The 55,096-nt window shown below is 46.0% G+C and overlaps 2 long non-coding RNA genes across 2 annotated transcripts; both read right to left on the bottom strand.

Annotated features, from left to right (window-relative positions):
- Positions 1-1,349: 1,349 nt before the first annotated feature.
- Positions 1,350-8,951, bottom strand: LOC137532853 (uncharacterized). The gene is made up of 5 exons (XR_011024034.1): positions 8,822-8,951; positions 6,726-6,862; positions 5,054-5,190; positions 2,961-3,097; positions 1,350-1,426 (listed from the first exon to the last, which is right to left on the bottom strand). It is a non-coding gene; the product is annotated as an uncharacterized lncRNA (long non-coding RNA).
- A 1,547-nt stretch (positions 8,952-10,498) lies between these two features.
- On the bottom strand, positions 10,499-27,750 carry LOC137532854 (uncharacterized). Its single transcript, XR_011024035.1, has 4 exons — positions 27,628-27,750; positions 14,274-14,410; positions 12,604-12,740; positions 10,499-10,647 (listed from the first exon to the last, which is right to left on the bottom strand). It is a non-coding gene; the product is annotated as an uncharacterized lncRNA (long non-coding RNA).
- Between the last annotated feature and the right edge of the window lie 27,346 nt (positions 27,751-55,096).

The raw sequence follows: 55,096 nt of genomic DNA, 5'->3' as shown, positions 1-55,096 counted from the left end.
TGCGTTGCTGGGGCAATCCTGCGCATGCGCAATGGACCTGATTCCTGTGGGCAACATTGCTGAGTTACACAAACGCGAGTCAGCTGTGTAGCGGATGATGCACTCTGTTGCTATGCGGGGGCGGAGGGACGAAGGAGTAGTGCATGCATGATGTCACACGGAGGTTGGGGGAGTGGCATTTTCAAAACATTCGGTTACTGCTCGAGTGAGTTGATCGGCCAGGTGCATTGTTTGCAGGTAGGCGGTCTGGGGTTATTGTGCACACGCCTGATTATCTTTATTGTATTGTGATCAGCTTTCGTCAGCAAATTGTGAGAACAGAGAAGCGTACAGCATCAGGCTAATCAATATACAAAGCAATCGATATCATATAATAAAGCAACATAATGTACAGCTATATACAATGGTCTCATACAATGGTGTATACAAAAATAGATTGGCTCATGATCTTTTGTATACACCACTGTATGAGACCATTGCATATAGCTGTACATTATGTTGCTTTAATATATATTGATTGCGTTGTATATTGATTAGCTTGTATATTGATTTGTACTCCTACTAGATAACCTAAACGCACTGCTACTAGGTATGAATGGTGTATACTACCCCACCTCTTGTCCCCCCATTTCCTTATATTGTAAGCTCACAAGGGCTGGGCTCTCTCACCCTTTTCTGTCTTGAAATTTGGTACACATTTATTCATATTAATTTTGACACTGTCATTACCAATTCTGTGTTTTGTACCAACTCTGTATTTCATATATGGCTGTATACCGTTGTCTGTATTATTTTATACCCCATGATTGTTTCTTACTTTGTGCAACGCTATGGAATATGTTGGCGCTAAATGATTCAATAATAATAATGATAATAATAATCTATCTAAAATAATAGTTCTGATGACTACAGCCTCCAGAGGTGCACCACAGCACAAAGACCGCTCCGGAGTAATCCTGGTGAAATCACAACATGGCATTGACTCTTCTAAGAGCGGTGCTCAAACTGCAGTGGTGCACCTGTGGGACCCCTGGAAGAGGTGATGTCCTCCACCCAGCTCCTCAATTACAGAGGGGTCTACAGAGGAGGTGGGCAGTCGAGGTAGCCTAACAGACGGTCACCTCTCCTCGCTGTAGGCTATCAGAGCAAAGTGGATGACTCCACATTTTTATCCGCGGACGCAGCCACCGCATCTGCATACCGAGAGGGAGGTTAAAAAAGGAACTTTAGCAGTGTTTTTTTTTTAAAGAAACAAAGTGTTAAAGTCTCACCTGTCCACTGGCGCGACTCGGTGACCTCACTGTGAGCTTCTGTTCCATGCGACACTGTTGCATCTATTTGAAATCCACGCGACACTGTTGCATCTATTTGAAATCTGTCTGCAGTGAGTGGGCAGGCAACAGAATCCTCTCAGAACAGATTCGATCTGAAATCAAGCAGAAGAGAAATCAGGCTGATGGTCCATTTGGTGGCAGATTGACAGGTTTATGGGAACATTAAAGTGGACCTTAACCGAGTAAAAGAAAAAAAAAGTTTCATTTATCTGGGGCTTCCACCAGCCCCCTGCAGAAGTTCTGTGCTCGTGCTGGGACAAACCAATCCTCTGCTCCCCCGCAGCCAGCTAGTTCTGTTTTTGGCGACTATCCAGTCGCCGGGCCAGCTCTACTTGAGCGTCCCTTGATCGTGCTTGCGTTGCTGGGGCCATCCTGCGCATGCGCAATGGACCTGATTCCTTTGGGCAACATTGATGAGTTACACAAACGCGAGTCAGCTGTGTAGCGGGCGACGCACTCTGTTGCTATGCGGGGGCGGAGGGACGAAGGAGCAGTGCATGCATGATGTCACACGGAGGTTGGGGGAGTGGCATTTTCAAAACATTCGGTTACTGCTCGAGTGAGTTGATCGGCCAGGTGCATTGTTTGCAGGTAGGCAGTCTGGAGTTATTGTGCACACGCCTGATTATCTTTATTATATTGTGATCAGCTTTCGTCAGCAAATTGTGAGAACATAGAAGCGTACAGCATCAGGCTAATCAATATACAAAGCAATCGATATCATATAATAAAGCAACATAATGTACAGCTATATACAATGGTCTCATACAATGGTGTATACAAAAATAGATTGGCCCATGATCTTTTGTATACACCACTGTATGAGACCATTGCATATAGCTGTACATTTTGTTGCTTTAATATATATTGATTGCGTTGTATATTGATTAGCTTGTATATTGATTTGTACTCCTACTAGATAACCTAAACGCACTGCTACTAGGTATGAATGGTGTATACTACCCCACCTCTTGTCCCCCCATTTCCTTATATTGTAAGCTCACAAGGGCTGGGCTCTCTCACCCTTTTCTGTCTTGAAATTTGGTACACATTTATTCATATTAATTTTGACACTGTCATTACCAATTCTGTGTTTTGTACCAACTCTGTATTTCATATATGGCTGTATACTGTTGTCTGTATTATTTTATACCCCATGATTGTTTCTTACTTTGTGCAACGCTATGGAATATGTTGGCGCTAAATGATTCAATAATAATAATGATAATAATAATCTATCTAAAATAATAATTCTGATGACTACAGCCTCCAGAGGTGCACCACAGCACAAAGACCGCTCCGGAGTAATCCTGGTAAAATCACAACATGGCATTGACTCTTCTAAGAGCGGTGCTCAAACTGCAGTGGTGCACCTGTGGGACCCCTGGAAGAGGTGATGTCCTCCACCCAGCTCCTCAATCACAGAGGGGTCTACAGAGGAGGTGGGCAGTCGAGGTAGCCTAACAGACGGTCACCTCTCCTCGCTGTAGGCCATCAGAGCAAAGTGGATGACTCCACATTTTTACCCACGGACGCAGCCACCGCATCTGCATACCGAGAGGGAGGTTAAAAAAGGAACCTGAGCAGTGTTTTTTTTTTTAAAGAAACAAAGTGTTAAAGGCTCACCTGTCCACTGGCGTGACTCCTGGCCTCCTCCAGTGACCTCACTGTGAGCTTCTGTTCCACGCGACACTGTTGCACCTATTTGAAATCTGTCTGCAGTGAGTGGGCAGGCAACAGAATCCTCTCAGAACAGATTCGATCTGAAATCAAGCAGAAGAGAAATCAGGCTGATGGTCCATTTGGTGGCAGATTGACAGGTGTATGGGAACATTAAAGTGAACCTTAAAGAGAAACTCCAACCAAGAATTGAACTTTATCCCAATCAGTAGCTGGTACCCCCTTTTACATGAGAAATAGAATGATTTTCACAAACAGACCATCAGGGGGCGCTGTGTGACTAATTTTGTGCTAAAACCCCTCCCACAAGAGGCTCTGAATACCGCGGTACTCTGGGCAAACTGCCACAATGTAACAATGTTCACAGACAGGAAATGGCTGTTTAAAGCTGTCTGTAACAGCCAGAGCAGCTAGAAACAGCTACATAACTTGCCCACAGTAACAATGTCACCATGTAATACATGTCAGAATGTGAATCTGGGAGAGGAAAGATTTTACAATGAGCAAACACTGACTAAATCATTTATACATAATTAATTATTGTAAAAATGAAGCACTTTTTTTTCAATTATTTTCACTGGAGTTCCTCTTTAACCGAGTAAAAGAAAAAAAAAGTTTCACTTATCTGGGGCTTCCACCAGCCCCCTGCAGAAGTTCTGTGCTCGTGCTGGGACAAACTAATCCTCTGCTCCCCCGCAGCCAGCTAGTTCCGTTTTTGGCGACTATCCAGTCGCCGGGCCAGCTCTACTTGAGCGTCCCTGGATCATGCTTGCGTTGCTGGGGCCATCCTGCGCATGCGCAATGGACCTGATTCCTGTGGGCAACATTGCTGAGTTACACAAACGCGAGTCAGCTGTGTAGCGGATGATGCACTCTGTTGCTATGCGGGGGCGGAGGGACGAAGGAGTAGTGCATGCATGATGTCACACGGAGGTTGGGGGAGTGGCATTTTCAAAACATTCGGTTACTGCTCGAGTGAGTTGATCGGCCAGGTGCATTGTTTGCAGGTAGGCGGTCTGGGGTTATTGTGCACACGCCTGATTATCTTTATTGTATTGTGATCAGCTTTCGTCAGCAAATTGTGAGAACAGAGAAGCGTACAGCATCAGGCTAATCAATATACAAAGCAATCGATATCATATAATAAAGCAACATAATGTACAGCTATATACAATGGTCTCATACAATGGTGTATACAAAAATAGATTGGCTCATGATCTTTTGTATACACCACTGTATGAGACCATTGCATATAGCTGTACATTATGTTGCTTTAATATATATTGATTGCGTTGTATATTGATTAGCTTGTATATTGATTTGTACTCCTACTAGGTAACCTAAACGCACTGCTACTAGGTATGAATGTTGTATACTACCCCACCTCTTGTTCACCCATTTCCTTATATTGTAAGCTCACAAGGGCTAGGCTCTCTCACCCTTTTCTGTCTTGAAATTTGGTACACATTTATTCATATTAATTTTGACACTGTCATTACCAATTCTGTGTTTTGTACCAACTCTGTATTTCATATATGGCTGTATACCGTTGTCTGTATTATTTTATACCCCATGATTGTTTCTTACTTTGTGCAACGCTATGGAATATGTTGGCGCTAAATGATTCAATAATAATGATAATAATAATCTATCTAAAATAATAGTTCTGATGACTACAGCCTCCAGAGGTGCACCACAGCACAAAGACCGCTCCGGAGTAATCCTGGTGATATCACAACATGGCATTGACTCTTCTAAGAGCGGTGCTCAAACTGCAGTGGTGCACCTGTGGGACCCCTGGAAGAGGTGATGTCCTCCACCCAGCTCCTCAATCACAGAGGGGTCTACAGAGGAGGTGGGCAGTCGAGGTAGCCTAACAGACGGTCACCTCTCCTCGCTGTAGGCCATCAGAGCAAAGTGGATGACTCCACATTTTTACCCGCGGACGCAGCCACCGCATCTGCATACCGAGAGGGAGGTTAAAAAAGGAACCTGAGCAGTGTTTTTTTTTTTAAAGAAACAAAGTGTTAAAGGCTCACCTGTCCACTGGCGCGACTCCTGGCCTCCTCCAGTGACCTCACTGTGAGCTTCTGTTCCACGCGACACTGTTGCATCTATTTGAAATCTGTCTGCAGTGAGTGGGCAGGCAACAGAATCCTCTCAGAACAGATTCGATCTGAAATCAAGCAGAAGAGAAATCAGGCTGATGGTCCATTTGGTGGCAGATTGACAGGTGTATGGGAACATTAAAGTGAACCTTAACCGAGTAAAAGAAAAAAAAAAGTTTCATTTATCGGGGGCTTCCACCAGCCCCCTGCAGAAGTTCTGTGCTCGTTCTGGGACAAACCAATCCTCTGCTCCCCCGCAGCCAGCTAGTTCTGTTTTTGGCGACTATCCAGTCGCCGGGCCAGCTCTACTTGAGCGTCCCTTGATCGTGCTTGCGTTGCTGGGGCCATCCTGCGCATGCGCAATGGACCTGATTCCTTTGGGCAACATTGATGAGTTACACAAACGCGAGTCAGCTGTGTAGCGGGCGACGCACTCTGTTGCTATGCGGGGGCGGAGGGACGAAGGAGCAGTGCATGCATGATGTCACACGGAGGTTGGGGGAGTGGCATTTTCAAAACATTCGGTTACTGCTCGAGTGAGTTGATCGGCCAGGTGCATTGTTTGCAGGTAGGCGGTCTGGAGTTATTGTGCACACGCCTGATTATCTTTATTATATTGTGATCAGCTTTCGTCAGCAAATTGTGAGAACATAGAAGCGTACAGCATCAGGCTAATCAATATACAAAGCAATCGATATTATATAATAAAGCAACATAATGTACAGCTATATACAATGGTCTCATACAATGGTGTATACAAAAATAGATTGGCCCATGATCTTTTGTATACACCACTGTATGAGACCATTGCATATAGCTGTACATTTTGTTGCTTTAATATATATTGATTGCGTTGTATATTGATTAGCCTGTATATTGATTTGTACTCCTACTAGATAACCTAAACGCACTGCTACTAGGTATGAATGTTGAATACTACCCCACCTCTTGTTCACCCATTTCCTTATATTGTAAGCTCACAAGGGCTGGGCTCTCTCACCCTTTTCTGTCTTGAAATTTGGTACACATTTATTCATATTAATTTTGACACTGTCATTACCAATTCTGTGTTTTGTACCAACTCTGTATTTCATATATGGCTGTATACTGTTGTCTGTATTATTTTATACCCCATGATTGTTTCTTACTTTGTGCAACGCTATGGAATATGTTGGCGCTAAATGATTCAATAATAATAATGATAATAATAATCTATCTAAAATAATAATTCTGATGACTACAGCCTCCAGAGGTGCACCACAGCACAAAGACCGCTCCGGAGTAATCCTGGTGAAATCACAACATGGCATTGACTCTTCTAAGAGCGGTGCTCAAACTGCAGTGGTGCACCTGTGGGACCCCTGGAAGAGGTGATGTCCTCCACCCAGCTCCTCAATCACAGAGGGGTCTACAGAGGAGGTGGGCAGTCGAGGTAGCCTAACAGACGGTCACCTCTCCTCGCTGTAGGCCATCAGAGCAAAGTGGATGACTCCACATTTTTACCCGCGGACGCAGCCACCGCATCTGCATACCGAGAGGGAGGTTAAAAAAGGAACCTGAGCAGTGTTTTTTTTTTTAAAGAAACAAAGTGTTAAAGGCTCACCTGTCCACTGGCGTGACTCCTGGCCTCCTCCAGTGACCTCACTGTGAGCTTCTGTTCCACGCGACACTGTTGCACCTATTTGAAATCTGTCTGCAGTGAGTGGGCAGGCAACAGAATCCTCTCAGAACAGATTCGATCTGAAATCAAGCAGAAGAGAAATCAGGCTGATGGTCCATTTGGTGGCAGATTGACAGGTGTATGGGAACATTAAAGTGAACCTTAAAGAGAAACTCCAACCAAGAATTGAACTTTATCCCAATCAGTAGCTGGTACCCCCTTTTACATGAGAAATAGAATGATTTTCACAAACAGACCATCAGGGGGCGCTGTGTGACTAATTTTGTGCTAAAACCCCTCCCACAAGAGGCTCTGAATACCGCGGTACTCTGGGCAAACTGCCACAATGTAACAATGTTCACAGACAGGAAATGGCTGTTTAAAGCTGTCTGTAACAGCCAGAGCAGCTAGAAACAGCTACATAACTTGCCCACAGTAACAATGTCACCATGTAATACATGTCAGAATGTGAATCTGGGAGAGGAAAGATTTTACAATGAGCAAACACTGACTAAATCATTTATACATAATTAATTATTGTAAAAATGAAGCACTTTTTTTTCAATTATTTTCACTGGAGTTCCTCTTTAACCGAGTAAAAGAAAAAAAAAGTTTCACTTATCTGGGGCTTCCACCAGCCCCCTGCAGAAGTTCTGTGCTCGTGCTGGGACAAACTAATCCTCTGCTCCCCCGCAGCCAGCTAGTTCCGTTTTTGGCGACTATCCAGTCGCCGGGCCAGCTCTACTTGAGCGTCCCTGGATCATGCTTGCGTTGCTGGGGCCATCCTGCGCATGCGCAATGGACCTGATTCCTGTGGGCAACATTGCTGAGTTACACAAACGCGAGTCAGCTGTGTAGCGGATGATGCACTCTGTTGCTATGCGGGGGCGGAGAGACGAAGGAGTAGTGCATGCATGATGTCACACGGAGGTTGGGGGAGTGGCATTTTCAAAACATTCGGTTACTGCTCGAGTGAGTTGATCGGCCAGGTGCATTGTTTGCAGGTAGGCGGTCTGGAGTTATTGTGCACACGCCTGATTATCTTTATTATATTGTGATCAGCTTTCGTCAGCAAATTGTGAGAACATAGAAGCGTACAGCATCAGGCTAATCAATATACAAAGCAATCGATATTATATAATAAAGCAACATAATGTACAGCTATATACAATGGTCTCATACAATGGTGTATACAAAAATAGATTGGCCCATGATCTTTTGTATACACCACTGTATGAGACCATTGCATATAGCTGTACATTTTGTTGCTTTAATATATATTGATTGCGTTGTATATTGATTAGCCTGTATATTGATTTGTACTCCTACTAGATAACCTAAACGCACTGCTACTAGGTATGAATGTTGAATACTACCCCACCTCTTGTTCACCCATTTCCTTATATTGTAAGCTCACAAGGGCTGGGCTCTCTCACCCTTTTCTGTCTTGAAATTTGGTACACATTTATTCATATTAATTTTGACACTGTCATTACCAATTCTGTGTTTTGTACCAACTCTGTATTTCATATATGGCTGTATACTGTTGTCTGTATTATTTTATACCCCATGATTGTTTCTTACTTTGTGCAACGCTATGGAATATGTTGGCGCTAAATGATTCAATAATAATAATGATAATAATAATCTATCTAAAATAATAATTCTGATGACTACAGCCTCCAGAGGTGCACCACAGCACAAAGACCGCTCCGGAGTAATCCTGGTGAAATCACAACATGGCATTGACTCTTCTAAGAGCGGTGCTCAAACTGCAGTGGTGCACCTGTGGGACCCCTGGAAGAGGTGATGTCCTCCACCCAGCTCCTCAATCACAGAGGGGTCTACAGAGGAGGTGGGCAGTCGAGGTAGCCTAACAGACGGTCACCTCTCCTCGCTGTAGGCCATCAGAGCAAAGTGGATGACTCCACATTTTTACCCGCGGACGCAGCCACCGCATCTGCATACCGAGAGGGAGGTTAAAAAAGGAACCTGAGCAGTGTTTTTTTTTTTAAAGAAACAAAGTGTTAAAGGCTCACCTGTCCACTGGCGCGACTCCTGGCCTCCTCCAGTGACCTCACTGTGAGCTTCTGTTCCACGCGACACTGTTGCATCTATTTGAAATCTGTCTGCAGTGAGTGGGCAGGCAACAGAATCCTCTCAGAACAGATTCGATCTGAAATCAAGCAGAAGAGAAATCAGGCTGATGGTCCATTTGGTGGCAGATTGACAGGTGTATGGGAACATTAAAGTGAACCTTAACCGAGTAAAAGAAAAAAAAAAGTTTCATTTATCGGGGGCTTCCACCAGCCCCCTGCAGAAGTTCTGTGCTCGTTCTGGGACAAACCAATCCTCTGCTCCCCCGCAGCCAGCTAGTTCTGTTTTTGGCGACTATCCAGTCGCCGGGCCAGCTCTACTTGAGCGTCCCTTGATCGTGCTTGCGTTGCTGGGGCCATCCTGCGCATGCGCAATGGACCTGATTCCTTTGGGCAACATTGATGAGTTACACAAACGCGAGTCAGCTGTGTAGCGGGCGACGCACTCTGTTGCTATGCGGGGGCGGAGGGACGAAGGAGCAGTGCATGCATGATGTCACACGGAGGTTGGGGGAGTGGCATTTTCAAAACATTCGGTTACTGCTCGAGTGAGTTGATCGGCCAGGTGCATTGTTTGCAGGTAGGCGGTCTGGAGTTATTGTGCACACGCCTGATTATCTTTATTATATTGTGATCAGCTTTCGTCAGCAAATTGTGAGAACATAGAAGCGTACAGCATCAGGCTAATCAATATACAAAGCAATCGATATTATATAATAAAGCAACATAATGTACAGCTATATACAATGGTCTCATACAATGGTGTATACAAAAATAGATTGGCCCATGATCTTTTGTATACACCACTGTATGAGACCATTGCATATAGCTGTACATTTTGTTGCTTTAATATATATTGATTGCGTTGTATATTGATTAGCCTGTATATTGATTTGTACTCCTACTAGATAACCTAAACGCACTGCTACTAGGTATGAATGTTGAATACTACCCCACCTCTTGTTCACCCATTTCCTTATATTGTAAGCTCACAAGGGCTGGGCTCTCTCACCCTTTTCTGTCTTGAAATTTGGTACACATTTATTCATATTAATTTTGACACTGTCATTACCAATTCTGTGTTTTGTACCAACTCTGTATTTCATATATGGCTGTATACTGTTGTCTGTATTATTTTATACCCCATGATTGTTTCTTACTTTGTGCAACGCTATGGAATATGTTGGCGCTAAATGATTCAATAATAATAATGATAATAATAATCTATCTAAAATAATAATTCTGATGACTACAGCCTCCAGAGGTGCACCACAGCACAAAGACCGCTCCGGAGTAATCCTGGTGAAATCACAACATGGCATTGACTCTTCTAAGAGCGGTGCTCAAACTGCAGTGGTGCACCTGTGGGACCCCTGGAAGAGGTGATGTCCTCCACCCAGCTCCTCAATCACAGAGGGGTCTACAGAGGAGGTGGGCAGTCGAGGTAGCCTAACAGACGGTCACCTCTCCTCGCTGTAGGCCATCAGAGCAAAGTGGATGACTCCACATTTTTACCCGCGGACGCAGCCACCGCATCTGCATACCGAGAGGGAGGTTTAAAAAGGAACCTGAGCAGTGTTTTTTTTATAAAGAAACAAAGTGATAAAGTCTCACCTGTCCACTGGCGCGACTCGGTGACCTCATTGTGAGCTTCTGTTCCATGCGACACTGTTGCATCGATTTGAAATCCACGCGACACTGTTGCATCTATTTGAAATCTGTCTGCAGTGAGTGGGCAGGCAACAGAATCCTCTCAGAACAGATTCGATCTGAAATCAAGCAGAAGAGAAATCAGGCTGATGGTCCATTTGGTGGCAGATTGACAGGTGTATGGGAACATTAAAGTGAACCTTAAAGAGAAACTCCAACCAAGAATTGAACTTTATCCCAATCAGTAGCTGGTACCCCCTTTTACATGAGAAATAGAATGATTTTCACAAACAGACCATCAGGGGGCGCTGTGTGACTAATTTTGTGCTAAAACCCCTCCCACAAGAGGCTCTGAATACCGCGGTACTCTGGGCAAACTGCCACAATGTAACAATGTTCACAGACAGGAAATGGCTGTTTAAAGCTGTCTGTAACAGCCAGAGCAGCTAGAAACAACTACATAACTTGCCCACAGTAACAATGTCACCATGTAATACATGTCAGAATGTGAATCTGGGAGAGGAAAGATTTTACAATGAGCAAACACTGACTAAATCATTTATACATAATTAATTATTGTAAAAATGAAGCACTTTTTTTTCAATTATTTTCACTGGAGTTCCTCTTTAACCGAGTAAAAGAAAAAAAAAGTTTCACTTATCTGGGGCTTCCACCAGCCCCCTGCAGAAGTTCTGTGCTCGTGCTGGGACAAACTAATCCTCTGCTCCCCCGCAGCCAGCTAGTTCCGTTTTTGGCGACTATCCAGTCGCCGGGCCAGCTCTACTTGAGCGTCCCTGGATCATGCTTGCGTTGCTGGGGCCATCCTGCGCATGCGCAATGGACCTGATTCCTGTGGGCAACATTGCTGAGTTACACAAACGCGAGTCAGCTGTGTAGCGGATGATGCACTCTGTTGCTATGCGGGGGCGGAGGGACGAAGGAGTAGTGCATGCATGATGTCACACGGAGGTTGGGGGAGTGGCATTTTCAAAACATTCGGTTACTGCTCGAGTGAGTTGATCGGCCAGGTGCATTGTTTGCAGGTAGGCGGTCTGGGGTTATTGTGCACACGCCTGATTATCTTTATTGTATTGTGATCAGCTTTCGTCAGCAAATTGTGAGAACAGAGAAGCGTACAGCATCAGGCTAATCAATATACAAAGCAATCGATATCATATAATAAAGCAACATAATGTACAGCTATATACAATGGTCTCATACAATGGTGTATACAAAAATAGATTGGCTCATGATCTTTTGTATACACCACTGTATGAGACCATTGCATATAGCTGTACATTATGTTGCTTTAATATATATTGATTGCGTTGTATATTGATTAGCTTGTATATTGATTTGTACTCCTACTAGGTAACCTAAACGCACTGCTACTAGGTATGAATGTTGTATACTACCCCACCTCTTGTTCACCCATTTCCTTATATTGTAAGCTCACAAGGGCTAGGCTCTCTCACCCTTTTCTGTCTTGAAATTTGGTACACATTTATTCATATTAATTTTGACACTGTCATTACCAATTCTGTGTTTTGTACCAACTCTGTATTTCATATATGGCTGTATACCGTTGTCTGTATTATTTTATACCCCATGATTGTTTCTTACTTTGTGCAACGCTATGGAATATGTTGGCGCTAAATGATTCAATAATAATGATAATAATAATCTATCTAAAATAATAGTTCTGATGACTACAGCCTCCAGAGGTGCACCACAGCACAAAGACCGCTCCGGAGTAATCCTGGTGATATCACAACATGGCATTGACTCTTCTAAGAGCGGTGCTCAAACTGCAGTGGTGCACCTGTGGGACCCCTGGAAGAGGTGATGTCCTCCACCCAGCTCCTCAATCACAGAGGGGTCTACAGAGGAGGTGGGCAGACGAGGTAGCCTAACAGACGGTCACCTCTCCTCGCTGTAGGCCATCAGAGCAAAGTGGATGACTCCACATTTTTACCCGCGGACGCAGCCACCGCATCTGCATACCGAGAGGGAGGTTAAAAAAGGAACCTGAGCAGTGTTTTTTTTTTTAAAGAAACAAAGTGTTAAAGTCTCACCTGTCCACTGGCGCGACTCCTGGCCTCCTCCAGTGACCTCACTGTGAGCTTCTGTTCCACGCGACACTGTTGCATCTATTTGAAATCTGTCTGCAGTGAGTGGGCAGGCAACAGAATCCTCTCAGAACAGATTCGATCTGAAATCAAGCAGAAGAGAAATCAGGCTGATGGTCCATTTGGTGGCAGATTGACAGGTGTATGGGAACATTAAAGTGAACCTTAACCGAGTAAAAGAAAAAAAAAAAGTTTCATTTATCTGGGGCTTCCACCAGCCCCCTGCAGAAGTTCTGTGCTCGTGCTGGGACAAACCAATCCTCTGCTCCCCCGCAGCCAGCTAGTTCTGTTTTTGGCGACTATCCAGTCGCCGGGCCAGCTCTACTTGAGCGTCCCTTGATCGTGCTTGCGTTGCTGGGGCCATCCTGCGCATGCGCAATGGACCTGATTCCTTTGGGCAACATTGATGAGTTACACAAACGCGAGTCAGCTGTGTAGCGGGCGACGCACTCTGTTGCTATGCGGGGGCGGAGGGACGAAGGAGCAGTGCATGCATGATGTCACACGGAGGTTGGGGGAGTGGCATTTTCAAAACATTCGGTTACTGCTCGAGTGAGTTGATCGGCCAGGTGCATTGTTTGCAGGTAGGCAGTCTGGAGTTATTGTGCACACGCCTGATTATCTTTATTATATTGTGATCAGCTTTCGTCAGCAAATTGTGAGAACATAGAAGCGTACAGCATCAGGCTAATCAATATACAAAGCAATCGATATTATATAATAAAGCAACATAATGTACAGCTATATACAATGGTCTCATACAATGGTGTATACAAAAATAGATTGGCCCATGATCTTTTGTATACACCACTGTATGAGACCATTGCATATAGCTGTACATTATGTTGCTTTAATATATATTGATTGCGTTGTATATTGATTAGCTTGTATATTGATTTGTACTCCTACTAGGTAACCTAAACGCACTGCTACTAGGTATGAATGTTGTATACTACCCCACCTCTTGTTCACCCATTTCCTTATATTGTAAGCTCACAAGGGCTAGGCTCTCTCACCCTTTTCTGTCTTGAAATTTGGTACACATTTATTCATATTAATTTTGACACTGTCATTACCAATTCTGTGTTTTGTACCAACTCTGTATTTCATATATGGCTGTATACCGTTGTCTGTATTATTTTATACCCCATGATTGTTTCTTACTTTGTGCAACGCTATGGAATATGTTGGCGCTAAATGATTCAATAATAATGATAATAATAATCTATCTAAAATAATAGTTCTGATGACTACAGCCTCCAGAGGTGCACCACAGCACAAAGACCGCTCCGGAGTAATCCTGGTGATATCACAACATGGCATTGACTCTTCTAAGAGCGGTGCTCAAACTGCAGTGGTGCACCTGTGGGACCCCTGGAAGAGGTGATGTCCTCCACCCAGCTCCTCAATCACAGAGGGGTCTACAGAGGAGGTGGGCAGACGAGGTAGCCTAACAGACGGTCACCTCTCCTCGCTGTAGGCCATCAGAGCAAAGTGGATGACTCCACATTTTTACCCGCGGACGCAGCCACCGCATCTGCATACCGAGAGGGAGGTTAAAAAAGGAACCTGAGCAGTGTTTTTTTTTTTAAAGAAACAAAGTGTTAAAGTCTCACCTGTCCACTGGCGCGACTCCTGGCCTCCTCCAGTGACCTCACTGTGAGCTTCTGTTCCACGCGACACTGTTGCATCTATTTGAAATCTGTCTGCAGTGAGTGGGCAGGCAACAGAATCCTCTCAGAACAGATTCGATCTGAAATCAAGCAGAAGAGAAATCAGGCTGATGGTCCATTTGGTGGCAGATTGACAGGTGTATGGGAACATTAAAGTGAACCTTAACCGAGTAAAAGAAAAAAAAAAAGTTTCATTTATCTGGGGCTTCCACCAGCCCCCTGCAGAAGTTCTGTGCTCGTGCTGGGACAAACCAATCCTCTGCTCCCCCGCAGCCAGCTAGTTCTGTTTTTGGCGACTATCCAGTCGCCGGGCCAGCTCTACTTGAGCGTCCCTTGATCGTGCTTGCGTTGCTGGGGCCATCCTGCGCATGCGCAATGGACCTGATTCCTTTGGGCAACATTGATGAGTTACACAAACGCGAGTCAGCTGTGTAGCGGGCGACGCACTCTGTTGCTATGCGGGGGCGGAGGGACGAAGGAGCAGTGCATGCATGATGTCACACGGAGGTTGGGGGAGTGGCATTTTCAAAACATTCGGTTACTGCTCGAGTGAGTTGATCGGCCAGGTGCATTGTTTGCAGGTAGGCAGTCTGGAGTTATTGTGCACACGCCTGATTATCTTTATTATATTGTGATCAGCTTTCGTCAGCAAATTGTGAGAACATAGAAGCGTACAGCATCAGGCTAATCAATATACAAAGCAATCGATATTATATAATAAAGCAACATAATGTACAGCTATATACAATGGTCTCATACAATGGTGTATACAAAAATAGATTGGCCCATGATCTTTTGTATACACCACTGTATGAGACCATTGCATATAGCTGTACATTTTGTTGCTTTAATATATATTGATTGCGTTGTATATTGATTAGCCTGTATATTGATTTGTACTCCTACTAGATAACCTAAACGCACTGCTACTAGGTATGAATGTTGAATACTACCCCACCTCTTGTCCCCCCATTTCCTTATATTGTACGCTCACAAGGGCTGGGCTCTCTCACCCTTTTCTGTCTTGAAATTTGGTACACATTTATTCATATTAATTTTGACACTGTCATTACCAATTCTGTGTTTTGTACCAACTCTGTATTTCATATATGGCTGTATACTGTTGTCTGTATTATTTTATACCCCATGATTGTTTCTTACTTTGTGCAACGCTATGGAATATGTTGGCACTAAATGATTCAATAATAATAATGATAATAATAATCTATCTAAAATAATAATTCTGATGACTACAGCCTCCAGAGGTGCACCACAGCACAAAGACCGCTCCGGAGTAATCCTGGTGAAATCACAACATGGCATTGACTCTTCTAAGAGCGGTGCTCAAACTGCAGTGGTGCACCTGTGGGACCCCTGGAAGAGGTGATGTCCTCCACCCAGCTCCTCAATCACAGAGGGGTCTACAGAGGAGGTGGGCAGTTGAGGTAGCCTAACAGACGGTCACCTCTCCTCGCTGTAGGCCATCAGCGCAAAGTGGATGACTCCACATTTTTACTGCAGCAGGAAGTTCACACATCTTTATTTGATTTCATTCATACTAAATATATAAAAAACAATGACTAGTGCACCATGTATAGATGCAATCAAATATATTGTGATCGGCTTTTGTCAGCAAATTGTGAGAACAGAGAAGCGTACAGCATCAGGCTAATCAATATACAAAGCAATCAATATATAATAAAGCAACATAATGTACAGCTATATGCAATGGTCTCACCACATGCTCTACCTCCACCTCCTTCTACACCTTGTCCCCTTCTGTTTCCCCGCACCCTCTCCCCTTCTGTCCTTAGATTCCCTTTTGGCCCTCAACCCCCATGCACTTCCCTTCCCTCCCCCCACACACCCCCTCGACATAACCTTATTCCTATCCATCCTACCCCTAGGCATTCGCTCCCTGTTTCCTGTGGCCTCTGGAATGCCAGGTCCACCTGCAATAAGCTGCTCACTGGAACTCGCTCCATCCAGCCACCAAACTCGCCCCCACCTTTAATACCTTCACACAAGCTCTCAAGACTCACCCTTTCATGCTCGCATACCCCCCTACACCAGGACCATAATATGTTCTGTTAGACACCCTCTCAACAGATGCACCTATTGTCTCCACCCCCACCCTTTAGATTGTAAGCCTCTGGCAGGGCCCTCTCCCTTAGTGTTTCCAGCTTGATTATGCAATCTTACTGACAATCACCCCTTTTGTGAACTAGAACAATCTCTATTTTGACCTATGATACTGTATTATCAAATCATTTGCATGATCTTGTTTTGTGTGAGTTTCCTGTATGCCCTACCTTGTATGTTAACCCTTTTATCTATTGTGCAGCGCTGCGTAATATGTTGGCGCTTTATAAATACAATAAATAATAATAATACAGTGGTGTATACAAAATAAGATCACTCATAGATGTGGCTCATGAACATATATCTTCAGAGAGCAGCATTGAGTTTGTTTTGAAGGGAACATTTCTTCTAAACTGTGTGTTAAACAGAACACATAGGCACTGGGAAATTTGAGCGCAGCATGTGTTGCCATAAGCCGTAATGGGAATTATGGCTATAACGGCGCTCAGACAGTTATTGGCCACCGTCACATTTTGGACCCCTAATTTTAAAAATAGCATACTTCACCCAACAGCAATAGCTGGCTGCCAAATTACGCCTTTCCCTGGTGTCCATGGCAACCTAGAGGGGGAATAGTAATTAATGCTGCAAGGACTTTCGCAGGAGCAGACTGAGCTGTTTATTTTTTTAAGCAATACCTGTTGCCTGGCTATCCTGCTGATCCATAGCCTCTAATACTTTAAGCCATAGACCCTGAACAAGCATGTAGATCAGATTGTCTGACTGGATTGGTCATATGCTTGATTCTGGTGGGATTCAGACACTATTGCAGCCAAATAGACCAATAGGGCTGCCAGGCAACTGGTATTGTTTAAAAGAAAATAAATATGGAAGCCTTTATATATTTCTTGCTTCAGGTTTCCTTTAAGGGAGGGGATTTAAGCATTAAAGGGCAACTGTAGCAAGAGGTATATTATTTTATTTTAAACAATACCAGTTGCCTGGCAGCCCTGCTGATCTATTTGGCTGCAGTAGTGTCTGAATAACACCAGGAACAAGCATGCAGCTAATCTTGTCAGATCTGAATGTCAGAAACACCTGATCTGCTGCATGCTTGTTTAGGGTCTATATGGCTAAGGTCGCATTCACAGTGCAGCATTGCGGAGCTGCATTATAAAGTCTTATAACGCAGCTTACCACACTGCAATGCTAATCCTACGGGCTGTTCACAGTGCAACGTTAAAGTCATGTTGAAGAATGTTGTGTTTTGGTAACTCACTGCCTGCAGTGCGTTACCTCTTAACGCAGACCCGCTGCGACTTTAACGTCGCATTAAAACGCAACGTCCCACTGTGAATGCGACCTCAGTGTATTAGAGGCAGAGGTTCAGCAGGATAGGAAGGTAACTAGTATTGCCTAAAAGGAAATAAATATGGCAGCCTCCATATACCTCATGCTTCAGTTGTCCTTTAAAGTGGACCTGAACTCATGCACAGGACAGAAGGAAAACAGAGATAAATGCACCCTGTATGTATTAGAGAGTTTAGCCTGTGTAATTCCCCCTCATTTGTGTCTAATCACAAGTTGTATATTGACTTCTCCCAGTGTCACCTGACTGCCACGGCAGGTAAGCTCATTTAAAAGCACATGGTATTAAAGTGACACTTAAGCCTACCAAAAAAAAAAAAAAAGTGAGTTTTACTCACCTGGGGCTTCCCTCAGCCCCCTGTAGCTGATCGGTGCCCTCGCCGTGTCCTTCCGATCCTCCTGTTTCCGCCGGCGGCTACTTCTGGTTTCGCCGTCACCGGCCGACACGGCGCAGGGCCCCGATCAGCTGCAGGGGGCGGAGGGAAGCCCCAGGTGAGTAAAACTTTTTTTTTTTTTTTGTAGGCCTAAGGTTCACTTTAACTATATGTCTGCTTCCATGAAGGCAGAAAGTAGACACACTGCATATTTATTACATGATTTGTATCAGCTGTAAGAAAGAAATGTTTTTCTTTAAATGGTTATTATGCTGTTGCATATCTTTTAGATCAGAGAGGACGTTCTGTGTTCAGGTCCGCTTTAATTACCTTTAGGGGGCTACTCTCTAGTTCCTCATTTAAACAGGCAGCTCCATCTTCTGAAAGTGCAGCTTATAGCTGCAACAATGATAGTGTTGCCCTGACTGCCGCAATGCACACTGGGGGATGTAGTACATTAATATCCTACATCCCCTGGCATGCATTGGGGCGGCCAGGGCGACACTTTAACCTCTGCAGCACTTTCAAAAGACAGTAGACACTGAATTCAGGCTCATATAAACTATTTCCATATGTAAAGGTGCACACACACACACACACAATCTAATTTTACCACTTGGAGGCCCGATTGCTACAGGCGACAGTACTCGTGCGTGTCACAAAGCAGAGAATTAGTACAAAAACCATGCAAGTCAGTGCAAACATTGGATTACATCCATGTGAAAGAGTAGTAATAATTTGAAAAGCTGCACTTCATGTGAATATACATTTACTGATATCCCATGACCTGTGAATAAGAGGACAATTGTTTGGGGCCATGCATGGTCCTCCTTAAACAAGGCATAACATTGCAGTGTAAAGTATATCTTATCAAACGCATATTACATACATTTGTTATTTAGGAATAAATCTCCACAAATCTACATCTGGACACAGAGAGTTAGCAATATGTATATTTTATGGACTTACAGCTCTCTTATGGTGGCAGGTCACAGCATGCAAGTTAACCCTTACAGGCCTATTTATAGAAGATATCTTTATGTACAAAAAATAAAATGATGCCCATTTGTTCTTCTTTACTAAGGTTTTTCAAGACCTCCCAGTAGAAAACAACAGCAAACCTGGCACCAGTATGCAATAATCCAATATTCCTTAAAGTACACGCAAAACATTAGGAGCACAAAGAGGTCAATTATTGCATACTGGTGCCAGGTTTGCTGTTGTTTTCTACTGGGAGATACTGAAGTGTACCTAACCTAGAGCACAGTGGATTGCAACCAAGGTCCAGCGGCTGTATCCAGTCTATTGAGTGCCAGCTTCACTACTTTTTTCTTTTTATCTGTAAATTGACGGTTTTTCAAGACACTTTGCACAAAACCTGCAAAACGTTTTCATCAGTATCAAGATAAAGCTAGAGTGTGATGTTGATTTTCACCGACAGTGTTCAGTGAAGAATATGACAAATCTAATGATGTTGTTCAGTAAATAACACCTGTGTATCGACCGTTAACTTTGGCCTCCTACAAATGTAGCAAGGATGTCCCATTTCAGCAAGGTAGAAGATGCATCCAGGAAGTGATCGCTGGCTCTCCAGGTTCGCTGTCACACTTATCTGTTATGCCAGCAGTAAACGCTACTAATTAGCATCCACTGGCCAGGTGGCACGCATCCTTGATTGTGCACCCAGGGCCGGATTTGTGGGGAGGCCCCATAGGCCAAGGAATAGGGCGGAGCCTAGGGAAGGGCGGGTTAACAGTGTCCCAATAGCTGCCTATGAGATCTCTCCCAATAATGGCCAAGTTTGTCAGTGGCCGCCCCTCGCTTTGCTCTGCACACACAGTAACATGTCTGTGTGTGCAGCAGCAGCTACAAGCAAGGACAGAGTGGGCATCTTTACTATCTTGACAGAAGCAGTGTCTGCATCATTGCAGCCCTGCCTGCTGTCACTCAACAGCTCCTCCGGAAGCCTGGCCAATAGCAACAGTGCAACCTATTGTATCCCGCCCTCCTCCTTGCTCCTGCCAATCGCAAATTCGGAGGGGCGGGGATACAGGAGATGGTTCAAGCACGTTTTTTAGCCTCCGAAGCGAAGCTGGTAGGAAGTGAAGCTGCAAGAAGTATGGTCTGGTGTCTGGAACATATTGCTACAAACACTCCTCTGCTTTTGTGTGTCTAATCACGCTGGCATTTCTCTTCTCCTGTTATTAACACTGGCATCTGCACCCCAGCACTTCCTCTTCAGTAATAGTGGTGGGGGTGACGAATGGAATTCCAGGGCAGAGGTGCAGACCTCCATGAGCTTAAACGTGTTAAAGCATAACCAAGAGCCCCTGTCACTGTTCTCCTGTTGTGTGCTGCAGCCCCTCTGTATGCATTATATATATATATATATATATATATATATATATATATATATATATATATATATATATATATATATATATATATATATCACACACATATACATATATATACATATACATACAGGGCAGTTTCTAGGCTAAAATGCACCCAGGGCGAGGGTGTTAAAATTGCTCCCCCCCCCCCGCGGAGCCAGGTATACATGCCCGCTGTATAGGTTAGCCAGGTCTAGTTACACTCAGTATAGGTAGCCAGCTATAGGTCCCCCCCAGTATAGGTAGCCAGGCATAGTATAGGTAGCCAGGCATAGGTGCCCCAGTATAGTTGCCCCCATTTAGCCAGGTAGGTGCCTCCAGTATAGGTAGCCGGTATAGTTGTCCCCAGTATAGGTTAGATAGGCAGGTGCCCCCGGTATAGGTTAGATAGGTAGGTGCCCCCAGTACCGGTTAGCTAGGTGGGTGCCTCTAATATAGGGAGTCAGAATAGTTGCCCCCAATACAGGTTAGATAGGTGCCCTCAGTATAGGATAGATTAGGTAGGCGCCCCCCAGTGTGGTTAGATTAGGTAGGTGCCCCCCAGTGTGGTTAAATTAGGTAGGTGCCCCCCAGTGTGGTTAGATTAGGTAGGTGCCTTCCAGTATAGGTTAGATTAGGTAGGTCCCCTCCCCCCCCCGTGTGGTTAGATTAGGTAGTTGCCCCCCCCCCAGTGTGGTTAGATTAGGTAGGTGCCCCCCAGTGCTGTTAGATTAGGTAGGTGCCCCCCCAGTGTGGTTAGATTAGGTAGGTGCCCCCCAGTGTGGTTAGATTAGGTAGGTGCCCCCAGAATAGGTTAGATTAGGTATGTGCCCCCAGTATAGGTTAGATTAGGTAGGTGCCCCCCAGTGTGGTTAGATAGATAGCTTCCCGCCCCCAGTAATGGAGGGAGGAGTCAGCCGCGGGGAGGGCAGCTCGACCTCTCCCTCCCTTCCTCTCCGGGCGCCATCCGTGCTCCCCCCTCCGAGTATGACTGCACAGGAAGCGCTGTCTACAGAGCGCATTAGCGCAACTCACCTCCCTCACTGGTTCCAATCGCCACCGGTCTCCTCTTCTGTCTTCTCCTCACAGCCGCTGATACAGTTACACACGCTGCTTCCAGCTAAACAGGAAGCAGCGTGTGTATCTATCAGTGGCTATGAAGAGAAGAGGAGACCGGCGGCGATTGGAACCAGGGAGGGAGGTGAGTTGCACTAATGCGCTCTGTAGACAGCGCTGCCTGTGCAGTCATACTCGGAGGGGGGGAGCACGGAGGGCGCCCGGAGAGGAAGGGAGGGAGAGGTCGGGCTGCCCTCCCCGCGGCTGACTCCCCCCTCCATTACTGCGCCCACACTCCTTCAGCGCCCAGGGCACCCGCACGGGCCGTACGGCCCTAGAAACGGGCATGTATGTATGTATGTGCTGTGCACTACTAGTCTCTCGCCACTATTTAATAACTTTACACTGCCCAGTCTTTTTTTTTCTCTTTTATTATGAGCCCTTGACATCACATGCACGTAGTGCAAATGCCTTTGAAAACCAGTGTGTGACATGACACCATCCACCACCGAAACCCTCTCCCTACAATCAGAATAGCACATTGTAGAGCATGGTATTTTATCTACTCCAGATCTAAACTCTCCTGTTCTGCAATGCAGTGAGGCACTTTAATACTGCATACTTCTGTACGGCTTCTAGGTGTTCTTGCATGTCATGTGCCATAAAGAGGTATGCTGCAGCATAGCACCCCACTGCAGTGAAGAGGAGAGGAGTGTGAACCTGACCCACCAATCAGTTATTGAAAATAGCACGCTCTGCTGTGCTACTCTGCAATTTTAACTGAGCTGCAGGGTGGTACTGGAAGAGGGTCCCTTGGGATGTGTGAGAGGTAATGATCTGCCCCTAATGTTTTAGATAGTTGGCTGGAGCAGAAGGAAGGGGTACAAAACAGGTAACATGTAACTATAGACAATAACAGCGAAGACTTATGTATTTTGTCAAGAGCCCACTGCAAAAATCCAGAATGAGGCCTGGTGCACACCAAAAACCGCTAGCAGATCTGCAAAATGCTAGCAGATTTTGAAAAGCTTTTTCTTCTTTTTCTGTAGCGTTTCAGCTAGCATTTTGCGGTTTTGTGAAGCGTTTTTGGTGTAGTAGATTTCATGTATTGTTACAGTAAAGCTGTTACTGAACAGCTACTGTAACAAAAAACTCCTGGCAAACCGCTCTGAAGTGCCGTTTTTCAGAGCGGTTTGCGTTTTTCCTATACTTAACATTGAGGCAGAAACGCATCCGCAATCCAAAATCTGCAGCAGCCCGGGAGTATGCGTTTCTGCAAAACGCCTCCCGCTCTGGTGTGCACCAGCCCATTGAAATACATTACCCTAGCGGATCCGCACCCGCAAGCAGATCGCAAACCGCAGCAGAACCGCTCTGGTGTGCACTAGGCCTCAGTGTGGTTTGCAGGAGAAAGGAGGCGGCCGTTGATGCCTTGGGCAGTAAAAAGTACAAATCCAGCCGTGTGTGCACCCATGTCTGGGAGCACTCTGCACATGTCATGACTACATAGCGTGCCGGTGTACTATGTAGTCATGACAATTAAAACCACATAAAAACTAGGAGGGTCACAACACAATTACCAATACAACTATGTGATGACTTCAAGGGGTGATCACTAATGGAGCATTAATATCAGTAACACAAACTCAACATTTCAGAGCTGATCAAAAAGTCAAAAAAGTCATCACAAAAAATAATAAGGAGATAAGCCAAACCGCTCACTCACAGCCACATATGCTGCAAAAAGTTATAACAGAACTATAATAACAGTAGGTCAAGAAACTGCACTGTGCCAAAAAAGAAAGTAGTTCCAAAGAAAACGCACCACTCATGTAATCAAAGTACAAAATGGGCTATCTTTATTAAACTTCAAATGTCAATTTAAAAACAATTAAAGCCACATAAAAACTAAGAGGGTCACAACACATTAATTACCAATACAACTGTGTGATGACTTCAAGGGATGATCACTAATCGACCATTAATATCAGTAACACAAACTCAATAAAAAAAAAAATTTGAGCTGATCAAAAAAGTCATCACAAAAAATGAGAGCTTATATAAGCCAAACAGCTCACTCACAGCCACACATGCTGCAAAAAGTTATAACAGAAATATAATAACAGTAGGTCAAGAAACTGCACTGTGTAGAAGAGAAATGCACAATATAATGCATAAATAGTCAAGCAATAGAGTAGGTGAGGCATAGACCACCAACAGGTGGAAAAATAAGTGAATGAGCTGGAATGAGTGGGTGAGGATAGATTGAGGTAGTAGAATAGAAAGAAAAAAAGTGCCAGTAATTTGCGACCACCTAGATAGGTGGATCGAAATGTGAAGATAAGTGAATCTCAGTGCAGATATGCCAAAGTACAAGTACTAGAGAGTGTAGTAGTCAGTAGTGGGCTTACTGGAGTGAGCTGGACGGTTGGTGAACGCCTATTGCCGTCGCTATTTTCAGCAGCGAATCACGACGGCAATAGGCGGTTTACATCCATCCAGCTCACTCCGGTAAGGATGGTCAACGATCGTTTTTCCCCTCAATGAGGGCTTTCTCGAGACAGTTTAACCCCCTACACCAAACCACGCCATGATATACAGCATGCCACACCCTCTTGTCCCTCAATCCACCAATGGTGAAGGCCTACCTGCAAGCTCCGCACCTGTAGCCTATTCCATACTGTACTGAGCGTTACGAAGAAAAAAATCAACATCCCACTGATTAGGCGGCAGGGAGAAATGACGTAACACTGGGTGTTTGACACACGGTGGCATTAAACCATCTCATGCTTCATCTGAGCGCGGTAAGCATCATGTTCAGATGAAGCTACATGGGGGACTGCCTGTGACGAGCACTAGCAAGAGCCCAGCTAGTGGATGAGAGCAGCTGACAGGCAGTGAATTCACTGCCTTCAGCTGCTTTTGGAAAACAAGCCTTAAAGCAGGTATGTCAAAACGGTCCCACGAGGGCCGAGATCCTCACACATTTTTGATACAGCTCAAATGAATTGATGGGTCTGAATCAGGAAAGGTGTGGTCCATCAGGTAGAACACATTCCTTTCTTTCTCAGTCCATCCTAAACACTGGCATGGATCTGGCCCTCCAGGCCTGGAGTTTGACACATGTGCCTTAAAGGGAACCTTAAATCATGGAAAAAAGTGAGTTTAACTCACCTGGGGCTTCCCTCAGCCCCCTGCAGCTGATGGGCACCGATCAGCTGCAGGGGCTGAGGGAAGCCCCAGGTGAGTTAAACTCATTTTTTTCCCATGACTTAAGTTTCCCTTTAAGGTAGCCATAAATCTTGCGATTCTGATTCAGTCGAAAAAGCAATTGCCTTTATTGGGAAATCAACTTCAGTGTGGTTGGGCGAAAGTCAACTAGTAGCCCACACAGTACAAGGGATATCCTATGCGATTCACTTTCACAAATCAAGCTGACCAATATTGTGCCTCCATGCTCTGAATGCAAAAATCAATTCAGAGTGAAACGCAGTGTTCTCCCCAGAGCCTTTTACCCGGGCGAGCCACCCGGGTGAAATCTATGTGCGCCTGGGTAAAATTATACCTGCTCTGTGCATTCATTAGTGATCAGCAGCGGCTGTATCATTGCAGCCAGCCGCTGTCACTCGGGGGCGCTATCTCCGGCCTCCTCCTCAGCTGCCGGCAGTTGTGTGGAGGGTCGGGGAATGCAGGTGACATCACACGCAGCTCATATGAGCTGAAGATCGGAAAGGAAGAGCAGCTCTGGAATGTCCAGCCAGCCAGCCAGACTCTTTTCCTCCTCTCTTTGTACTCAGCAGCTCATATGAGCTGAAGAGAGGAGAGAACGAGCAGCTCTGTTCTTTGTGGCATGTCCAGCCAGACGCTCCGCTCCTCTCCCTGTACTGGTCCTGCTGCCAGCCGCAGCGTGTTTGTGTGCGAGTCCTGCTGGCTACTACTAATGTAGGAGGGGGGCCTTTAACTTAGCCCCCGCCAGCCAGAACTTTAGGATGCTTGACCCTTTGACCCCCACAATTATCCTGTCCTGCCACTGCTTTCCCCAGGCCCTGATTGATGCTACAAGTGAGTGTCAAGCTACATACACACGGGGGACAACTGTCCCCCATTGCATGGAGACAAGAGACCAGGGAACGACAGCTCCCTGGCGGCGACAGCTATACACACGTCTCGCCAGAAAGGCAGAGACGCGGCAGAAGCTGTCAGTGAAGGGAGCATCACCCCGGCCGGATGCTCCATTCACTTTCCTTTGTCTCCTGTCGCTAGTCCGCATACACACGCAGTACACGTGGCGGACTAGTGACAGTTGCGGCGACAGCTGTTGCCGGCGATTGGCCACGTCAATCGCCTGGCGACAACTCTTACTAGCGACGGTTCGTGGCGCGCGCCTCATACACACAGGGGACCTGTCACCGCAACATGCGTGTGCCAAATGTTTGTGGCGACAGTTGTGCCCCGTGTGTATTAGCCATCACTGGTGTGAGGAAGCTGTAGCTTGGGGGAGGGGGGTTGTAATGACAGAGTCATTACAACCAGGTTCAGTCTGCAGATTAGAAAATGAAACTACCAAGATTTTTTTCCATGTTTCCTATATACATGGGTGGTGTAAGAGGGGATATCTGATATGGCCCAGAAATACCTTTTCCACACTGGGACCACCCATGTATATAGGGAAAGATGCTAGTTTCATTGTCAAATCAACAGAAGGGTAGTTAGAACTTTAAAGGACACAATAAATGTTAAAGGAAAGTGGCCAGTTACTTACCAGGGGCTTCTTCCAGCCCCTTAAGTTGTTCTTGTCCCTTGCAGTCATTCCGCACCGCTTTGTTCCTCTCTACACGCTACATGCGCGGCCATGTGTCACTCGCCTCCTCCATCACATTCCCGTGACCAGTAGCGTTTTGCACTTGCGCAGTAACTAAAAATTGCTACTGCGCATGGGCAAAGCACTCCTGGCCACAGGAGCATGATCGAGGAGGTGCGGGGCTAAGGAACAGAGCAGAGTGGAATGGCGATGAGGGAGCAGAAGGACTTTAGGGGGCTAGAAGAAGCCCCAGGTAAGTAACTAGCCTAATTTTTCTTCAGTTAAGTATCCCTTTAAGAGATTCCAGTACAAAAGACAGAGCCTAGCCTGTCAATTTATGAAGGGGGGGGGGGTGTTGCGATTCCCCACCTGGTGGCACCCAGCATGAACTTCCCCACCCAGCTACTTTTTCATACCACCCAGCTGGAAAAACTTTCTGGGGAGAACACTGAAACTGTATGTGAAAAGTAGCCGATTCTTGTGCAAATGACTGATATCTTCTATCCTATTCAATCGACTAAGGTGGTCAACATGATATCAGCAACTTTTCGTTGATTAGGCATACTTGAGCACACTCGATTTGATGAAATGACCGAATAAAACGGTCGATCGTACAGCCAAATCGCTAGCTCTATGGCCAACTTTAGTGTCTGCTAAGAGGTAGAGAAATGAAGGCACTATTAGGACTAAATCCTAAAGGCCGGTTCACACTGCACATAAAAAGTTCAGTTTCCGGGAGGTATCCCAACGGATGCGAACGGATCCTCTTTCTGTTTGAAAAGGATCTCTTTAGTCCGTCCTGCTGATTGGATTGCAAATATAGGGTGTCAATGATAATTCCAGATTGACAAATGCATCGACTGATCGCTAATGGAACGGAAATCACAGATGAAAAACCGATGCCCAATAAAAATGATCCGTTTGATGGATCAGTTTTTCATCCATGCAGTGCACAGTGGTTCTTAGTGGTTGCCAGGGTGAGAAGGTGCCAACTAATGCCAAATTCATACTTTGTCCTCTTCTAAGCCAACTTTCTTTTGACTAACCTTCCATGTGAACCCTTATTACTGTATAGAACACATGTGCATCAGCTCATTCCCGTTGCACACGCAGTCCTCACGTCCATATTAAACATTCATTTTTCTCGTTTTTTTGCATTAGAGTGTACAAAACCAATATGCATTAAAAAAGGAACCTGAGCAGTGTTTTTTTTTTAAAGAAACAAAGTGTTAAAGTCTCACCTGTCCACTGGCGCGACTCCTGGCCTCCTCCAGTGACCTCACTGTGAGCTTCTGTTCCACGCGACACTGTTGCATCTATTTGAAATCTGCCTGCAGTGAGTGGGCAGGCAACAGAATCCTATTAGAACAGATTCGATCTGAAATCAAGCAGAAGAGAAATCAGGCTGATGGTCCATTTGGTGGCAGATTGACAGGTGTATGGGCACATTAAAGTGAACCTTAACCGAGTAAAAGAAAAAAAAAAGTTTCACTTACCTGGGGCTTCCACCAGCCCCCTGCAGAAGTTCTGTGCTCGTGCTGGGACAAACCAATCCTCTACTCCCCCGCAGCCAGCTAGTTCCGTTTTTGGCGACTATCCAGTCGCCGGGCCAGTGCGCCTGCACAGCTCTAGTTAAGCGTCCCTTAATCGTGCTTGCGTTGCTGTGGCCATCCTGCGCATGCACAATGGACCTGATTCCTATGGGCTGAGTTACACAAACGCGAGTCAGCTGTGTAGTGGACAATACACTCTGTTGCTATGCGGGGAGCGGAGGGACGAAGGAGCAGTGCATGCATGATGTCACACGGCAGTTGGGGGAGTGGCATTTTCAAAACATTCGGTTGTGGCTCAAGTGAGTTGATTGGCCAGGTGGATTGTTTGCAGGTAGGTGGTCTGGGGTCACTGTGCACATGCCTGATTATCGTCTGAGGCGGTGTGTACGAGGCTTTAGATGATGGGCATTATATATATATTATCAGGCTTCTTTACACTTCAAATCACGATTCTGATTTTCACTGGATGCTAGCAACACAAGAAGAAATCAAGCAAAAAAAAAGTGCAGCATGCAGGAAATTTTTTAGGGTCCTTTTCCAGTGCTTCGTGCAATCGTAAGCTCAATCACGCTACACTGCAATTGCGCAAGCAGTCATTTCCACCAGCCATGATATAGCCATTAGGAATGGAGCATGATCGTTGTGAGAATCACACAAGCCGACAATTGCGTGTGGGGAAAAAGCGACATGCACTAGTGGGAAATGTGTTCTAGCGATCGGCAACACGGCTTCAATTCACTTTTTGAAGCGGATTGCAGCCAGTGTAAAAAGGCCCGTAGGTTTCTTTTAAACTGCAAATTGCAATTTTGATTTGCGATATCGATTTTCACTCTATGCTAGAAAAACAAGAAGAAAAACAAGAAAAAAAAAACACAGCATGGAGGACCAGCCCCCTGCAGCTGCCCTGTGCCCACACCACTACTCAATGATCTGCCGTTCCCCCGCCCAAGTTTCGTTTTCACTTAACTGGGAGTCAGCAGCCACTGTGCCTGCGCAGCCCTGGCCATCCGTATACTTGTCCACGTTGCCATCTGCAATAGCATCCTGCGCAGGATGCTACTGCGCACAGCAACACAGACAAGCATACGGATAGCCAGAGCTGGGTAGGCGCAGTAGCCCGCGGGCAAAAATGAAACTCACACATGTCCTAAAGCCACCACCTTGTGCAATCTGGGCTGTACAAACTAGACATTAGACTTTAAAACTGTGTGCTGCAAATAAAATCAACTACTTTAAAATGTACCGAGAAAAAAGGCAGTTTATAATTTAATTGTAAAATGCTGCTGCAGTACAAAGCAGATGAATATATATATATATATATATATATATATATATATATATATATATATATATATATATATACACACACACACATACACACACACACACACACATATATTATAGGACAGAGGGAAAAGAATTATAAATTAGGGCACCTTTGCCCTGCTGCATTACAAGTTGGAGGTGGGGGTGAGAGCTCTGGCATCCTATGGTGTGCAGGGGTCATGTGGCAACTTACACTGGGGAGGGGGGGGTTACTAGATCCCACTGCCTATACTGGGAGAGCGAGATTTTGGGCTTGGGAGAAATAAATCCTAAATCCTGCCCCAGTCAGAACTATTAGGTGAATTTTACTCACATGAATTCTGTGCCTCCATCCTGCCATTCCCACTACCAGCCACTAGGGGGAGCTCCGGGTGTGATTATTACTGTCGGGGGACAGCCGATCTCTCTCTCACCTGGGGGAAGGAGCCGATGACCTGATGTCTGCCGGAAGGAGCCGATGTCTGCCGGGCTGGTGTAGCTGCCTGTCGGTCTAGAAACACGGCCATCCAGTCTGCTGCCACCGCCGAATCTGCGAGGAGCGGTTCCTCGGGAAGCCGTGATGTATGACGTCATGTGCTGGGCGTGTCACCGCTGAGGATGGCGCACGCAGTGATGAGACCGCATGCAACCACACGTGACCGCAGCCTGATTACCCTCCCATGCAGGTATATAGCCTCAGCCTATCATTACTACTCCAGCAGGTGCAGAAACCGTGCGCTACAAATGAATTCCACCTCTTCCAAATGCACCACAAATGGCATTTTAGAATTTAAATGGTAAAATGCTGCTGCAGAAGCACGTGAGCGGACATCAGCACAATCACTGCAAATTAGGGTTGCCACCTTTTGACTGAGGAAATACCGGCTTTGGGGTGTGGCCTGGGCGTGGCCTAAAAGTGGGAGGAGTTAGTTACGTCCCTTTTTCAAAAATAGCACAAGAAAAATTACAAAAATAAATACAAATGTTCATACCAGTAGTTTAAAGAACAAAGGTAATGTTAAAAATTGCCCCTGGTCGGTACTTAAATCGGGAAAGGGAAGCCGCTGAATCCTAAATGAGGCTTCCTCCATCCTCCTCAGCCAGCCTGAAACAGTGTTGAGACCCCGTTGCCGCTGCGCGCAGTAGCAGCTTTCCACTTGGGCTCTAGCGAAAATAGCCGGGCTCGATCAGGTCTGCTCTACTGCGCAGGCATGAGGCTCCTGCAAAGCAGATTGGACCCAATCAGGCTTGGCTATTGCTGCCTGAACCTGAGCGGTAGGCAACTAGTACACATTCCAACAAGGAGATCTTGGGGGGGTCACAGTGCTGGATCCCCTCTAGTGCGGAGGATGGGGGAAGCCTCTTTAACATCCAGAGGCTTTTCCCTCCCAAGGTAAGTTCTCCCTTGGGGCACTTTTTTCCTACAGGTACACTTTACAGGTGACCATCAATTATACAATTCCACGACCGATAGATCATTTCCAATCACTGCAGTAATCGATCGGATGTAACTGGTCCTGCCCCATCAATGACCAAATAACTTGTAGCCAAGTCGATCAGATTATTGGAATCGACCTATTTTCGTATCGATCCCATCGAATTGGCTAGCAGGAATTTGGCCATTAATGGGTATGACTGATCATTTCTGCCTGATTACCACAGAAATGATCAGCCACAGAATTGTATCATTTATGGGCACTTTAAAGGTAGCCATACATCAGCAGATTATGAGCAGATTCGACAGAGACAAATTTATCTTTAATCGAATCTGATTAGAGATAAATTTGTCTCTAGGTGTAGCTGCCCATACACTGCAGGCCGATTCCCTGTCCGATTTCAGCATGAAATCTGCAGGGAATCAGCTGAGCCTGCCGTGTCTGCTCCGCCCCCAATGTATAAATGTGACCCTCCCCCCCCCCCCCCCCCACCTTGTGTGCATTTATACATTACCTGTCCTGTAGCAGCCTTCGCCTATGCACCGCCAGCGTGGATGTGGGTGTTAGAACCCGGAGAGATGGACGGACACGGCACGGAAGGCTGCTAGAGGACAGGTAATGTATAAATGCACACTACATTACGCCGGCAGCGGTAGGGGTTTCGTCTTTCATTCTGAAATCGGCCGCCGTACACCTCACCAAACAATTTCGGCCTGATATCTTGCAGCATGTGTGATCAATGATACAACCTATTTTACCCCCCAAATTGGTCGCTTTGTCTGTCGTGCATGCACTTTGTGGCACCGATTTTCATCCAATTCGATTATAATAATCGAATTGGATGGTCAATTGGCCACCAAGTTGCCTGAAGTATGGCCACCTTAAAAGTCTGGAAGGGGGGATAGGTGCTGATAGAAGGTTGGGGGAACGGGGTAAGGAGAGAGAGAGGGGGGGGGGGAGAGAGAGAGAGGGGGGGGGGGCTGAAGAAACAGAGAGAGGGGTGTGAAGAAAGAGAGAGAGGGATGGTGGTGAAGAGAGGGGGGAGAAAGAGAGAAGGGGGTGAAAGAGAGGGGGGTGAAGAGAGAGAAAGGGGTAAAGAGAGAGAGAGAGAGAAGGGGGTAAAGAGAGTGAGGGGATGAAGAGAGAGAGAGAGAGAGGGGGGGTGAAGAGAGAGAGGAGAGAAAGGGGTGAAGAGAGAGACATACTGTGTGTGTGAAACTGTCACTCTGACTCTGGTACCTTCTTCCTAACACAGCACTTCAGCTGTGAACAGTGGACTGCTGAAGCTCTCTCCACTCTTATCATTACTGGCTGCTGCCTGGGGGGCTGGGCTGGCTCATCGTACTGCACACACCACAGACATGATAGCGGTAGCAGGCCTGTCCTTTCCTGCACATTCCAGCTCACACAAGAAGCACAGTAATCATGTGCTGGCTCTGACTGCTCCCTACCTATGTCTGTTTCTTTCTCTCCACACAGACTGAGAGAGCCTGTGCTGTGGCTGAGCTGGGCAGCCGCTGCTGCAACATGCCTGGAAGACAATTCAGGACTCACTCACGCTGCTCAGGGAAGGCTCACAGACTCTCGCTCAGTCTGCTAGGCTCCTCCTCCTTCCCTGAGCATCCTCACTGGTTATTGGCTGGCAGCGACTGGCCAGCCAATCCAATAAGAGAGGAGGGAGATCTGTCTCCAAGTTACTCAGCAGCAGGGAGCCTGGGGCTAATTTTCCGGCAGATAACGTGCCGGTGAAACTTTTATTCCGGCGCCGGCTTTTTAGTGAAATTTACGGTAGGGCCGCCCAGATACCGGCTGGGTGGCAACCCTACTGCAAATATATATATATATATATATATATATATATATATATATATATATATATATATATATATATATGTATAGGCCAGAGGGAAAGGATAATTAGGGCACTTTTGCGCTGCGGCATTTACAAGATGTACGGGGGAGGTCAGCTCTGGCTGCCTGTAGTGTTCAGGGGTCACGTGGCAACCTATACTTTGGGGGGGGGGGGGGGGGGGGTGACTACATCTGGCTGCCGATAATGGGCGGGGGGGACGAGATTTGGGACCTGGGAGAAATATAACCTAAATTCTGCCTCGGTCAGGTCTGTTACGGTAATTTTCACTCACAGGGCTCTATTCATAAAAAAGTTGTTGCGAGAAAACTCCTGGAGGGAAAATACCGCAGCGGTATTTTACACTTCTGGGTGGTCATTCAAAGAAATCTTGAAAGCTGCGATGCAAGAGCGGAGATCTCCCGCTGAAAGCTGGCGGTAAGCTGTCGGAAGGCATGCGGAAACACTTCAGCCGGCAGAGTCCCTCCGTGCACTGCTCTCTCTGGGAGGTCTGTCCCATTCACTTGTATGTAATCCGCAAAATCAGAGGAAGCGGTATTTCCCGTCCACATACCGCTTCCTCTAATCTTTATGAATGGCCATTTTGTTACTTTTTTCTAGATAAATCTAGAAAAACACTGGAGAAGGCGGAAATTTCTCGCTCTGCTGGGGGATTGTAGATTTTCATGCGGGAACAGCTTTTATGAATGCCCACTTTGCTAAATGGACGGGAAAATCCGCTGTTTTGAGCGGAAAACTTGCGGTAAGGTTTTATGAATAGAGCCCAGAGTAATTACTTTCGTTCGGTGCCTCCATCCTGCAGTTCCCGCTACCAGCCACTAGGGGGAGCTCCGGGTGCGATTATTGTTCGGACAGCCGCTCTCTCTCACTTCAAGTTGGGGGAATTGTGTACGGGGCTGGGATAGCTGCCATCCAGAAACACGTCCATCCAGTCTGCTGCCGCCGCTTGATCTGCGAGGAGCGGTTCCTCGAGAGGCCGTGATGTCTGACGTCATGTGCTGGGCGTGTCACCGCTAAACACGAGGGTACCATTGAGCGGCGCGCATAGCGCGCCGCGCCGAAAAATGGGTGTGGCCATGGACCAGAATGCGGGTGTGGCCACGGGTGGAGACAAATTTACATGAACTTAGCAATGTGGGACATTAGATTAGGATAGTGGTGGTGAACCTTTTGGAGGCCGAGTGTCCAAACTGCAACCCAAAAGTCACTTATCGCAAAGTGGCAACAGCAATTTAAACTACATACAAACGTTTTAACTCATACATGAACATTATGGAAAATCCAAGTTGAAAATAAACTGTGAAGATAAACAATTTCATCCATCCTACTCCTGAAAAATGTGGGTTTTTTTTAGAACCTCCCAGTTTTATTTTCCGTTTTAAAAAGCTAAAAAAGTAGGTTTAATGCTATTGTCTCATGATGACGATTCAGCTTTTCCATAGTCTCACAGTTCGCAATCATGTGACCCCCAACAAGACAAATTCAGCAATCATGAGGCCCCCAACAAATCATGAGGCCCCCAACAAGACAAATTCAGCAATCATGATGCCCCCAACAAGACAAATTTAGCAATCATGAAGCCCCCAAAAAATCATGAGGCCCCCAACAAGACACATTCAGCAATCTTGAGGCCCCCAACAAGACAAATTTAGCAATCGTGATGCCCCCAACAAATCATGAGGCCCCCAACAAGACAAATTCAGCAGTCATGAGGCACATAAATAGACAGCATTTCACATAAATAAGCAGAATGCCCCTTTAGTGACAGGTGCCCCCCACTTAGATAGTGACAGGTGCCCCCCACTTAGATAGTGACAGGTGCCCCCCACTTAGATAGTGACAGGTGCCCCCCACTTAGATAGTGACAGGTGCCCCCCACTTAGATAGTGACAGGTGCCCCCCAGCTAGATAGTGACAGGTGTCCCCCCCCAGCTAGATAGTGACAGGTGTCCCCCCCCAGCTAGATAGTGACAGGTGTCCCCCCCCAGTTAGATAGTGACAGGTGCCCCCCCAGTTAGATAGTGACAGGAGCCCCCCCAGTTAGATAGTGACAGGTGCCCCCCCAGTTAGATAGTGACAGGAGCCCCCCCAGTTAGATAGTGACAGGAGCCCCCCCAGTTAGATAGTGACAGGAGCCCCCCCAGTTAGATAGTGACAGGTGCCCCCCCAGTTAGATAGTGACAGGTGCCCCCCCAGTTAGATAGTGACAGGAGCCCCCCCAGTTAGATAGTGACAGGAGCCCCCCCAGCTAGTGACAGGTGCCCCCACCAGTAGCGAGCCTGTTACCTCTGGGGCTGGCCTCTCCTGTGTCCCCGCTGGCCTCTCCGGTGTCCCCGCTGGCCTCTCCGGTGTCCCCGCTGACGATGCCGCTGCTGCCTCACAGATCAGACCTCACAGATCGCGGCGACTGAAGCAAGCAGAGCGCGCACATGACACCCGCGCGGCAGAACGTCACATGCGGAAGTGACTAATGATTCACTTCCGCATGTGACGTACTCCGTGCGGGTACCATGCGCCCTCTGTTTACATCAGTCGCCGCGATCTGTGAGGTCTGATCTGTGAGGCAGCGGGGGGACATAGGAGAGGCAGCGGCAGCAGGGGGACATAGGAGAGGCCAGCGGGGACACCGGAGAGGCCAGCGGGGACACAATAAGAGGGAGCAGGCATGGCGCCCATAGCGCAAGCCATGCCTGCATCCCAGGGAGACGAGCGGGCCGCAGCAGGTGGCCTGGCGGGCCGGATGCGGCCCGCGGGCCGCCAGTTGGACAGCACTGTTATAGATGAAGGAAGAAGGAGCCTGTGTGCTGTTGTACATAGAGTATGTAGTAATGTCTGCTGTTGTACGTAGAGTATGTAGTAATGTCTGCCTGTGTACAGTTCAAATGCAAGGAGGCAGAGCACTAATTGTGTACAGTGCATGCATAATATGATTAGTGAGGTATTAATATTTTTAGGAATATGGGGCTTGATTCACAAAGCGGTGATAACTCAGTTATCACGCCTAAAAGACTTTAGGCGTGATAAGCGGTGCAAAGCTGAGTTATCACCGATTTGTGCTGCTCTTCGCGCGAAGCTCCCGCGCGCAAAGTTTTGCGCGCGTAGCGCACCGCGCTGCGCGCGCAAAGTCCCATAGGGCTCAATGGACGCTGCGCGCGAAGCACGGCACACTGCGCGCGCAGCGCGGTGCGCTACGCGCGCAAAACTTTGCGCGCGGGAGATCGCGCGAGTTTCTTCTTATCACTCCTAAACTGAGTTTAGGCGTGATAAAGGGCTTTTCACAGGCGTGCAAACACTTTGCACCGCTTTGTGAATCAAGCCCATGGTGTGTGTCCATAGCCCCCAACTGTCCCTTTTTCAGAGTGACAGTCCCTCTTTGGGAGCCCTGTCCCTCTTTCCTCCTCATTTGTCCCTCTTTCTATATAAATATATATATTTCTCTACTAAATAATATGTTTGCTTGACTCTAAACTTTATTCCCATCCTTTAAAGTGATATTACTCATTTGAAAATGAACCTGGATAGAAAGGACCAGTGTGGATTGAATTATAAAACAACGTATTTTTCTTATGAAATCTTCATGGTTTGCGTGACTACCGGGGTGTGATAAGGGGTGTGGCAGGGGTGTGGAGTTCAGCTCCATAGAAAAGACTGTGTAGAGTATGGCTCTCATACTACATGAAGGGTGGTAAGATTGGTCTGTGATCTTTCATTTTCAAAAGACTATGGTCTGATGTGTGTATGGGGCCTAAGAAGGGGGTAAGTCTCTAGGTACTATAAAGGCTGACAGTTCCTCTGTGCTGCCCATTGTTCCTGTGTTCCTGCACTTCCTTCTGTTTAGTTAAATATGCAAGGCTTTGTTCACAAAGATGGTGCAGGTAGCGCTTTCGTCAGTGGAAAGCATACGAAACGCAGATATAAACAGTCCCATAAGGAATTATTGCACAAGAGCTTTTAGGTCGATTTTGAAGATCGCTGGCACTGAAAAAATTTGCGAAAACGCTCTAGATGTGAACAAGCCCTAACGGGTTCAGTTTAAAGTACCCCTGGATTGGGGAAAAAGCTTAGAAAGAATGTGTAGCCTCCTAAAATTCCCCCCCCCCCTTTTTTTTTTTCAGCCAAAGTTTCCGTAATGAAGCAGGCACACCTTCTGTCATCCGATTTCGGAGGGAGTGCTTGGTGAAGTGGTATAGGCAGTACCACATTCAAGTCAATTCACAAGGATCACCAGCACACCACCAGTTCACAGCACACCTTTTATTGTGCCAGTCTCCATAGTAATCCAACAACTGTTTCGGGGGCCACGCAGGGTCCCACTTTATCAAGGCATGGGGTTACGTGTGTGGCATGTGTGGTAACCACATGCCTTGATAAAGGGGGACCCTGCGTGGCCCCCGAAACAATTGTTGGATTACTGTGGAGAGTGGCACAATAAAAGGTGTGCCGTGATCTTTTTTTCAGCCAGTCTTTTTGACCATTAATAGATTAGCTGAAACACCGCTATCCCGCAGCAAAAGGAGGCTTTAAGCACCCGGAAATGCCCTGGGCAAATTGCGGGGCTCCTTCCTGCTGGAGGCAGAGCTTTGAGCTGTAGCTCTTCCTCCATCCGTGTCAATCTCCTGCGGATCTCCGCCTCCTCCCGCCCCTCTCAGTCTTCTTTCACTGAGAGGGGCGGGAGGAGATGAAGATCCGCAGTAGATTGATGCGAATGCAGCCGCAGAGCTGCAGCTCAAAGCTCTGCCTCCCCTTTAAAAGTCATGGATTTTTGCCCTGGTATCTGGGGGTGATTTGTCCGCGGGATAGCAGCATTTCCACTAATCTAATAATGCTTAATAAGAATGGCTGAAAAAAGGGGGCATTTTAGGAGGCTTCAGATTATTTAAACAAAGCCCATGGTGAGCAACATTACCTCTTCCCGAGTGTCCAGATGCTGATTGTTGTTCTTGATCTCTCTTTCGACCACTTTACAGGAAGTTCCTTCACACAGTGCATGCGTTGGGGACATAAGAGGACTGAAGGGCCCCGAGGACAACGAGCAGTATCAGGAGACTCAAGAGGAGGTAACCACTGACCCAGAACAAAGATGCAGATCAGATATGTTCTGACTAAAGTTTGACCACACATTGTGTACTCTTTCCAGGTGGGCGAATCAGACACTGTGGAAGCCAAAAAAGCGCAGGACAACCAGGTAATTGGCATTTTTTTAAAAGTTGATAGATATGTCAGCTTTCCTATCCAACTCACTACAGGATCATTGTGAGAAAATCTTCATATGGTAAGACTGGACACGATAGTACAATCACAGCTGTACTGTATATTTCCAGATTAAAAGATGAATCTGCCAGTTTGGCAACTAGAATAATGCAAAAGGGATTACAGATGTCAGTCTCCATACGCCTTCTATTTTATGCTGGGAATACACCTTGAGTTTTATGGCAGATAAATGGCTCGATAGATCATTTCAAACAGGTACAATCTGATTTAGATCGTTTTTCTGATCGATTTTTCTTATAGGAGTGAACGGAAGTCGATCTGAAAATCAGTTGGAAAAACATTTGGAAAATCTATCAGAAAGTAAATCTGCTGAAAAAAATCAATTGTGTATTCCCAGCATAAGATACCCTTTGAAAACAATGGGGCATTGGCTCTAACTAAAGGTGTGTGCATACCTTTGCCTTATGTCACCCGTCGAGACCTGATCCCCATGGATGGCTTTGTACAGATGTGTGTCAGCTGTTTAGCTGAGGTGTCCTATTGCTACGCACGAAAGGGATGATGGAGCAGGGTGTACGTGACGCTCTGTCTAGATCAGGGCTGCCCAATAGGTCGATCGCGATCTACAGGTAGGTCGCAACCGCATGATTGGTAGATTGCGGCCTCATGGCCGCGTCTCATTGAATTTTGCGGCCAGCAGCTCTAGAACGCGGCCGATTGGCCGCGTACTATCAGATTCTGCTGCTGGCCGCTGATCTCGCGGGGAGAGAGGCGCGGCTGAGAGGCCAGAGGCGGCTCTGCCATAACGTATTGTCATGGCTGGGGGCGTGGCTGGAAGTAAAATTTCCTCCTCAACGCACGCAGCTGGCCAGAGCCTCCCTCAGCCGCCGAAATGGCTTATCTGCCCTCCAGGCAGCTGCGGCTGAGGGGGTGAAGACCAGAAGGCCACCGCTGGAGGGAGGTAAGTTGCGTGTACCCGGGCTCCTATACCCAGCTATCCTATACTAAGGGCACATATACCTGGATATCCTAAACTAAGTGCACATATACCTGGCTAACCTATTCTAAGGACACATATACCTGGCTAACCTATTCTAAGGGCACATATACCTGGCTAACCTATTCTAAGGGCACGTATACCTGGCTAACCTATTCTAAGGGCACAGGTACCTGGCTAACCTATTCTAAGGGCACAGGTACCTGGCTAACCTATTCTAAGGGCACATGTACCTGGCTAACCTATTCTAAGGACACATATACCTGGCTAACCTATTCTAAGGGCACATATACCTGGCTAACCTATTCTAAGGGCACATGTACCTGGCTAACCTATTCTAAGGGCACATATACCTGGCTATCCTAAACTAAGGGCACATATACCTGGCTAACCTATTCTAAGGGCACATATACCTGGCTATCCTAAACTAAGGGCACATATACCTGGCTAAACTATTCTAAGGGCACATGTACCTGGCTAACCTATTCCAAGGGATGAAAGGCTCCCACGCCGTCATCCTCCGCTGCCTCTGTCCGCCGGCACCGGGTCCCGTAATTTCGACCAGTCGAGCCAGTTGATGCAAGCGCAGTGCGCTCCCTCCGTACTGCACAGGCACATACGTACAAAGCCGGAGGGAGCCCCTGTGCATGTGTACAACTGGTCGCGTCCGGCAAAAGTGATGGGACCCGGTACCGGCGATACAGGCAGCGGAGGATGGCGGCGTGGGAGCGATCCAGGCTTATATGACATATATATGTCATGATTATACTCTTGCCCGCCTATTGGTAAGTCTGTTGTTTGAGGTGGCTGGAATCCGGTGAGCGCATTCTAGATTGGGAGTGGATTCACGAGTGGTGCACTTATACACTGAGACACGGGTGCATGTGTGTGTTTTATGGAGTTACGCTATGTGCAATCTGTTCTGTAATTTATAGGAAAGTGGAGAGCACAGTTCAGCAGCTTGATATAAGTACACTACCTGATTGATGTATGCACATGCAAGATGTTTTAAAGCACTTTATTCCTCCAATTTAGCATTGCAATGTGATTTCTGCCCGTAAAACGCTGCTGTGCGTCAAATCCAGATTTTTACCCGGGACTTTTGGCATGTATCCCACTCCACCATGCACCCCTCCAGGTGTTAGACCCCTTGAAACATCTTTTCCATCACTTTTGTGGCCAGCATAAATGTTTGTAGTTTTCAAAGTTCGCCTCCCAATTGAAGTCTATTGCGGTTCGAAAAAGTTTGGCAAGATCTGAAAACTGCTGTTCACAAACGCTGTCTATCTAATCTGACTGAGCTGGAGCTGTTTTGCAAAGACGAATGGGCAAGGATTTCAGTCTCTAGATGTGCAAAGCTGGTAGAGACATACGCTAAAAGACTGGCAGCTGTAATTGCAGCAAAAAAGGTGGTTCTACAAAGTGTTGACTCTGGGGGCTGAATAATTACGCACACCCCCCAGATATTTATTTGTAAAAAATGTTTGGAATAAGGTATTATTTTCGTTCCACTTCTCACAGGTACACCACTTTGAATTGGTCTTTCGCGTGGAATTCCAATACAATTGATTCATGTTTGTGGCAGTAATGTGACAAAATGTGAAAAACTTCAAGGGGGCTGAATACTTTTGCAAGCCACTGTAGTACAGTATAAAAGCACTGTTAGGAGTAAAAATGCTGTGTTATTGACAAAAACGCACTTGCTTTAGCAACAGAAGGCCTGGAGATGATCCTCTCAGTGCCACAGTCTAGCAAGGAAAGAGCTTTTCATCATGGCCGCTGCTTTATATACAGGAGGGGAGGGCACAGCCTCCCCTCCTATGATTGGTTGCTAGGGCCTGGCTGGGGGGCCTCTGATTGGCCCAGAGACGTACTTTCCACCCAATCATGACCTATCTAATCACAACTTTTTTTTCTACGATCACGAGCGTGATCATGGCCGAATATTTGTAATCATGGCATGCTCCGTGACCAAATTCCGTGATTGAGAATCGATCAAGGAGTCGGATGCCGAAGCCGAATAGTGGAAAAATGCTGGTGAATCACGGCTATTTTGTGATCATGAGACATTTGAGTGCACATTTTTCGGCTTGAGCATGGGAGGATGCCCGATACAACTCTAGGCCAGTGTCTGTTGCTACTATCCAAAACACACTATCTGCTGTATTGTGGACTTTGGACTCTCTCACCTCATGGACTATCTATTCCAAGGCTACCTGCTGGCATTTTGATGGACTGTGGGTGTCTATGATGCCTATCTATTGCAGGTTGCTGGTCCTTGTCTGACACGTGATTTTTTTTATGGATTCTGTTCTTTCATTAAAAGAGCTATAATTTTTGCAACATATCTTTTAAATGTGACGATGCTTGTGGAATACAGCAATAGTGACCTCTTAGTTGTCATGGCTAGCGTTGCCATGGTGACCACATGATTGCCATGATGACCACTTGGTTGCCATAGTGACCTTTGCCATAGCGACCACTTGTTGCAATGGTGAACACTTAGTTGCCATGGCGACCATCGCCATAGCAACCACATAGTTGCCATGGTGACCACATGGTTGTCATGACGATTACTTGGTTGCAGTGGCGTCCATTGGCATAGCGACCACTTGGTTGCCATGGCAACCACTTGGTTGCCGTTGGCATAGCGACCACTTGGTTGCCGTTGGCATAGCAACCACTTGGTTGCCATGGCGACCACTAAGTTGTCATGGTGACTAATGCCATAGCGACCACTTGTTGCCATGGCAACCATTGGCATGGTGACTTGCCATGGTGACCACATGGTTGCCATGACGACTACTTAATTGCCGTGGCGATCATTGGCATAGCGACCACTTGGTTGCCATGACGACCACTAAGTTGTCATGGTGACCATTGCCATAGCAACTACTTGTTGCCATGGCAACCATTGCATGGTGGCTGTTGCCATGGTAATCATTGCCATGATAACCACTTGGTCGCAACAGCAACCACTTCATTTTCATAGCGACCATCACCATGACATAGCGACCAATTGGTTGCCATAGCGACTGTTGCCATGACATAGTGACCCCTTGGTTGCTACAGCGACCACTTGGTTGCCATGGCAACCACTTGGTCACCATGATGACCATTGCCCTAGCAACCACTTGGTTGCCACGATGATCGTTGCCCTAGTGACCACTTGGTTGCCATGGCGACCGTTGCTATGGTGATAACATGGTTGCCATGGCAGCCGTTGCCATGGTGAATACTTAGTTGCCGTGGCAACCATTGCCATGGTGACCACATGGTTGCTGTGGCGACTGTTGCCACGGCGACCACTTGGTTGTCAACATGCTCACTAATGGTCTCCACGGCAACAGGTAGTCGTCATGGCAACAGTCGCCACGGCAACCAAGCGGTCGCTACGGCATCGGTCGGCATGGCAACCAAGCGGTCGCCATTTCAACGGTCGCCACGGCATCCAAGTGGTTGCGACAGCAATGGTCGCCATGGCTACCATGTGATCACCATGGCAACAATCACCATGCCAATGGTTGCCATGGCAACAAGTGGTTGCTATGGCAATGGTTGCCATGACAACTAAGTGGTCGTCAATCATTAGTTGCTATGGCGACATTTGCTATAGCGACCACTTGGTTGCCATGGCAACCGTTGCTATGGCGATTACATGGTTGCCATGGTGACCGCTGCCATAGCAACCACTTGGCTGCCATGGGGCCGTTGCCAGGACAACCACATGGTTGCCATGGCGACCACTTTTTTCCGTGGCCACCGTTGCCATAGCGACCACCTTGTTTCCATGGCGACCATTGCTATAGTGACCACTTCGTTGCCATGGCGACCATTGCCATGATGAGCACCTGGTTGCCATGGTGACCGTTGCTATAGCGACCACTTGATTGCCATGGAGACCGTTGCTATGGTGATAACATGGTTGTCATGGCGACTTTTACCATAGCGACTACTTGGTTGCTGTGGCGATCGTTGCCATGGCGGCCACTTGGTTGGTATGGCGATCGTTGCCATAGCGACCACTTGGTTGCCATAGATCTGTTGCCATGGCGACCACATCGTTGCCGTGGTGACTGTTGCCATAGCGACCACTTGTTTTCCATGGCAACCGTTGCCATGGTGACCACCTTGTTGCCATGGCGACCATTGCTACAGCGACCACTTGGTTCCCTGGCGACCATTGCCATGGTGGCCACAAGTCCTGAGTGCCATGGCGACCATTGCCATGATGAGCACTTGGTTGCCATGGCAACCCTTTGGTTGCTATGGTGACCGTTGCCATAGCATGCACTTGGTTGCCATGGCGACCGCTGTCAACTCCCTGATGTTTAGTGCTGTTATTTAGGGTTCATGCTTACTGTGCAGACGTGAGCTGTCAGCTAGGCTTTGTGATGCACCGGTATTGAATTCAGCTGTAATTTTTATATTGTTGTCCTCCTGTTGCTGCAGACTATGTGTGCTGCAGACTAATATTTTGGCCTCTCAGTGTACTATGTGATATGCAGAAGTATTTGTGTCTGTGACTATATAACCTGAAGGGTGAGATCAGGATAAGTGTCAGTATTGGTACAACTACTCTCCAGATACCAGAATTATACAAATTGTTATATACATCTTTCACTATCTATTTGATGAGGATCTCATGTGTGGAATATGTTATAATAAATGTGTTAAAAAAAAAAAGCTTCCCCATTGTGTCTCTAGGGGAACATGGCTGGGGTGTGGTGGAACATGGTTGAGGACACTGGCTTGTGGGATGTACTATGGGGGCTTATTGTGCATGACAGAAAGGGTTACATTAATAATTCTAAAGAAATTCTACTGTGCCAGCTGTGTAACGGGGCATTGGCTTACAGCATGACAAGTATTGATGGGACAGTAAAATGCTTCAGGTTTTTGTGCTTCTACCTAAAGGTTGTAAGGAAGTCTACTGTGGAGAATTTCTCCTGCAAAACTCCAGAGAGAAGATAATCAATGGATGCTATTTTTCTGATGATTTTTCATCTCACAATGGATTGTCTATTTGATGAACAGTTTAATTTGTCCCTCCACAGTCGTATAGTGTAGTAAAGTCCTCTGTCAAGTTCTGTGAAGATGCAACTGTGATCACCTTACCCTAACCAAGTATGAATATAAGGTAGGCAAATATTTACATCACTGTGTAGGGCAGTGTTCCCCCAACCCTGTCCTCAAGGCCTGGTGCACACCAAAACCCGCTAGCAGATCCGCAAAATGCTAGCAGATTTTTAAACGCTTTTTTTTTAATTTTTATGAGGCGTTTTGCGGATTGCTGCTGCGGATTTCAGTGTAGCATATTTCATATATTGTTACAGTAAAGCTGTTACTGAACAGCTTCTGTAACAAAACCGCCTGGCAAACCGCTCTGATCTGGCGTTTTTCAGAGCGGTTTGCGTTTTTCCTATACTTAACATTGAGGCAGAAACGCCTGCGCAATCCAAAAAATCCCTCACCCCGGGAGTATGCGTTTCTGCAAAACGCCTCCTGCTTTGGTGTGCACACCCCCATTGAAATGCATTACTCTAGCGTATCACACAAGCGGATCGAAAAACGCTGCCGAACCGCTCTGGTGTGCACTATGCCAAACAGTGCATGTTTTATGGGAATCCACAGAGGTAGATAATCAGTTTTGCTGAGACACTAATTACCTCACCTGTGCATGTTTGTGGTTTTCTGCAAAACATTTATTGTTTGAGGCTGGTAGGCCTTGAGTACAGGGTTGCGGAACTCTGGTGTAGGGGGAGATGGAAAGAATTGCATCTGGGACGAGTTCTGGGTGACAGTTTGGTGTGCCTGAAACCTAACAGTGAGAATGACTCTATACTAGTAGTACAGTTCCCGAGTTATAAACGCCTGATGTACGAACAACATGCCATTGCAAACGCATGCCAGGCTGGATGATGTCACTTCTGTAATATATGTGACAGGGATGAAGGCTGCAGAGAGCCTCTTGAAGTGCTGTGCGACATTACCAGATGTGAGTAAAGGGCACAAGGGGGAAGAAAAGAGACACAGGGGCATGGATAGAGGCACAGGTGGACAGAAGTAGACATGGTAGAAGGAATGGAAAGAGACACGGGGGATGGAAGCAAGCACAGTGGAGAACGGAAGCAGGCACAAGGGCATGGATGGAGGGACCGGAGGACAGAAGAAGACAGGAGCATAAATGGAGGTACTGGGAATAGAAAGAGGCGCAGAGGGAGTCGGGGGTGGGAGGGTGGTGGAAGGATGCACATAGGAGCACGGGGGGGGCGGGGGGGGTGAAATGACACACAGGGGGACAGGAGGAAGGCACTGAGGGGCACAGGAGTCATAAAGGAGGCACAAAAGAACAAGAGGTGGTGCAGGGGGGGACAGTAGGGGGACACTGGAGGCAAAGGTGGCACAGAAGGGAATACAGTGGAGGCACAGAGGAATTAGTGATTAGACACAAATGAGGGGGAATTAAGCAGGCTACATTCTCTAAATACACACACGGTGCTCTTCTCTTTCTGTTTTCGTTCTGTCCTGTGCAAGCATTTAGGTCCACTTTAAGAACAAACCAACAGTCCCTATCTCATTTGTTAACCGGGAACTACCTATACTCATGAGGAGGGGCAAACTGTGAAATTTAAAATGCTGACCATAAAGGCTCATACATACATCAGACTATAGTCTTTGGAAAATGAAAGATCACAGACCAATCTTACCACCCTTCATGTAGTATGAAAGCCATACCTTCACAGTCTTTTCTATGGAGCTGAACTCCCCATCAGAAAAAAATCTTTGCAAGATGCTGCACCCACAGATGCTGTACAGACACAAAAGATCAGTGTCTGCAAAAGATCTGTTCTTGCCAAAGATCCGTTCCTGCAAAATGCATTCATAGTCTATGAGATCTGCAGATCATCATACACACCTTGTTTAACTGACATTCATCTGCAGATCAGAAAATCCATCCTGGTGGATCTGATCTGCAGACGAATGTCTGTTAAACAAGGTGTGTATGATGATCTGCAGATAACATAGACTATGAATGCATTTTGCAGGAACACAGGGGCGTAACAATAGACCCTGCAAGTGATGCAGCTGCAGGGGGGCCCAGAAGCCAGAGGGGGCCCTGTCCTGAGAGATTGACAACTAAGAGCAAGGAGAGAAAAAACTTTCTGCTCTGTACACAACTGTTCTAATGACTGCCTCTGCTCAGCCACTAATAACGAATCATACAAAGTTTTGTAGTCAAAGATTTTTAGACAGTCCCTATTCAGTGTGCAGGAGGAGGGGGCCCCACCCAAAGTTTTGCAGGGGGGCCAAGTGATTTCTAGTTATGCCCCTGCAGGAACAGATCTTTTGCAGATAGTGATCTTTTGAATGTCTACAGCATCTTTGTGTGCAGCATCTTGCAAAGATTTCTGTCTGATAGGGAGTTCAGCTCCATAGAAAAGACTGTGTAGGTAGGGCTCTCATACTACATGGAAGGGGGTACAATTGGTCTGTGATCTTTTATTTTCCAAAGACTATGGTCTGATGTGTGTATGCACCCTAAGTCATACCCCTGCGACACACATAGTCACGCCCCCGGCACACCCATAATTACGCATACCATAAGATTTCATAGGAAAAATATGTTATTTTATCATTCAAACAACACTTGCCCTTTATATCCTGGTTCATTTTCCTTCATTGTAACATTTGAAAATTAGAAGTATATCAATTTAAAGGATTGGGAATAAAGTTTAGAGCCAATTAGACACATTTTACAATAAAACAATTACATATATTTACATAGATCTGCACATTAGTCCTGAAAGAGGGACAAATGAGGAAGAAAGGAAGAGGGACAGGTTCCCCACAGAGGGACTGTTCCTCCAAAAGTGGGACAGTTGGGAGCTATGCTTTATATGCCAAGGAGAAGTGCCAATCACACTGAAGAATGCTGTTACGTTAACATTATATGAACTTTCATAGAAGCCATCAGTTTATCAAATTGATTTTCCTCATACATTGACAGTCTTAATGTGTTTGGCTGTTGTAAATGTATTACAGTATTGCTGCACATTGCTTTGCCAATCCTGCAGTGCATCTCCAACAGGGTGTGATGTATGCCTGTATATCATCAGTATTTCTCTTGTTTGTATCATGTCATTGTAGCTTTATGTTGTTTGTTTTTATCAATGTCACAGAGGATGCTAGAGCAATATAAATCTTTAATGACAGGAACTGCAGCAAGGCAAGGCATGGGCTACACAAAATCAGGAGTGATCTCCACCCTCCAGGGACAAGCCGTATAAAACCTCTGGGAAATACGTTAGAAGTCGAGCTGCTCTATAAATTCCTTGTTTGGCTTAATAGAGTGTATTGGCACCTGTTCCTTTACATTCTTTGAGTAATCAGCTTCTAAACAGTGATAATTGAAGTCATAAAGGACTCAGTCATGTGCAGCCATTCATCTATAATGGGGAAATGCTATTTGGGTAAGTGAGTACAGTACGTTCCCTGACTGTGTGGCTGTCGTGTGAAATCTATCTTCTGTCCTAAACTGAACTATCGGAAGAAGTTTTCAGTGATGTGGGCAAAAAAATTAATAAAAATTCTGCACTTTTTCGCAAATATATATATATAGATAGATAGATAGATAGAGAGATAGATATAGAGATATATATATATATATTACAATATACAGTGGGTTGCAAAAGTATTCGGCCCCCTTGAAATTTTCCACATTTTGTCACATTACCGCCACAAACATGCATCAATTTTATTGGAATTCTATGTGAATGACCAATACAAAGTGGTGTACATGTGAAAAGTGGATCAAAAATCATACATCATTCCAAACATTTTTTACAAATAAATAACTGTAAAGTGGGGTGTGCATAATTATTCGGCCCCCTGAGTCAATACTTTGAAGAACCACCTTTTGCTGCAATTACAGCTGCCAGTCTTTAAGGCTGCTTACACACTAAGACGTTACAGGCGCACGTTAGTGCGCCTGTAACGCTCCCCCAACGCACAGCAATGTAACACAAGTGGGCTGTTCACACAGCCCACGTTGCGTTACATGTAACGCTGCACGTTCTCAAGAAGGTGCAGCATGCTACGGCGTTACAGCGGCTATAGCCGCGTTAGACTGTTTGCACATGCGCAGTGGGGGGCGGAGAGGAGGCGGGGAGAGCCAGCTACAGTAGCCGCGCACATGGCTACTTAATATTCACTGCACTGGCAGCCGCTGATTGGCCGGCGGGACCACGTGATGCGGAGTGTCTCACTCCGCATCACGTGGTCCTGCTGGCCAATCAGCGCCACTCTGGGAGACATTATAGGAATCGAGCCGCCTAACGTGGCTCACTCTACCGTCCTCACTTGCAGCACCATACGTTGTGTTAGGTGCACGTTATGCGACCTTAACGTAGCACCTAACGCAACGTCTTGGTGTGCAAGTAGCCTTAGGGTATGTCTCTACCAGCTTTGTACATCTAGAGACTGAAATCCTTGCCCATTCTTCTTTGCAAAACAGCTCCAGCTCAGTCAGATTACATGGACAGCATTTGTGAACAGCAGTTTTCAGATCTTGCCACAGATTCTCGATTGGATTTAGATCTGGACTTTTACTGGGCCATTCTAACACATAGATATGTTTTGTTTTAAACCATTCCATTGTTGCCCTGGCTTTATGTTTAGGGTCATTGTCCTGCTGAAAGATGAACCTCCACCCTAGTCTCAAGTCATTTGCAGACTCCAAGAGGTTTTCTTCCAAGATTGCCCTGTATTTGGCTCCATCCATCTTCCCATCAACTCTGACCAGCTTCCCTGTCCCTGCTGAAGAGATGCACCCCCGAGTATGATGCTGCCACCACCATATTTGACAGTGGGGATGGTGTGTTCAGAGTGATGTGCAGTGTTAGTTTTCCGCCACACATAGCGTTTTGCATTTTGGCCAAAAAGTTCCATTTTGGTCTCATCTGACCAGAGCACCTTCTTCCACATGGTTGCTGTGTCCCCCACATGGCTTGTGGCAAACTGCAAACGGGACTTCTTATGCTTTCTGTTAACAATGCCTTTCTTCTTGCCACTCTTCCATAAAGGCCAACTTTGTACAGTGCATGACTAATAGTTGTCCTATGGACAGAGTCTCCCACCTGAGCTGTAGATCTCTGCAGCTCGTCCAGAGTCACCATGGGCCTCTTGCATTTCTGATCAGCGCTCTCCTTGTTCGGCCTGTGAGTTTAGGTGGATGGCCTTGTCTTGGTAGGTTTACAGTTGTGCCATACTCCTTCCATTTCTGAATGATCGCTTGAACAGTGCTCCGTGGGATGTTCAAGGCTTTGGAAATTTTTTTGTAGCCTAAGCCTGCTTTAAATTTCTCAATAACTTTATCGCCGACCTGTCTGGTGTGTTCTTTGGACTTCACGGTGTTGTTGCTCCCAATATTCTCTTAGCCAACCTCTGAGGCCCTCACAGAGCAGCTGTATTTGTACTGACATTAGATTACACACAGGTGCACTCTATTTAGTCATTAGCACTCATCAGGCAATGTCTATAGGCAACTGACTGCACTCAGATCAAAGGGGGCCGAATAATTATGCACACACCACTTTGCAGTTATTTATTTGTAAAAAAATGTTTGGAATCATGTATGATTTTCGTTCCACTTCTCATGTGTACACCACTTTGTGTTGATCTTTCATGTGGAATTCCAATAAAATTGATTCATGTTTGTGGCAGTAATGTGACAAAATGTGGAAAACTTCAAGGGGGCCGAATACTTTTGCAACCCACTGTATATACTGTATGTATGTGTATATGTGTGTATGTATATATATATATATATATATATATATATATATATATATATATATAATTTATTTTTATTTATTTTTATTTTTTTTGAGCTTTTTAATATTTCTTTATAGGTCTGCAAAATGAAGGTTGTGAGGTAGAATATTGACTTTTAGGTAACATGTGAAGCTGTAAATTATGACTTAGCTCATTAACATCTTCAAGCAAAATATTTTGTTTAAAGATGTGCAATCCTTTCAACCTCAGCATGCAGAACTCATTGTTCTGCCTACTGAGGTCATGCAAAGCGGTGCAGGGATACTTGTTCCAGACATTGGACCGGCTTCTTCTCAGCCACCCGCGAAAACTACACTCTCGGCATCCTCTTCTGATTTCCGATCACGTTATTACATGTGATTGGGGCTCAGAGGATAGTGTCTGTGGTGCAGTGACAACCGGTGGTGAAAGAGGGGTAATGGAAGAGGTGCATAAAAAGTAGAAAACCGAGAGCCCAAAATAGTGTAGTATGTATTGGAAATTAGGTGAGAATAAGTAAAACGTAAGTAATATACTTACAAACCAGGGTTACCTCCAAGGCAACCACTGTAAAGGCAGGTGGGGAGAACCAACCTGTCCCCACTCAGGATTAAGACGTCGCTCTCTGTGGATAGGGGAAAAAGAGAGCGACGTCTTGATATGTAGAGATGTACAGAGGCACCAAAAGGATAAAAATCACTAAAAACGTTTAAAACATTTGGGAGGCGGTGGTGGACCAGCCCACCCAAAACAGACAAAAAAAAGAGGTGCATAGCACTAGATGACAGTGCAGCTGTAGCTGCACTGTTATACTCTGCACCCCGTATAAAGGTAATTCGGGTTCCTGCGATCACTGGACCCTGAATTACTTCTTCCTCTGAGTTGCAACGGCTCGGAGGGGGAAAAGTATCCAACGCCGCCCGGTGATTTACATAAAATGATCATACACATGTATGATCCTTTTATGTATATCCCAAATAAAAAATCAAGCAAAAAAAAAAAAACCCTACACTATTGCAACCTCCATGCATCTGCATGACTTGCATCAATTGAATTGCTTAGTTATGCAGATGCCTGGAGTTTGCATTAGTGTGCATAGGTTTTTGTTGTTGTTGTTTTTGTTGTTGTTGTTTTTTTGCTTGGTTTGTTTATTATTTGGGATATTATATGTTTATTAATCAAAGTCTACTGTTCTTGTCTACAATAACTTTTCCATATGTATTTACTTTTCCATATGTATTATTTTCACATTACATACCATACTTTACATTTTTTCAATATACATATATACACACACTTTCATAATTCTATACTCTTTGTTATTGTTAGCAGGGCTGTGGAGTCGGAGTCGTGGAGTCGGAGTCGTGGAGTCGGGCAATTTTGGGTGCCTGGAGTCGGAGTCGGGAACAAATGCACCGACTCCGACTCCTAATGAATTTGTAACTGTAATTAAAATAGAAAATATGATAAAATGTTCTATTTCTCAGATAATAGTCATTAAAAATAATGTATATATACAGTAATAGCTGTGCTTAGTTCTCAAAAATGAAATAAACCAATCAAAATTAGTTACTTGTGCTGCTTCAATAAAGCAGTCCCCGTATTTTTAAGGTCAGATATACATATTTGATTGTGACTGTATATATGATGTGTACACAGGAATCTCTTATATATACTAAATAACATCTATGCTGTAAGAATAAAGCCTGATGTGTAGCTGTGTCACTAATAGAGATGGTCAACGAGATGGAAATAATTCTGCATTGATGCTGATTTATGCAAATGTATGCACTCCCTTTGCTGATGAAATCAAATAATTTGATAGGTTGTTAAAATTTGGTTTGGTGACTACAAATTAAAGGGTAACTGAGACGGATGAAAAGTAAAGTTTTATACATACCTGGGGCTTCCTCCAGCCCCCTTCAGGCTAATCAGTCCCTCGCTGTCCTCCACCACCCGGATCTTCTGCTAGGAGTCCTGGTAATTCAGCCAGTCAGCGCTGTCCGGCCACATGCCGCTCCCACAGCCAAGAACATTCTGCACCTGCGCAATAGTGCTGCACAGGTGTAGTATGCTCCTGGCGGCGGAGTGTGTGCATGCGCACTACGCCCAACTGGCTTAAGTACCTGGACTCATAGCAGAAGATGCAGGTAGTGGAGGAGGACAACGAGGGACTGATTATCCTGAAGGCGGCTGGAGGAAGCCCCAGGTATGTATAAAACTTTAATTTCATCTGTCTCAGGTTTACTTTGTTACACAGTAGTACTATACTCTACATATGCACTCCCCACAGAGCAGCAGGTAATCCACTGAGAATGCTGTGCACATTGAACACAGAGGTGTTGTCTGTTTACAATCTCCTCATTCCCCTGCAGAGTACCTGCACATCATTCTTACATGTACCCACACTTACATTGCCTAGGGCCTGATAGATGTTCTTTGTTCCGATTTGTACCTTTTACAAGTACTCTTACCAAGGAATAGTTTTAGTCTAAAGGGAATAAATATAGTAGTCTACATATCCTTCTCACTTAAGTTGTCTTGTAAAATTCCTAAGCGTTGGCAGTTAAGAGACAAATTTCATGTTACATACTTTTAATCAACAAAATTGTAATATGCAAATTAGAGGAGTCGGAGTCGGTGGAATCCTAAACTGAGGAGTCGGAGTCTGAGTCGGTGGATTTTTGGACCGACTCCACAGCCCTGATTGTTAGGGACCTTTTACACTTAATCAGTTGCTCTCGTTAAAACGGAAAGAAAACTAATTTTCAAAGTAATGCCCATGTTTTCCTATGGCACCTTTCACACTTAAAGAGGAACTCCAGTGAATATAATGTAATACAAAAAGTGCTTCATTTTTACAATAATTATGTATAAATGATTTAGTCAGTGTGCTCATTGTAAAATATTTCCTCTCCCCGATTTACATTCTGACATGTATCACATGGTGACATTTTTACTGTGGGCAGGTTATGTAGCTGCTGCTAGCTGTTTTGGCCGTTAGAGACAGCGGTAAGCAGCTATTTCCTGTCTGTGAACATTGTTACATTGTGGCAGTTTGCCAGGAGCACCGTGGTCCTCAGAGCTTCTTGTGGGAGGGGTTTCACCACAATTTCAGTCATACAGCGCCCCCTGATGGTCTGTTTGTGAAAAGCAATATATTTCTCATGTAAAAGGGGGTATCAGCTACTGATTGGGATAAAGTTAAATTCTTGGTTGGAGTTCCTCTTTAACACGTTTTAACTGAAATCTTCTTTCCAATGCACTGCTATGGAAAAAACACGTACTAACCCGTACTAGCGCACACTAAAGCAACTGATTAAGTGTAAACGGGGCCTAAGGGCTCGTTTCCACTAGGAGCGGTGCGATGCAGGTTTGCTGAAACACATGCACGCCATTGGAACAGTTTCCACTTCGTGCATGTTGTGCGGTGGGATCCGATAATCTGCAGCATGCTGCAGATTTCTCACGCCCGCATCCACCCACAGCCGCGTCCTATCCTCTCAATACACTTCCGCTTCGGGAGATGCGGAAGTGATGCGGCCGACGGCGGAAGTGATGCGATGCGGCTGCGTAGCCACACTCGCATCACTTCGCAAGTGGAAACCCGCCCTAAGGGTCCTTTTACACTTAATCAGTTGCTCTCAGTTATAACTGAAAGAAAACAGATTTTCAAAGTAATGCCCATGTTTTCCTATGGCACTTAACGCGTTTTAACTGAAATCTTTTTCACAATGCACTGCTATGGAAAAAATACATACTAACGCACACTTACGCATGCCAAATGATTAAGTGTAAACGGGGCCCAGGCGCCAGCAGGATAAAAGGTAATAAAAGTTTTAAAATTTGCTGGGAGGCAGTGGTGGACTTACCTCCGGAAAGCAGACTCAAAATACTGTCTGAATTAAATAAATGTATTATTGGTACCCCAAAAGATGCAATGTGTTTCGCAGGCGCAGCCTGCTTCATCAGGCAATAAGATAAGGGACAAACAGTAGCTCGTCAGTAGCACGAATAGCGTCCCTGTGAGGGGTGACCTACCCCTACATTTATGATCTACAGAGAGCGACATCTTAATCCTGAGGACCGTTCTAATCTCCTCACCTGCATCTACATTGGTTGCCTAAGAGGTAACCTATGTTTGTGAGTATATTCATCTCACACTTAAATTTATCCACGGTTTCCAATACATATTACACTATATTGGGCTCTCTGTGTTTCTTATTTATCTACCGTATATACTCGCAAGCAAGCCGAATTTTTCACCCCCCAAAAGTGGCCCAAAAGTTGGAGGGTCGGCTTGCTTGCGAGTCATGTGGTTGTATGGGTAGGTGGGTGGGTAGGTGGTGCCCCTCCCCCCATGGCCGTCGCTGCTATTACCTTAGGCGGCGCTGCTTCCTCTATCCCCGTCCTGCTCCGGTAGCTAATTCACAGCAGCGTGCCCCCCAGTGGCTGCTGCTGTGATGACGGAGGAAACCATAGAGAGCGGTTCCCATAGTAACGGCATCGCCGCTACAGAAAGCCGCTCTCTATGATTTCCTCTGTCATCACAATAGCCGCCGAGGGGCGCGCTGCTGTGAATTAGTTACCGGAGCAGGACAGGGGAATAGAGGAAGCAGCGCCGCCTAAGGTAATAGCAGGGGCGACCGCGGGGGGAGCGGGGAGGGGCACTAACTACCTACCCACCAACCTACCCATACTGGGACTATGCTAGCCATACTGGGGCACTATGCTAGCCATACTGGGGCACTATGCTAGCCATACTGGGGCACTATGCTAGCCATACTGGGGCACTATGCTAGCCATACTGGGGTACTATGCTTGCCATACTGGGCACTATGCTTGCCATACTGGGCACTATACTAGCCATACTGGGCCACTATACTAGCTATTGTGCTGATAGCAAGGCGGCTGATTCTGCGTCCGGCGCAGCGGTTTGTACGCAGAAGCGTGCGTCTGATAATCTGAAAGAACGCGGAAAAGCCGCCGCATGTATGGACAGCAAGGCGGCTGGTTCCGCGTCCAGCGCGGCGGGTTGCACGCAGCAGCGTGCATCTGGTCTGGCTGAGTCTGTTAGTGCACATAGGTTCAGGAATACGCGCGTGCTGAGAGGCAGAACTTTTATGATGGCCAAGGAGGGATCAGCTGACCAGGCTGGTCAGCTGACCTCAGAGCTGGTAACCATTGGTTCATCACTTAGGGGTGGCGCCAGAGAGCGCTGCTCTATATATAGTTACTGCTGGCCACTCACAAGTTGTCTACCGTTGCGAACACTACGTGGAAGCACTCAGACCTTTGTCAGATCCAACAGTGTGTTTGAACCAGGAGGACCTGGGAATTCACACTGAGCCAGATTACTTCTATTGTTATCATTCTATTATACTTCAGACTAGTTCCAGGGTGTAGAGACCACGGACCTCACAACCAAGACTAGGGAACTTGTGTTATCATTCTGTTATACATCAGACTAGTTCCAGGGTGTAGAGACCACGGACCTCACACCCAAGACTAGGCATTGTTTGA

Source organism: Hyperolius riggenbachi, chromosome 9, assembly GCF_040937935.1.
Source record: "Hyperolius riggenbachi isolate aHypRig1 chromosome 9, aHypRig1.pri, whole genome shotgun sequence".
In the NCBI taxonomy this organism is placed as follows: domain Eukaryota; kingdom Metazoa; phylum Chordata; class Amphibia; order Anura; family Hyperoliidae; genus Hyperolius; species Hyperolius riggenbachi.
This window is presented reverse-complemented; position numbering and strand designations above follow the sequence as displayed.